At 40.6% G+C, this 72,089-nt stretch overlaps 2 protein-coding genes and 1 non-coding gene across 3 annotated transcripts; 2 read left to right on the top strand and 1 right to left on the bottom strand.

Moving 5' to 3' along the window:
• The first annotated feature begins 40,393 nt into the window (after nucleotides 1-40,393).
• On the top strand, nucleotides 40,394-53,753 carry CCNL1 (cyclin L1). The gene is made up of 11 exons (XM_019731957.3): nucleotides 40,394-41,363; nucleotides 41,651-41,725; nucleotides 42,208-42,317; nucleotides 47,955-48,075; nucleotides 49,174-49,238; nucleotides 50,912-51,011; nucleotides 51,105-51,209; nucleotides 51,299-51,440; nucleotides 51,672-51,783; nucleotides 51,873-51,971; nucleotides 52,959-53,753. The coding sequence occupies exons 1-11, from the start codon at nucleotides 41,061-41,063 to the stop codon at nucleotides 53,305-53,307; spliced, it is 1,581 nt and encodes a 526-aa protein (XP_019587516.1). The 5' UTR covers nucleotides 40,394-41,060; the 3' UTR covers nucleotides 53,308-53,753.
• A 179-nt stretch (nucleotides 53,754-53,932) lies between these two features.
• Nucleotides 53,933-71,859, top strand: LOC148754748 (uncharacterized). Its single transcript, XM_088794481.1, has 4 exons — nucleotides 53,933-55,667; nucleotides 60,446-60,530; nucleotides 65,450-65,690; nucleotides 66,005-71,859. The coding sequence occupies exons 1-4, from the start codon at nucleotides 55,622-55,624 to the stop codon at nucleotides 66,020-66,022; spliced, it is 390 nt and encodes a 129-aa protein (XP_088650607.1). The 5' UTR covers nucleotides 53,933-55,621; the 3' UTR covers nucleotides 66,023-71,859.
• TRNAI-GAU (transfer RNA isoleucine (anticodon GAU)) lies at nucleotides 63,473-63,546 on the bottom strand. The gene has a single exon. It is a non-coding gene; the product is annotated as a tRNA-Ile (tRNA).
• Nucleotides 71,860-72,089: the final 230 nt, after the last annotated feature.

The raw sequence follows: 72,089 nt of genomic DNA, 5'->3' as shown, positions 1-72,089 counted from the left end.
CTCAGAAGGTGACTGTGCTGAGAGAATTCTAGCTTTGGTTAGGTCCACTAGTGCCATCTGGAAAGCATTTGCTGTTATCACTGAGAATCTGAAAGAAGACAGCCATTCTGTGACCAGTGGGCCAATTGACCCCAGTCAACCTGAGGCCCAGTTGGGTGCTTCTGAATTTGAGTTCCATGAACTCCCATTTTCCAAACATTTAGTTGGCTGTATAATCCGGGGTCAAGTCATCAAAATTCAATGAGATGTGTCAAATATCTAAGGTACAATTTCAAATTAGATCTTCTGCCAGTATTTATGTGACCCACAGGAGACACCCAGTGCCCTTTCTGCTGCTCATGGCTCAGAACCCATCTATGGAATGTCTGAACACTCAGCAATTCCAGGTTTTAAGTAGTTTATAAATTTCCAGTTTCTACCTTACTTTATTATCAAGTTGTAATTTTTTTTCATTAAGGTATTGTAATAGCTTTCTATGTTCAGGTGTTAACACTGAGTTCCCTACTTAGTTTTACAAGCTTTTTGTCTGTTGCTTATTTTAGTTCTTGCCTGTAAGTTCTGTTACTCAGAACATTAGTTCTGTTTGCAAGGTAATAAGGGACTATCAATATACATCTCTTTGGTTCTGTAATGTCACAAATTTTTCAAAAAATGCAAAAGATGGACTGGAAAAGAAACTAAGGAGAAAGGCACATATAAATCAAGTTTTGTCTGGCCTTAAAACATAATATTTATTCTCTAAGTCAACAGGTAAAGTTATACAATTGTGTTTTCAAAATGGTGACAAGTGACAGAAAAAATGCACTCTCCTGGTGCCAATGGGATTGCATGTACCCTGTGGTAGGGGATGACTTTTTCTAATTTGCCCAAAAATATATGAAATTTGGGGGCAAATTAGAAAAAGTCATCCCCTACCACAGGGTAGACGCAATGGTCCTGTTTGCTTCTCTTACAAATACACACTATACAGACATGTACAAAACATAAAACCAAATCTATCCTACACTTCCCAGGAAGTAACCTTTGTTAATATTTTGGTTTATATGCTTCCAGGCCTTTCTTTTTACGACTCATTATTGTATCTGGAGAGGTAGATTTAAAAAAAAAAAAAAAATAGAACCGTACTAGAATATTCTTCTTCAACTTGCTTTTTAAAAACAAAATATCAGGAACATCTTTCCTAGAAACATATTTACATGAAACTACACCAAGCATTCTTCTAGGAGCTAGCGATATAAAAGTGAAAGTAGAAAGAAATGCCTTTGAAAAGCTTACTTTCTAGAGGAGGGGACAGAAAATAAAAAGGGAAAAAAAGAAACTAATTTCAGTTAAGAGTATGTACTATGAAAAAATAGTCAAAGGGATAAAAAGTGGAAAGGAGTGGTATTTTTGATGGAGTGGTGTGTTGATCAGCATCCCAGCAGGAAAAGAACTTCACCCTCAGATGTTTCAAATGAAGAGACTTCAGTGAAGAGGCTGTTTACGGAGGCATGAAGAGGGATGCAAGGCAAGAGAGGAAAGGGGATACTATCCCAAAGGCTGAAGGGACAAAGAAAGGGAGGAACAGAGTCACAGGAAAGCCCAGTGCCAGCAGAGCCACAGAGAAGGGTCCTCTGAATTTCTGGGGATACAGCTACTGCTACAGATGCAGGCCTGAAGCAAGAGGGAGTGGGGAAGGAATACCCCAGACTTTTCTGCTCCTATGTGATTCTATCCTCCTGGTGCCACCCAGAGAGCATGGGAAGTGGTAGTCAGATTTCAGACAAGTTGAAGGTATACCCGATAGGCTTTGTTGGTTGGATATGGGAAGTGAAGGAAAGAAAAGTACTGGGATGACACCTAGGTTTTTGGCCTGAGCTACTGATTGAGATGGGGAAGGCTTGGGGGAAAGCAGGTTATGGAAGTTGAGAGTTTGGTTTTGGACATGTTTGGTTTGAGATGCCTATTAGACATACAAGTGGAAATGACTAATAAGCAGATAGGTGTATAAGTTTGGAGCTAAGAGGATATAGAAATTTGGGATTAGTCTGCAAAGAGATGACCATAAGGCTGGTTAGCATCACCTAGAAAAGGTATGAGAGATAAGCAAAGAGAATCAAGGCTGCTGTCCTTAGGGTCCTCCAACATTTAGAGGTCTAGGAGATCAGATCAAGCCAGCAGAGGAAATGGGAAAGTGTCTAGTAAAGTAGGACAAAACTGGAAGAGGATGGTGAACTTGAACTCAAGTGAAAAGAATACGTCAAGGAAAAAAAGAGTAATCAGCAGTATTACATGTTATTGACCAGGGGACTTGGAAGCATAGAAATCCCTAGTGATCCTGAAGAGAATAGTTTCTTTGAAGCAATGGGGATGAAAACCTGATTGCAGTGAGTTGTAGAGAGAATGGGAGGTGAGGAAGTGAAGACAGCAAATATAGGCAACTGTTAAAAGAAGCTTTGTGATGGAGAACAGCTATAATGGATAAGAACTTGATAAAGAAGTTTTTTTAATATGAGAGACAGCACACATTTGAATGCTGATGAAAATGATCTCTGAAGGTGGTGAAAATTGATGATGCAGAAAGGAGAGGGCGTGATTGCAGAGACAAAGTTCTCCAGAAGGGAGGACATGGGCTTCAGTGAGTCAGTGGGCAGTGGAGCTGTTGTCCCACACAGGCTCCAAGACTGTTGGAATAATCTAACAAGAGGGATGGTGGTACAGAGATGCAGGGAGAGTAGGAGCGGGGGAGATAAAGTACATCTCTCCTGATTGCCTCTATGTTCTCAATAAACTAAGAAGCAATGTCTTCAGCTGAGAGTGAGGCTAGGGGAGGTGTTGGAGGACTGAGGAAGAGTACATGTGAACTGGTCTCTCTTGGAAAGAGGAAAAGACAACCTACCATAGGAGTGTTGCATGACTGTCTGACTGTGGTAACAAATCTTAAGTGAGACCAGCCAGCAGAATGGAATTTCTCGACCTGCTCCCTCTGTCCACCTGCTTAGGTGCAGGTGTGGACTAAGTGGAGAATTGGGTTGACCCAGGAGTTGGGGTTTCCCTTTATAATAGCTACACGATAGTGTACTGTGTGTATGTAAAATTATTTCAAGTTTTGAATTTGCAAGTCCAATTAGGGTTTATTAACCCATCATACTAAGCAAGTAAGCTATGCTTAAACAATATTAAGCATAACTTAATCTAGGATTCAATTATATTCTTATATTTGGAGGCTCTCAGGCAATTTATTTTGAAAGAACATTAGAAATATGTAGGGATGATGATGCCATTTGTAGTGTCATTTGATCTTTAGAATTTATACCAAGAAGCAAATTTTGAAAGCAAACTTGTGCAGTACATTAATCAGTGGCTTGCAGACAAACCTTTATATATACATGAGTCAGGGCTCAGCAGGGGCCAGCTTGAACTTGAAGCTTTCAGTTGGGATCAGGTCTGCTCCTCAGGGCTTCTTTCTAAGGCCCAGGCTGAAGTGGCCGCAGCTGCCTGTGGCATGTTATTCTAGTGGCGATGAAGGAGCACAAGAGGTGGGTGCAGAAGCATGTACTTCCTCTTGAGGCCTTGGCTCAGAACTGGCATTGTCACTCTGCCCACATTCCATTGGCCAAAAAAAGTCACATGACTAAGCCCAACATTAGTAAGGTGTGAAAATATAATCTGCCCACTGTGGGAAATACTTCAAATTTCCATGGCAAAGAACGTGGACGTACCACTTTATTATAGGAGAGAGTGAGAAACTGGGCACAATAGAATTCTGATTACTACTAGTAGACTAAGGCTTCTTCACATTGCTGAGAACCACAGACTTCATCAACAGATGACTTGGGTTTCATACGTATGAGAATTTATTATACACAATACAACCTATTGGAACCCTCAGAAATTCTCTGGACTTCTGGCTTCAGAATGATTAGTCACTGGTCTGAACCCCCCAACGATCCCTTTCCTTATCTCCTGAACTGGTATTGAATTGTTGTCTAATGGGCCTCCACGTTTCTGTATTTATGAATTGAACATAAGATAACCCTCAGAAAGACAGTCCTTCCTTCCCTCCTAATCTGGATTTGTGCTTGGAATTTTCCCTGTTTAAGGACTCTTGTTTCCTCCAGCAAGTGTTTTTTTAATTCAGGTATGATTTCAGAATGGAGTCTGTCTGGAGACGGCGCAGGGGTTGGGGAGGCAAGCAGGGACATAGAAGGGATGTTGCAGATAACTGACAACAGCCTCGGCACGATGTCGTTCTGTCACTGGGTTCTTAAAGATTTAAACAAAAAGAAATGAAAAAAGGAAGACCAAAAAAAGGTATTCTTTGAAGTCTCAGAGTTGTTTGCCTCTGAAAGCAAAATTGTTGTTCTTACCTCTTAGCAAAGTACTTTTCCTATTGATTCATTACTTTATTGCTTTTCTATCTTCCCAGAACTTGAGCAATCTGTTTTCTTGACTATTTCCAGAGACTTCTGTTTTTTCATCCTTGTGCACAGTTTCCTTCAGTTTGTTTCTATTGATTCTGTTATTCGATGCTCTTCAAGGATTGTTGAATCCTTGAAACTATTTAGACTCTGTTTAATGTTTTTAAAAATGCATTCATTTCAAGAAGAGTGAAATGTATTTAGAAGGTCATGATGAATCACTAAACATACCATTGCGTATTTTGGTCATTTTTCCATTTCAGTGAGAAAATTTAGCTTCCTGGATTGTGTGTATTCTGCAGAGGGACTTAACTTACTTGCAATAACCCCTTCAACACCCCTCACTGCATTAGCAAGTACAAAACATCTCATTTCTTTTTTGATCTGTGAATTTATGAGACAATAATTCCAGAATCATGGCTTGCATTAAGGCCCTGCAATTCTTCCACATTATGGTTAGCAAGAATCCTGAGCCAGAATCATGGAACAATGCACAGTTAAGCCAATCAGAGACCAAAATCCTGTACTTCATGCTCTATTATTATTTAAGAAAATTGCTTGGCTTTTTGAGTTTTAAAAGAAAAACAAAAAAACAGGCTTGTGGCCATTTTTAAGCCTTTTGACTTTAGGTAGTTTACCTTAATTTAACCTGACCTTATCACTAGATTTTACATAAGAAAATAAACAACTGACTATATAGACAATGTTTTAAAATCCAGCTTATTAGCTAGATATTAAAATTTTCAGACAAGGCACTGGATTTTCCAACTTTGTTGATTAATTTGAGATATTTGTTATATTAAGAGTTTGCATAAATAAAATTCTTCTTTAGCTCCCCTCAAGCCACCCCAGTTCCCAGATATTAAGAAAATATTTCTTTTAATGAGCATTTATTAAGTGTCTTTTTTATCTAAGTGAAAGGATTTTTCCTCCTCTATTATCTCCCTCAGGATATAATTTCTTGAAGGTAGATAGATAAACTATATGCAATTAATTTCCAGTATAATATCCTGGGACAGTTTAATTAACTCCATGATTATTCAATTAATAATAATTAAATGCATTTCTTTCAGACTCAATCACTGATCACTTAGTAGTAATTACCACAGTAGAACGGCAAAATGGAGTCCGAAATAACTATTTGACTTCATCTGGATTAAATTAATAGGGTTTACAATGCATTTCAACGGATAAAGACAAGAATAAATGCCTTTGGGGATAAATTGCATGAAATGATTAAAGGGAGCAAAGCTGACCCTTATTTTAAACTATAATAGCTTTACAATCTAGTCTCTTCACCAATAATTGTTAATTCCCATTATTTTCCAATCCTTCTGGGCATATTAAAAAAGGAAAGCTTGTATATTAAAAGAGACTTCCCTCTGGCCCCAAATAAGAATATAAATAAGGAACCTGAGTCTAATTATCCAGCATGACATTAGTCCCCAGAAGAAAATAAATGTAAAGTTTTAAAACATGTTTAATCTTTTAGTTTTTTAAAAAGACAGAAAGCTTCACTTCTTGTTGGTGTGGGAAACCAATATACAGTGCACACTGTTTAATGTCTTTCAAATTTTAGAATTTAAAATAGACCTTACTCTTCTTTTTCTTTTCCTGCCTTCCTTCTTCCCCTGCTTTCCCTTCCCAACACAGTCCTGAAGTCGTGAATTGGGGCAGAGTAAGGCAGGCAGCTGCCTCTGAAGGAGAGAGACACAGTGGCCCAAAGCAGGGTGTCAGGGCTCAAACTGAACAAGGGAGTGACCTCCCAGGATGGCTGCCCCACATGGGGGTCAGAGCCAGAGCTGGGTATCCTCAAAAAGGGCAACCTGGTGCAGGCTGTCAGAGCCCAAACAGGGAGGGGAGGGCATCCAGGCATGGGGCCAGCTAGCACACATGCTGGGGCCTAAGGTGGCCGTGAGTGGAGGACAGCAGGTATAGGGTGTCTCAACGTGAGTAAGGTGCCCAGGTGGGCAAAGGGTGGCCGCAGACATGGATTACGTACAAGGGGATGGGTGGAACGAATAAATAAATTATGGATATGAAGTCAGGCTCCTCATTGTCAGAGAAAGAAGGTTCAAGCATGGAAAGGAAGAAAACTAGAATGAACCCCGTGGTGTTGGAGTGGAATTGGACGTATCAGTGTGAATTCATGATTTTGGCATATCAATGCAAATGTGTCTTTATACATGGCTATAAATAAAGCCATATGTGTATAAAGACACATATATGCCATATATCGAGCTCTGTCCACCTAGACAGCCTGACTTTAATAGCAAAGAACACACCTAGCACCCAGATCTGGGGTTATAAATATGATTCTCCACTAGATTTCTTGGAGAAATGAATGATTCTAGAGCTGGGACAGGGACGGTATAAGATGAGCCTATAACATCTTCTATCAGAAAGCAAGGAAGTGCTTAGAGAATGATGGTGAAATGTCAAAAGGACATAGAAGCCAGCTTGAAGGGGCTGCCACTGGCCAAATCAGGGATAATTTGAGCATCAAAATAAAAATTATGATTTATTGAATAAAATATGAAACCATGATTTAAATAACCAATGAATTGAAAGTTTAATGAGAAATATCATTTCAAAGTACCAAAAAGAGTAACTTTTAATGGAAAAGCCTGGCACCTTAATCAGGGGATGCAAGGGAACTTCATGAGTAAGGGGACAAATCCAAACTGTCCACCATCTGACAGGAGGCAAAGAGAACATTGAGATTCCTACCAACATGCATACACTGAATGTCATTGTGAAGAAACATCAGACAGCCCCAAATTAAGGGACACTTCACAAAATAATTGGCCTGTGATCCTTAAAAGGGTCAAGGTCGTGAAAGGCAAAGAAAGACTAGGGACTTCTTCAGGACTGGGGGAGAGACTAACCTGACAACAGGATCCTTTTGCTATCAAGTGCATAATTAGCATAACTGGTAAGACTTAAGCGGGACCTGAGGATTAGAGGTCAGCCATGATTTATTGTTAATTTCCCGGTGGTTTTCTTGTGGTGATGTAGGAGGATGTGCTTATAGGAACACGTACACTGAAGTGGTTCGGGATGATGAATCACCAGGTCAGCAACTTACTCTCAAATTGTTCAGGAAAACAGGTAATTTTCTATCCTGCACTGTACTTGCAACTTTTCTGAGAGTTTATTGCTATTTCAAATTTTAAAGTAAAATATTATATTTATAAGATATTATAAAATAAAATACTTATTTTAAAAAGGACATAAATCTCATTATTCAATTTGTATTGCTAACACTTTTGGTTTTTGTATGCTCAGTATTATGCAAAATGCTTCTGGAGGGTAAAGACTGCATCTCAATCATTTTTTCACCCCCAAAAGTGCCTGGAACCCACTAGGCACTCAAATAGTGTTGCCTGAACTGAGAATGAATTTATCTCTATTGACCTCCTTCCATACACTTCCAATTGTTGTTACTTTTGCCTGTCAATTTTCATGATGCTTCAGAGACAATATTTTAAAATCGCAACACCTCTGAGAAATATTTCTCACTTTTCTCTATTGCCTCAACACACATCTCATTCCCCCAACAAAATAAAAATTAAGTCTTCATTATGCTTACAGCTTAGGCATTTTGTTGTTGTTGTTGTTTAGATTTTACCTTTAAGCTATTTTTCTTCCTGCCTTTTCCATCTTCTTATGCATATGGTTCTCTATTTTCCTAACTTCAAATTCCATGCAACCCTCTTTTATTTTTTTTACATACATTATGCCTTAGGACCCTGAAACAAATTGTTGTTGGCCACAGTCTGAGTTTTTTTCTTGGTTTCCAGACAAACATTTTGAGCCATGATATAGGGAGCTGCCTGGGGCCAGCATAGCCATTTTTGTCAGCGGGTAGTGTTGTAGAAAGAGTTTGACTGTTCTATTATATTTTGCCACTCATATTTTATAAAAAGTAGTGGGAATGGGAAAATGGAATGGTTGATATTAGTGAAAAACAGGTTTCATAAAAGTAATACTATTGAGACAAGATGGAAATCAGTAGACATGCCAAAAGCTCTAGATTTCATCTTTATTCAGATTTTCACTGGACTTAACCCAGGGGACAGTCTGTGGTATTGGGGTAAGGGGAGGAGAGAATCAAAAGTTGAGCACAGATATGATACGATAAAAATACATTTTTGAAGACTGTGTTTATGTTGGTATAATTATTAGACTTACGCGTATATATACTTGTATGTTGGATATTCAATTTCCTTTCAAGAATTTTTTATATGTGGAAGTAGCAGACGATTTTTCTTTCACGAAGGAAAAAATTGACTCCTCTCCAGGAATTCAGACAACTTTTCCAGGGTTGTAATTTTCAGCAACCTTGGAGGGACAGATGAGAGCAATCATGCAGGTAGATAAGACAATCACCCTCGCCCTCAGCAGTGATGCTGGAATTACAGACCACCCCACCCACCCATAAACCCCACCCATTAGTGTGCAGGAGAAAAGACCATCTGGTTTTTTTTAACTGTGGTTACAGCCAAGATTGCCATAGATTTTAGATAAGTTTTTCGTTGGGATTCAAAATTCAAGTTCAATTCTAAGGGCTGTGCCCTACCTTTTTTTTTCCATTATAACATAAAATGTCTAGAATGCAGGTCAATTAAAGATAGAAGAGAAGGAGGAGAAGGAGAAGGGGAAGAGGAAACAGAGGAGGGAGATGAGGAAGAGAGAGGAAACAGCAAAGTGGAAATGGAGAGGATGAAAGAATAGGGAAATGCTGGTAAGATGGACAAGGAAGAAAAGCAGATTTGCTGGAAGGAGAGCAGGTTTGACTTCATGACCACTAGCTCTAGTCTCCAGTTTGAAGTGTTCCTTCTGATTTCTTCTCTTTCCCTCAATATGAGAGGGTCAAGAGCATGTGGTCAGGACCCTGCTCTTTGGGCTCTTGTCCAACTTTCAGGCCACCATGTTAGTAAACAGGACAACAACATTTGCATCACCACTCTGATAACATTTTTACTTTGCGGAAACTGAGACCTAAACGGATTTAATTTAAAAGGGGTGGGGGCAGTTGTGAATGTCAGACTTTATCTCAAATATCCAGCCTTACACTCAAAGCTTTGTTTTTGTGTTTTTCTTCCCATTCCACAGTATCTTAGGATAGTTCTGCCTATGTGCTCAACGTAAATAGAAAATCAATAGTTTCACTTAATCATTAGTAGAAAAATGACAGTGCTAGTTTCTGTGACTGTGGTTAGGTAACCCTCACAAAAGTAAGAAACTAAGCCAATGAATACACTATATACATAAAGACATATACTATATGTCACTTTTTACTAGATGGGGAGATTTTAGGCTATTGTTTCTGTATCTTCCAACTCTTCTACTGTGAACATGTATCAGTTTTGTACATTTTTAAGAGTCTAAAGGAAACACAGGGAATATATCTTTAAAATCTTAAAACCTCTTAACCTCTGCCCTTTATACACATACTAGAAGGAATAGGAGAAATAGTCAGATAAACAACATCAAATGACAGTAAGCAAAAATAACTCCTCAGTGAAATTAAGAAAAATTGTATTTACTTCTGGGAATAAAAATAAATATGCAATTCTTCTGATTGTACATTTGCTATACATCAGCGGCCAAAGTACTGTTGCCTATTTTAATCTAGAAAAATAGTACTTTGCCATCTCCCTCCCTCAGAGATGCCAAGCCATGGGAAACTATAAGCAGCTCCACAAATGGAAAACAACTTATTTCTGGAGGAACAGCAGCCAGCCTCAGGGCACACAGATCAGGGATCAGCCGAATAAAACTCATCACTGTACTTACCTGGGTGATCTTGCTGAGGACTTGATTATTTTACATCCTCTTTATGAGAAATTCCTCACTGTTCTTAGTACAGGGGTGGTTTTGCTCCTGCTAAGTCAGTTTCGGGCTGGTCTCCCTCTTTATATATGAGCTGCTGAGACGTTTAGGGCAGGCTTTGTCGTCCAAGAGACCCATCCTTACAGCACACATTGTATGTATGAAGACCACTCTTAGCTTCATCTGCCTCTTTCCTACCCTCAGTCAGGGCTTGCTTTCTATTTAATTTCTCTTTGTACCCTGTATTTCTTGGTAAATAATCTTAAATCCTTTCTGGGATAAGAACGGCCATAAATATATATATATATATATATATATATATATATATATATATATATATATATACACACATTCTAATTGTGAATATGTGAAGCATTGATTTTTGGCTGTGTCAGTTATGTTTTCACACCATGTCTACCTACCACAGGTAATACTCAACAAGTAATTCAAATATATTACCCTAAATTCTTATTATTTATAATCTTTGCAGCCCATAGCCCTTAATAGGTCATAAGCAATTAGTGGTAAAGTTATTTATATCCAAAGTAACTGCTTCCGGATCTGAATTCAGCCATATGATCCTTTTGGCCTTTCTGTACTGATTCACACCTCTTCCTGTGTTAGCGGAATTTGCTAGATTACCCTCCAGAGGAAACAGAACTATTTCCTCCCTCAGGGTACTCTCTGACTATAAACATCAATGCTTCGTTTCCAAAGTTGGAGATAGGGGAAGAAAGGGGACAAGAGTAGGAGAGAAGCAGGGAGGGAGAATAATTCTGACATCATTCCAACTATCTGATCATAGAAAGACATATGTAACTATTTCCAGTTTTTGAAAAAGAAAATCACATGCAAGTTAGGTAATGGCTAAAGTTATACAGCATGTTTACCATATAAGTGAGTCAATAAATATGTTGACATGGGGATTGACAGCAGGGAGACCACATTTTCTCAAAATATTCCAACAAAAACAAACAAAATAGTGTGTGTGTGTGTGTGTGTGTGTGTGTGTGTGTGTGTGTAATAAGGTAGGGCCCATCAGGGAAAATGAGAGAGTCAAAATTTGCTGTGCAAAGCCCTCCTTTTGATTATAAACAAAATGAGGAAGACCCCCAGCTTGATATTCATGAAGAAAACATTTTCTGAGCAAAACGTGGTTTTGATTTCTTAACCTCTGATGATCACTCCTACGTCAAGCTAACACTCAGTAGCCTTATTCCTAACCAGTCATCACTTCCAACAAGTATGTTTTTGAAATTCGTCACCTCACAGGGAATATAAAATTGTGATCCCAAACCACCTTCTTAAGATGTGGCTTAGGAAAGATTCCAAGGGAAAGTACTGATATGGCAGGTAGTGGGATTTGCTTCCACTTCCAAAGCTTCGAAAGCTGTTGGGGTCTTGGGGGGTGGGGGTTGTTTGTTGGTTGGTTGGTTGGTAGGGTCTGCCCGTGACATCAGAGCTCTAGGGCAGAGAGTACAGACTGAAATCTCAGAGCTTGGCACAAAGACTCCCAAACTTCCACAAACCTCGACTAGGCACAATGAAACCGTATTTCCTAGAATTAAACAACAAGGTACAGAAGGAACTTGAAATCCTAGAATTCCCATTCAGGCATTCAAGAAAAAGTGTTAAAATATTCTAGGAAAATGTCTGAAGATATTTTATACAAAATTTCACAACTTGTTCCACTAAACAGGATGAAATGAGTTTAAAATTCCTTTAGCAGGTAGAGGCCACTGGCTACGTCCATAAAGAAGGTGACCGGAGATAAAGGGCAGCATCAGCTGGCCCTGACATGCAGTCCTGGTGACCTCCTCCCTCTCTGTGGGAAACGTTACCCAACATGTGCTGCGTGGTTATTGGGTGCCTGTTCTTATTGTAGCCTTGAGGAACGCAGAGATAAATAAAACTCTGTCCTCAAAGCCCCTCTAGTCTAGAGAAAAAGAGAAAATCAACCAACAATGAATGTAAGAAGCAGCATGACACAGTGACTGAGAGTATACAGACTTAAAAGTCAGATATCTGAGTTCAAATCCTGACTCTGGTTTATGGCTTATATGGGCTGGGTGACTTTGAGAAAGTTATTTAACTTCTGTGCCTCAGTGTTTCATACACACATGGACACACACACACGTACATATATACATTTATATACTATATACAGAGGTGCTAAAAAAAAGTACACACATTTTAATAAAGGAAAAAAACTATTAAAATTGTAATACTCAATATATACTGAATACAAGTCACGTTTGACTTCTGCAATTACAAGAGGTGCTCAAAGTGGTTGCCATCATCGTCCAGACACTTCTGATTACGGCAAACTTCTGCTTGAGCAACGTTGACCAACGTGTCCACTTGTATACAATTTTTGGCAACCCAGTATTAAAATATGTCCGTCACTTAGAAGACTGCCTTGCCCTTAGTGTTAAGTAATTAAATCATTAATAAAATATAAACAAGCCCATAAGAGAACATGCACAGCTCTGAGGATGAAAAAGCGGCATCTCCACCAGCCAAAGGACATCAGGAGCGGCCTGGCCTCTCAGAAGATTCCACGCTGGAACAGGATCTTCATTAGACTCAGTAAGAACAAGTCCCTACTAACCAGGTGGGCGAATGAAAGAAGGGCTGCTCCTTAAACGTTTCCCCCAGTAGATCCAAAATGGCAAAGGAAACCAAACTAGAAACAGAGCAAGGATTCCACTCCGTTTATAGAAAAAATTTTCTTGTAGTTCTGGATTTAAAATTCAGGAGGAGTTTACCGTCTATGCCCTAACATATTTATGTTTGTTTCAAAATAAAAAGAATAGCTTTTATTTCTCACCCGTGAGAAAAATTGATGTTGAGGTGACATGCCATGCCTCCCCTGCGGGTAAACATGCCCTGACCTGGGAAGCAAGTGGCAGAGGGATTATGGTATTTGACTATTAGAAAGGGTGACCTATTCGGGGTCAGTATGAGAGGGTAAGCCAGCAGGAGTGTTGGTGTTATGATGTTAGTGACAAGATGTCCAGACAAATGCCACCCCAGGATACACTAAGAAAAAACTTCATAGCAGGCATCCTACAAAAAGCTCAGGAACTGCTGTGGGGAATAGGAAGAGGAGCCTACTAGAGATAACTAAGAATGACCCCCAAAGTCCACATGGATAGCTAGATACTCGGCCTCCTGGCTCTTAACATTGACAAGCTCAGCTAAGATCAGAGGAAAAAAATATAGAACCTCATGCAATTCCAAGAAAGGCACCAATTGTGACTGAGCAATTTCACCTCAGAGCTGACTGACCCCAAGATGTGACTCCACAGGGTGGTGTTTCTAGGCGGTTTCTAGGTAGTCTTTGTACATGCAGACCCAGAAACGTGGTTTCATCACCTCTCTGATTATGAAGCAACCTCTCTGACTTTGGCTTGAATTACCAAACCCACAGAAATATATAAATATAAAGTAGAATGCTAATTCATCAACTTCCAATGAAAGAAACACTTTCATTGAACTGGAATATCAAATAATTATTGAGAAAACTATCCACTAAGCATTGAGCAAAGTACTTCAGAGATGTTATTATGTTTACTTCTCAAAGCAATCTTACAAGGTAGATGTGAAAGAAACTGTGAATGCTCGGTGATGTTTCTGTACCTCTCCATTTTCCTGCCTCCCGTGCGGCTCTCCTGGACAACAGAATGTGAGCAGAAGTGACGTGAATCACTTCTGAATAGAAGTATTTAAATGTATGGTGTGCCTTCCCTCTGCTCTCTTTTCCAAACGTTGCTGGAAGCAACAGAATTCGTGGGCCAACAGACTGGAAGAAGAGGGAGGTGTTAAGGAAAAGGACATCACCATGAGCTCAAAGCCATTCACCTTTGTAAAAACACATTCTCAAGGACCAAGTCTGGGCCAGACAAGATTCCAGGGGCCCCGAGTGAGCAGAGAGAGGTAAGAGGCTGGAGCCGGCCTGCCACAGGCTACACGGAGGAATGCGGGGTGGCATGCAAAGAAGAACCGGTTCAGAGGCACTGAGAATCGGGGCATCTGAAGGAGAAAAGGTTGTGACCAAAGGAGGGGAAAATGTGGACATCAAGTGTTTCCAGGTGATAACAAGGTCTAGGGCACATAATAGTCAAGGAAAGATGAAGAATGGGTCTGGATGGCCCATTAAAACACCAAAATCTTAAAACGAAGTCATGTTTTATGGTATCACAAATCCAGTTTTCTAATATATAACATACACAAACATGAACATCTGATACACTTGGAATCCTGCCCTGTTTTCATTAGTGATTATTTGTATCATACCTATCTATCATTCAGACTGGTTTATTTTAAATCCTATAGGACATAGTTTTAATACAAAACTTTAATTCAATATATTTGCCCTTATTCACAAGAATAAATCATATGGAAACTGACAAATCCTTGGAACAAACAATGAATTTATATTTTGATTTTGAGATATGTGATCCTGAAAACATGAACTCTGCTATTGTCTTCAACCAAGCATTTCCTTTTTTATTTTACCTAAGGGAATATAGGTGATGTTATACAGATATACTAGAGCCATTCTTTTAAAACAATGTTCTTAAATAATCCAGATGTTTAGCATATTCTATTTTCTAAATTTGCTACTTTTTTATTTAATTAAAAGTCTCACCCAATACTCTTGGGATGGACGTAAAGGAGAACTGTGTTACTAACTCAGTAACATACACGATTGCACTGTTACCAGAAAACGTACCATGAAGACTTCTTGGCTTATGTCAAGTAATGGCCAGAAAATTCTATTAAAAGTATGACCATCTCAAAGTTAATTGATTAGTTTCCACTTAATCAACTGGGACTCTGTTGTTTTGTACCTTACTTAAATGAAGAAATATTCACAGACAAAAACCATCAATACTTACAGATGAAGCAAGCACAACTGTACTAGAAAGGATTCTCTACTTCCAAAGAAAAGTCTGTCACCCTCTTTTGACTTGGAAATCCCTTTTACAGAGGACAATGCTTATCTTTCACACACACACACACACACACACACACACACACACAAAGAAAGAAAAGGTTTAAAATATAAATATGCCTGAGATAGATAACGTACTGGCTGAAATTCACAAATTTGATTCTAGAACATTCTTTAAAGAAATACAAGAATTTTGAACTGCTGGGAAGCAAAAAGAGGCAAAAATAAAATAAGGGGAAGAAGCCTTGTTGGAATCACATTTCCAGATTTTTTTGGCTAATGTTGTTTTATATATTTCTCCTTGATTTTTTAGCTTCTTACCAACTACCAGCCGCATCTAGCACTACACAGTGCTTTTAAAAGTTACTATTTCCACTTAGATAAAAACAGAATTATAACAGCAGTGTTATTTCTTGAAAAATTGCCAAGATATTTAGACCAAAATTGTTACGCAAATGTAAAACATCATAGTGGTGGGTGTGCTATGATGCGATTTATTGAAAGGTCAAGGTCCCCGAAAATAGGTGCACTGTTTCATATTCCTTTCTCCTGTGCTTACAAGATCGTGCTCCCCTGACCTCAGGCCCAGATCTCCAGAGCTATCTCATATGGCCCACCTCAAGGCTGACCAATCATGTTGATTACATCAAATGTGATGTCATTCTGGTCTGCCTGCAAAGATGGGAGAGACACGGTTACATGCCAGAAGAGACAGGAGGGTTCAGGGTAGGTGAATTGAACCTGTGTCATACTTTTCAAGACATAATTCATCCTTCATGTGATGTAATGATTTTGTAGGGTTGAGGTTTGGCAAATGTATGCCATTAGACGTGTGTGCTTTTGGCACAGACACATTCATTATACTTTCTGAGTCTAATATAAGCAGAGTAGCATTGGAGTTTGCCCCATGTTCCCTCTGTAGCCTCATCTTTTTATTTTCTTTCACAATGCATGTCTCTGGTCCTCGCTCACCAAGGATTGCATTACGATTATTGAGTTCACTCGACAGTCAGAAAACAATCAGGCAAACTTGAGAACTAAAGCACATCCTGGACCATTCTCTTTCCATTTTGAACAAGAGAGTTAATGAAAAGAAATAAGGCAAGAGACAAAAAAATCAAAACAGCCAAAGTGAGTATTTAGAGAAAACATTTCCTAATGACTCGGTACCCATCAACTAAGCATCAAATAATCTGCTACCAAAATGATACAAACAAACAAAAGCATTTCTAATCTTATCACTTCCCAGTTTTAAGTTGGATTCTCCAATAGATAGAACAAAGTTGATTCAATTCTAATTCACTTTTACCTCTAAATGAATATTTCAGACTTTGTATATGAATAACAGATAATTAGCTCAAATTTTCATTTTACTTTGCATCTATCACATGTTCTTAAGCATGGCTTTACTTTTCGATTCTTTTGGTCAAAAACAAAATGTACTTAATAGTCAAAGTACCTTTGACCTTGTCCAGAAATTTTCCACATAGCCTCCAGGAAGCATTTAAAACTACTTCTTTTACTTTGTACCTGGGGTCATGAGTACTGAAGTATTTGATAGTATTCTGGAATATCATAGGGCTTATTTCCAAGACAGTCTAACTGACAGATACTCGTCAGTATAACTAATCCAATCAGCTGTTGCAAACACTATTTGCAAGCCTTAAAGTGAACCACAAAATCTACCCTGAGACCACAAACTTACCATTTCCTTCTTCCCATCTCCTCTTAATTGTATGGAATGTCTTATTTTTTTCTGCTGAAATTCAATCCTTCAGAATTTCTAGTCCCACAAGGTTGAATGGAATGTTCAGCATTTTGGTATATTATGCCTCATTAGGCAAGTAATCAACCAAAATAGACATTTATGGTAGACTTAGAGTTCTCTCATTTTAAGTAAACACACACTCTAAACTTTGTAATAAACCAAACTTCTAAGTATTAGCTTTACACTGAAAATAGACTATCAGAAAAAAAATCATATAACACCAATGTCCTCCAGCCAATGTTGTCACAAAGGGCAGAGGGATCTAAGTCTGAAGGAGTTGGAATAACTCAGCAAATAGCTGAAATAATTGAGACCATTACAACTAACATTTGACTTTGTACTTAATTAAGCAAATTGTCTGAAGAAATAAATGTAAAGCCAAATGTAAAGCCATTGAAAGAGATGCAGCAAGACTCAGAAACATATAAACCAAGCACTCTATGGTAGTTGCTAATCCTACCCCAGGCTAATGAGCTGAAGAAGCACAAGGCAAATGCCAAGAAGGCTAAAGATGATGATTCAACGACGCAGAAGAAAAGCCTACAGCAACCTAGGAGAAACGAATAAAGAAACTAAGCTAATTCCAGCTAGGAAAGAAAAACCTGGAGGCTGCTCTCCTGTCAGACTTCAGTGAAGCGTATCAGGGACAGACTGCTCTCCAAAGGGACTTGTTATAAATGCCAACATAGGAGCAGACTTTGTAATAATGGGGACAGTTAAACGTTAGCCTGGGTCACCACTTTGTGAAAATATGTGACCCTAAGCACCCCCAGGCCCCAACACAGCAAAGTATCAGAAAAGAAACAGGAAAGCAACTGTAAAAAGGAGGATCAGGAATGTGTTTCTTGACAGAAGCTGTCTTGAGGAGCTCAGGAAGGTGTCATATCACACATCACAGAGCAAGACCACTTGAGAATCCGCTCTGATTCCAATTTCCCCCCGAATTCCAGTCCTCCTGGCAAACTTTCTGCTCCAGTAGGCTCTAAGTCCCTCTCCCTCTCCGTGTCTCCTTCTGTCTCTCTCTGTCTCTCTTTCTCTCTCTCTCTCCAGTCTCCAGGTCATGCCCTCTCTGCTTCTTCATCTCCTTCTAATTTCCTCTTTTTCCCCCTCCTACCTTCTCAGTATTCCTCCTCTCCCCCTCCCTCCGCCCTCTCAGTCTATTTCTCTACACACACACATAGTATTCCCATCAGTGGGGAGGTGGGGAACTGAAAATACTTGCAGTAGAATTTGTTTTTTAACAGCACACTATAATTTATATACACCAAAAGATTGCGGTACCGTACTTATGATATAAACTTTCTCACAAGCCGCATGTAAAGGACTGAATTGTGTCCTCCATGAAAGTCACATGTTGAAGCCCTAACCGTCAGTGTGATAGGATTTGGAGATGGGAACTTTAGGAGGTTTAGATGAAGCCATGAGGGTGGGGCCCCCTGGGGCCCCTGTGATGCATTTAGTGTCCTTATTAGAAGAGGAAGATGAAGAGATACTGGAGTTCTCTTTCTCTGCCATGTAAGGACATAGATGGCTGGTGGCGAGCCTGGAAGAGGGTTCTCACCAACAACCAAATCTGCTTGCATCTAGTCTTGAACTTCCAATCTCCAGAATTGTGTGGAAATAAATTTCTGATGGTTAAGCCACCCAGTCTATGGTATTTAGTTATGGCAGTCCTAACAGACTAATACACCCCCATTCACACTTTTTGAGGTGGTGGGATGGAGTAGGGAGATACAAACTTACAAATTAAGAATCAATCATGGCTGGCCTGGTGGCTCAGGTGGTTGGAGCACCGTGCTCTTAGCGCCAAGGTCGCCAGTTCAATTCCCACATGGGCCTCCGCAACTAGAATGAAGTCAATGAGCTGCCACTCAGCTCCTGGGTGACCAGATGGCTCAGTTGGTTGGAGCATGAGCTCTCAACCACAAGGTTGCCAGTTGGACTCCTGCAAGGGATGGTGGGCTCTGCCCCCCGGCAACTAAGGTTGAACACGGCACCTTGAGCTGAGCTGCCTCCCGGATGGCTCAGTTGGTTGGAGTGCATCCTCTCAACCACAAGGTGCCGGTTCGACTCCCACAAGGGCTGGTGGGCTGTGCCCCCTGCAACTAACCACAGCAACTGGACCTGGAGCTGAGCTGTGCCCTCCACAACTAAGATTGAAAGGACAACAACTTGACTTGGAAAAGTCCCGGAAGAACACACTGTTCCCCAATAAAATCCTGTTACCCTGCCTCTCCCCCAAAAGAATCAATCAGTTACTTTGGCTTAAACAGTCTCTTCCAGATAAATATGCAGTGAGTTCAAAGTTCACACTCCCTGTAAGACTTGTCTCCCTTCTCTTGTTCCTCCTCCCCACTCCCAAGAGGGAGACTTGAGGACAGAACTGAGATTACATATGTCTGGGGGGAGCTGACAGAGAAAGTTGACCTCAGGACTGGCCTCCTCAGAGATGTCCTCTGCACTGCCTGGTCATATCTACTGGTGCCATTAGTGCTCAGTTCTTTTGGCAAAGTGGGGGGTCTCAGAGGTCTTGTCTTCTGTTAACTGGTTCCACCTTAGCCCAGCCTGGCCCTGCAATTCCTCTAAGTCTATCTCCAGCTCAGCTTCCAGCAGCCTCTGAGAGAGGCCTTCACTGGGATCATCTCACCTTAGCAGGCCTCTAGTTTCAATCCCCACATTATGATATGTCAGGCCTTCTGGATCCTTCCACATCACACAGAAGCCAAGGGATTCTTGGGAATCTATATCTGACCCTCTCCATGCTTAGATGCTACCTCCAACCTTTCCACTTTATTGCCTGGATGCTTTTATATTGGATATCGTGACTCTCTTAGATGTCTTGAAATTATCCCTAGAAACAAACCTCCTTGCTCTGGGAATACCCACACCCTAAAAAACACGTGTGTGTTTTTCACTCCCCTCTCTCCTTTGGCCATGAAGGTATGAGGAGAAAATGAGGGTTCACTCATTTGACCACTTCCCTCCTTTCCTTCTCCCACACTCTCCTTTCTCTCCGTGTTGGGTGTAGAGTGTGAGTATGTAAGTGCGAGCATATGTGTGTATGTCTGTCTCTCCTTCCCACCAACCCCCTCACCCTCTCAGCACTCACAGCTAACTACAAACGTTAAGTGTTATCTGCTTTCTCTTCCGACTGGGTGGAAAGCACTGATTGTCACGGTTTCCTTCAGAACTTCTTTAATACTGTCCCTTCCTTCCCTGGGACCTAAGCCTAATGGTGAAGGGTGGAAGAAGAACAAGAATTAGGAAAAACAAAATTATTACATCAGTTTTTAAATAGTGTTCTCATTACATACTTATGTAGTCAACTTATCTCCACTTAATGGGGAATATGAAATAACCTAACATTTTTCTAATCACTGCTGTGATGTTGTGATTTATAATAGGAAATATATATTTGATATTTCTCCCATTTCTGGAGCTGAGCTCCTAAAACCCTTGGAATGTCCTAAGTGATGAGTAATAAAGGTGTCTTTTGTTAGGTTAATGAGGTGGCTTTTGGAAAGCAGATCAACTCTCACTTCCCTAGATGCGTGAAATGAGTTCTCTCCTGCAATCCCTGAAATGTGTCACATAAAATTCCAAGATCCCTGCTAAAGATCCTGTGATTTTATGAATATAAGGAAAGGAGAAGCAAGTTACATTTATGCAATTAGGTAGATGATTAAAACTAATTCATTGCCCTTATTTTTGAGTGAATTTTTTTTTCTCTAAAGTTGATCTCTATTGACCAATTATTTATTTTCTACAAGCAATAACTGAATCATTCATTTTCTCTTTCTTCTGCTCCATTTTCTGTTCAACTCTATATTTTAATCAATGTCTTTACTGCAAAACCAATTCCTGCCAATGAATTTGGCCACCATATATGCTATTTATAATTTTAAATGCAGTTAATCTGAGCAGAATTTGGCTTTTATAACTGTTTCAATATGCAAAGCTCTAGTGAAATCCAAGAATCTTTGCCCTGAAAGGTTTTTGGATGTGTGTGAATAGGTAGTCTACATCTTTAAAGAAAAAAAAATAATACTTGTTAGAATCTTTGCAGAAGCATCAGTTTAATAGTAAAATGCTGCCTCCTTCTGGATAGATTGTATCAGTCCTAACAAGCTTGTAAAACTGCTACAAAGGCATTCATTTTAAAAATAAAAAATTTTTAAAGAATTAGAATTCTACACTTTTTAATTCAAATATAGAATTAGAGTACTATAATAAGCCTTTAAAGATTACCTACATTCTTCCTTTGCAGCTATAAAACACCTAAACTATCTACCATATAAAGCTGATTTGATTTTCTGATTTTCTTTTAAAGATCTCTCTGAATAGTAACTGAGAAAGTAAAAACGAGATGATAAAATTGCAATTAGCTTAATTTTCACTTTTCTATCGGGTTACATTACTTAACATTGAATTGGCATTGTCATTTATGCATGTACACAGTCATACTACATGCCTGGAAAAATTGTGTGTGTGTGTGTGTGTGTGTGTGTGTGTGTGTGTGTGTGTGTGTGAATAAATGCAATGAAATACCTACGTGTCCTCATCTTAATTCTATGGCCGGTACTCATGTGAATTTTGGCAAGCCACTTAATCTCTCTGAGCCCTAGTTTCCTTATCTGTATGCTGAGGATAATAATAAACCCATTGTTATCAACCTCAAAAACAGTTTGTGAGGCTCCCTGAAGTCAACAAAGCGCTGTGTGAAGTATTAAACTCATTTGTTATCTTTAAGGCTTTAAATGGTCACATGCCTGAAGTGAAAGAATAGAACCAAATTTGTGACCGACAAGAAGAAAAACGCTTCATGATGTCCTATTTATTGCATAACCACAGCTAGTTTGGCTATACTCAAGCCAATCTGCTCTCTATTCTCGGGAATAAAGAGCTGGACAAGGAGGTTACATTTAACCTCAGACCACAATTATACAAAAGTGAAATCTACTCTCACTTCTCCAAGGGCAGTCCCTGCCCCACCTCCGCACCAGAGCCAAAAGAGGAGATGGGTCTAACCAAAGCTGAACTGGCTGGCGAGGCACCCAGAGCAAGGCACCCAGAGCGAGCCCTGCTTGCCCAGCCCTACCTGGAGCCTCAGCCCAGAATGATCAAGTGCTGACTGTGCCCTGGTTCTATTAAAGGATTTTTCATGATTCTCCAAGGATCCTCCCACCAAAGTGGGACTAACCAAAATCTCAACCAGCTAGGAGACCAAAGGACACTCCAAATATTCCGATCCCTACTCAGCCTCTCACTAGTGGGCATACAATGTAACCACTCTGTGTGTGCCTTGATTTTTGTCTATAAAATGGGTATAACAATAGTACCTACTTCATTACATTGTTGTGAAGATCAAATGAGTTAATACAAGTAAAGCACTCAGAACAGTGTCTGGCATGCAAGCGCTCAGTAGATGTTAGCTGCTGCTGCTATGACCACTATTACTATTATCACACTTATTTCCTTGTCCGTGACATTCATTTACGGCAAATGATATGTCTCTCTCACAACTCTTCAACTTTCTGAGATTTCAGTTTTCATCCTTTAAGTACTCTGGCCATCAATATTTAGAATTTTTTTCCTTTACTAGTTACCAGACATTACATATCAGGCTATATTACTTAACACTTCTTTTTATTTTTCAACTACAAAGTAATAAATGATAACTACTGGTGTTATTCAATGACATAGTAATCAAGCCAAACAATAATGCTTTGTTTTGCAGCCATATAAGCAGATGTGCCCAGAATAAGAGCTGTGACTTATGCACATTTCAAGCTATTAAACATTTTTTTCATGATGAGGAAATATTCCAATTCCATTTCACTCCAAGAGCAGAAGCAGCTATTATACCCCTGACTCAAAACTGTTTGGTAAATCAACTTAAGAAAAATACTAGAAGGCACCAAAGCGGTTTTGATTGAGAACTAAAAATGACACTTGGCCACTAGATGGCATTTAAATTATGTAGCAGATTCCAGCTCATGCTTGATCTAGTTAAAACCTTAATTGGTTTGCACTTGGTTCAAACACTGGCCATTCATATATTTTGACACTGTGGGAACTCGCAGGAGTTGGCTGAATTGAGGCTTAGGAATATCTACAGCAGGTTCAGCGGCTACAGACAAAATCCTTTTGGGGTAATGAAAAGAAAGAAGTAATTTTAAATTTCTGCCTGAAATGTTCTTCAGATCAGTTTTTTTTTTTTTTAAGTAAATTATTGAGGGTAATATTGAGAGGCTGGATAACTTACGTCTTTTCAATTCACTGGTGTAACACGAAGTCTTAATAACCACAGAGCAGCATAATTCGCTGGCAGCTGTCTCTGCTGGCTGAGGCTACCTCCCAGCCTGGCCTCTGTCACATTACTGAGTGCAGCAACCTAATCGTATCTGCCATTTCCTTTTCAATTAATTCTTAGGAAAGGCCAGCCGTGGACTTGTGAAACATCCCAGAGGAGAAAGAAATAGAATCTAATCCTCGTCGAATAAAAAGGCTGTTATAAAGGAAAGAGAACAGTTAGGTCCGTAATTTTTTTCATCCCCCACAAGGATATTAGTAGAGAAACATTTTAAATTTCAACAAGACTTTAAGATAGCCATAAAGATGAAGTAAAATAGGTACTAAAATAAACTACAAAATAAATATCTGTGTGTTCTTTCCATATAATGGACGAGACACTTCTATCTGGGGAGCTTTTGCATAGAGACACCAAGGATTAAGTAAGTGATGGATGTTTTCTAGCTCTTTTCATATTTTTCAGAAGGGACCGGGTCAGATTTAAAGCCTGTGGTGCTAAATCCAAGTTGTCCACTAGATGGCCCTAACACACATGGATTTCTTTTAACCAGAGGAACATTTATTCCCATGATAAAATAAAACACAGCATATTTTTTAAAGCTGGGAATTTTTTAAAATATGTGATTGAACAAGTTCTCTTCTAAGGGAAAACCATGCAGTGATCATCTAAAAAGTTTAATAACAATTATTAATTACCTAAATAGATGGAGAATTGAACACATGCTTTTTATCTCTTCTCTCTCCCAAACTCCTCTCAAAAAGACGGAAAAGAAAAATAAAAGTTATAAATCCACAAAGAAACTAAAAATGAAAGAGAAAAAAAGAGCAGACCAAATCACATTTTTAGGAAGCTGGCAACCAATGGCTGAGTGTGACTAATGTAGGAAAAAGCTGAAACCCAAACACCAACAGGGAGAGACAAGTGAGAAGCAAGATTATCCCACACCAGAACCCTGGGGGCTCAAACATCAAAAGTGCCCCATCCCCATTCCCCACCCCCCAGTTCCGAGCTCCCTAACTAACCCCTCTTTCCCCTCCCTGCTCCTCCGGGCCTAGAAAGGCAGGGGCCAGAGGAGAACTAAAAATAGAATAAAATTGGGGGAAACCTACATACTAGTCTGAGAGACCTCCCAGCCCCTTTGCCCACTCATTTCCCAGAAACCTGTCAGATCTAATAGATGTGCTCCCTCCAAAGCTAGAAAGTGATGGATTCTCCCTCCTAGTCTGTTAAACCTCCAGCAAAGCTCACCACTCATCAGACTTTCCCCTTCCCAACACAATCAGTTTTTTCCTTACTCACCCTTAAATACTGACAGCCAAGGGTCAGCAGATATTTTAGGAAAGCCTGCAATATAAGAGACATAGATCAAAGCAAAAATTTAAAAAAAAAATCTTAGAAGAAACAGAGGCAATGGGACAACAGAAGGAAATTAAAACAAACAAACAAACAAAAAAACTAGGATCCTCGGAAAAAGAAAAGCTATTGGACCCATGATACTAGAATAAGGTGTTATTAAAAAGTTATCTTAAAAAGAAAGAAGCAATCAGAAAAAAAGAAAGGCTTTTGGAAACCAAAAGTATAATAACTATAATAAAAACTATTTCAATAGAAATGTTAGAAGAGATTTTTTTTTTAATTTCTCATAAAATAAAAGGAAAAAATGAGACCAAAAAAATGATAGAAACATTAGGAGATAAATCCAGCATCAGGGTAGTAGAAGTTCCAGAAAGAGAAATGAGAATAAATCAAAGGGAGGAGATTATTGAATAAAATAATAAAAGAACATTCTCCCAAACTGAAAAAAAAAAAAATAGTTTCCAGATTGAATGCATCTACCTGGTACCCAGATTATTGAAATGAAAAAGAAAAAATCCTAAGGCATATCACTGTATAATTTCAGAACATGAGAGATAAAGAAATAATCCTAAAACCTTGGGGGTGGGGACAGTTACACACACAGAACAAGGAATTGGAACATATTGGATGTCTAAACCACATTGGAATCTAGAAGTCAATAGAACAACACCTTCAAATATTAAGGGTATGTTATTCTTACACATAGAATTCTACACCTAACCAAACTCTCAATAGAGTTTGAGGGTAGACGACAGGTCTTTTCAGACATGTAAGTTCTCAGAAAACTTCCCCTCAATACACCCTTCCACAAGAAGTGGCTGGAGGGTGTTTTCTACCGAATCAAGGAATTAAATCAAGACAAAGGGAGACCTGGAATCCAGGACACACAGAACCCAACCTAGGAGCGAGGTCCAGGGGATTCTCTGGTGAAGTGAGGTGTCAGATGGTCCAGCTGGTTTGTGTCACAGAAGTCACATTGGTGGACACCTATGGGAGGGCATCTCTAAGAGAAAAAAAAAAAAGAACTAATAGGTTTTTGCATTTATTTGATTTTGTTGAGAGGGGATTTCACTCTTCTCTTGGAAATTATGGACATGAAATAGTGCAGTGATAGATACATTAATACCTCAGCAAATTTTTAAAAGAAGATAATGTGTGAAGCTTGATTAAATCTTGTATTTAAAAATTCTTTTTTTAAAGACATTACTGGGAAATTTGAATAGAGACTATATATTAGAAAATACTATTGTGTCAATGTCAAATTTCTTAAGTATGATACAGTTACATATAGTGGTTAAGTATATTAAAAATCACCAGTATGGTTGACAGAGAAGAGAGATGGCCTAGGGAAAAAAGACTATTCCCTGAAAAAGGTGAGTGAAGAAATGAATACTTACCAGGTGGTAGAAAGGGCATCCCAGGCCAACGCAAGTTCAAGACAAAGCCTGACACTGTTCGTTGAACAAATGTTGGATAAGGGCCCACTATGTGTCCGGCACAGTACTGAGACATGAGATTACAGCAGTAACTGAAGAGACCAGCCTCCCAGGCTTTGTGGGGAGCCATTGCAGTGGTGAGCATGCAAGGACAGAAGGAAGAAAGGGGCAGATAATAATGGTGGAGAGAGCCTTCTAAGTAGAGCAAACTCCCTGCAGAAATGTCCTGAGGGGAAGTACACCCACGGATGGGTGGAAGAATAGCTGGGAAATCAGTGTGGCTGGAGGGGAGTGGCCAGTGAGAGAGTAACAGAAGTTTCCAGAGTTCCTGAGAGGTCAGTGCAGGGAGGCTTTTAGGACATGGTATGGACTTTGGCTTTTGTTCTGAATTTACTGAATAGAGGAAAAAAGTGCACTGATTTGGTTGTTGAAACAATCAGTGTGGCTTCTATGTTAAAAATAGACTCCAGTGGGACATGGGTAGTAGCAGTGAAGCCAATTAGGAGGCCACTGTGTCACAGCTGCTGGTAGGTCCAGAAAGACGAAGTGTGAGACTTAACCAGTATGTGGTGGTCATTATGACCCTCACAAGAGCAGGTTTGGTGACATTGGAAGGGCGAGACCCGGTTTGAATGGGCCCCGTGAAAGAATGCAAAGTGGAGCTGGAAAAGTGTTGAGGTGTTTGCTGTAAAGGAGAGGAAAAAATAAAGGAACAGTAGCTAGATGAGATGTGAGAGAAATTTGTTTTTTATTAGACAAAGCACAGATTGTATACTGATGAAGATAACTCATTGATTGATAATTGTGTTAACTGATTGTGTTAAAGAGTAAAATTCAACCAAGTCTGAAAATCTAATTCACTTTATTAAGAAGTTTATGAGGCGGGCAGCATTTCATCCAGCAAGCACCGTAGAAGGGACCTCTGAGGGGTTGAAGGGTTTAAAAAGTGGAAGGTTTTTATAGGCAGAAAGAGGGTGGGACAAGAAACTTAAAAGAATGGATTATTTCTGGCAATGTCACCTTTCCCTAGGGGAAGGGAGGGAGTCTTAACAGGCAGATTACTTCACTAGAGCTGAACGGGGAAACTCCATATTGATTGGTTTAAAATTTCACTCCTGGGAGAAGCTGAAATTGTGGTTAGGTTAGGTTATTAGTCTTGGTGGGACTTAGCAAAAATGACTCCATTTTGGGTCTGTTGTTTCTTTTTAAGAACTGGTAATTGATCTGGGGCAGAGCAAGGGGTCCAGACAGTCCAAGCACAGAAACAGAAGGAAAGGAGAACTGAATATGCAGCCCAAAAGTGGATGTATTGTGGCCATGGTGGTGAGAGCCGTGGAGGTTCTATTGGGTTAGCTACGGGTTTTCTTAAGAAAACTGAAAGAGTGAGGATGGGACAGGTATTGGAGGTTAGAAGAAATAAAGAGGTGTGAAAACTAGTCATCTAGGAGAGTGTGCATGTTATCTAGATGGGTCATCTAGGAGAAGGTGTCTGTTCCAGGAAAATGTGTGGTTGACAGAATGAAAGGTCCTGTTGGGGTTGAGGTCATGCATTTAGAGTAAGCCCAGTGGTGTGCATGAGTGTTTTTCTGGAACTACGCTGAGTGGGTTTATGGTGGGAGCTGAGAGTTACGCCAGGGAGTGATTATAAAGACTGATTGTGAAATTCAAGCCAGGTAAGGAGGATATTGACAAATGGTGTGGGGATCAAAAGAACTTCAGGAGGGCGGCTGGTTAGCTCAGTTGGTTAGAGCACGGTGCTCTTAACAACAAGGTTGCCGGGTTTGCTCCCTGCATGGGCCACTGTGAGCTGCGCCCTCCAACTATTTGACTTGGAGCCGATGGGTCCTGGAATTACTTGATTTGGAGCTGATGGGCCCTGGAAAAACACACTGAAAAAATCAATAAAAGTCTAAAAAAAACACTGCAGGAAGGAGTTAGCTGCAAAGATTGGATGGAGGTACAGAGTGAAACTGAGATTCCAGCTAGGATGTGGTATGACAAAGTACAGAGCAGGTCCGCGGGTTAAGGGGAGAGGACATGATTGTTGGAGGAGAGCAAGTCAAGGAACCATGAGGCCTGGCTGTTAGAAGATCATCAGCTTGGATATTGAAATCAGGAGTTGCTTCAGAGAATGGCCGGGAGCCTGGAGATAAAAATCTTCAAAAAAAAAATGAGGGGGAAGGACCCAGGAGTACGTTAATGACTGCATTATGGAGGAGTAGCACAAGGGATAGTCTGATGACCTGAGACTAAAAACTTAGAGACAGGGTATGTGGGGGGGAGGCAAGGCTGGGGGGGGGAGAGAAATGGTCTGAAAGTGGCCAGAGAACATCCACCACCCCCCACTCCCTCAATCCCCGCCCACCCACCCCCCAGGCCCAGGGATGGTGGAAGGCCTGTGAACAGCCATACTAGAGAGGAGTGCAGGCAGCAGTGTCCTGGGAAGCGTGGGGTTTCTGTAGTTGCAAGGAAGTGAAGGAAGCATTTACAGAGGGGAGAGAATACAAGGAACTTGCTTAGTTAGGGTGACCAAGTTTAGCACTACCAAACATCAAAACATGACGGCCACGTCCTGCTGACCACTACAAAATTATCATCATCGCACTTTCTGAGCCAAAATATGCTTAATATCTAAACCTGTAACAAAGTCACAACAACACTCCATCTTCTCCAAGCAGATCATGAACATAATACTCTACAGGAACATCTGCATACCTGCTGTCAAAGACCTGTGAGCTATGGCAGAGGATGGCGACTCCAGAATCATCTCTGAGGTGGAACCAAAGGAAATGTGAGGCGAGACGGAGAGACCAGAGTCAAGAACGCCTCTCCAGAGCTTGTTTGGGGAGGAGTCGAAGGAGGATCATGCCAACAGAGGAGACAGGAAAAGAGGACAGGAAGACATGAGTGCACCAGTAAGATACAAGTTACACTTGAGATGCCTGCAGGCTAGTAAGTTGGGATGTCCGGGAGCAATTGGGGGAAAAAAATAATCTAGAAGTCAGGAGAGCAGTGAGGCTGGAAAAAAGGGATTTCAGAGTCGTCGAATAGGTATGTGGAAGCTGAAGCAGGTGAGTGGGTGAAACTTCTCAGGAGGAATGCCCAGAGCAGCCCTCTCAGTCTTGAGTCCCAGAGCTGACATAATAGCAGTTCACCGGGCAGCGGCCAGCCCATGCAAGCTACTAAAATGGGGGATGCCGTGCTGAGACGTTGGATCCTGAGGCAATGAATAAAACCGATCCTGGTCTGTACTGTTAAATAGTGTCTCCAAAACAAATTAATGTCCACCTGGAGCCTCAGAATGTGACCTTATTTGCAGATGTAATTAATTAAGTTGAGGTCATACTGGATTATGGTGGCTCCTAAATCCAATGACTGGTGTTCTTATAAGAGGAGAGACACAGAGACATATAAGGAGAAGGTCATGTGAAGATGGAGACAGAGACTGGAGTGATGCAGCTAGAGCCAAGGGACACCAGCTCTCACCAGAAGCTGGGAGAGAGGCATGATGTTTCCGCCTGAGAGCTTCTAGCCTCCAGAACCGGGAGACAGTATGTTTCTGTTGTTTTTAGCCACTCAATGTGTGGTACTTTTTACAGCAGCCCTAAAAAATGAATCCACTGTCTTTATTTAAAATTTTTGGTATTATGAATTGTTTAGCATTAATTTTGATTTTTTAAGTACCACGTTAAAATATTATCTTGATTATTGAGTTTTTTGGTGCCTCCTTAAATTTGCACCTGAAGCAGTTGCCGCACTTGCTTCACCCTGATCTGGGCCCTGGGGCCTGTTTTGACTACTTTCATTGAGATACTATCAGACAAGCTTCTGTTCAATCTATTTGCAGAGACCTACAGATATGCCCAAAGAACAAAGAGTAAAAGCAAGCAAGAAAACAAGATTTCTAAATAAAAGGTTGTGTTCTTCAATGACAGATGATTTCACATTCTCCCTCACTGAAGAAATACAGCCCATCTCTTGGAAACACACAGATACTGGCAAGCCTTGTTTAAAAACAGTAGGCACAGTCTCATCATTCCATCTACACCTTTGAAAAAGAAAAATCATCACTTGGTGGTTTCAGTGGCCTTATGCCCCATGTAGGGGATTTTGTGTTGTACTCATTCTGAGAAAATAGCTATTCTACTGCCTGTTTCTATGAGTTTGGTTTTTTACGATTCCACGTATGAGATCAGAGTATTTGCCTTTACCTAACTTATTTCACTTAGCATAATGCCCTTAAGTTTCCAATTATTTGTAAATTATGGAACACAGAACAGTGTATTTTCTTTCAGTATTAGGAATTAAAACATAAATCAAAATTCAGGAGTATCTTCAAATGCTTTAGCAAAATACAAAATATATTTCCAATCACTTTCCGCAAGTTGCTGTTGCCCAAGCAGAGTAAGACAAACACAGAAAAGATAAAGTGGTAATAAGGGAGCATACCTCAGTCAGTTGGTATAAGTATATTTTAATGAATTCTAGTATTCATTTTAAAATATAACTAGACACTTTCACGCAGAGACTAGGGAATTGGAGAGCAACAGAAACTGCCTCCTTGGAGGTATGTTAGGCAAGTTACTATCCTCTCCCCCCACCCACCACGCCTCCCCCTCGATCCCCCTCCTGCTTTCACTGAGCAATTATGGAAGTAGAAGACAGTTTTACTAGAGGAAATTTTATATCTATATGAACCCCCCCAAAAAATATCCCTAAAAAAGAAAATAAACTTTTAAAATTATTCTATTTCCTTTTATGGTCATTTAAGAGAGAGACATGTAAAGGAAAGGAAGGAAAGGCGGGCTCAACCATCAAGAAAACAGAGGAAGTGAAAGAAATAGAGAAAGCAAAAGGGGCAGGCGGGACACAAGAGGAGAACTCAAGAAGGGGGAAAAAAACAATGGAAAGGGGAAAAAAACAAGCGAGGGAGGAAGTTACGAAAGGAGGCAATACATGCCCAGGCTGTTCTAAAGACAGCCTTATTCAAGCCAGCAGAGAATTGGTGAAAGCAGGGGTTTGGCTTCCACCCCTCTTGGGCCTATTTCATTATCTGTAAAACGTAGACAAAATCTTCGCCCGTAAATTCTCATTTTATTTCTAATACAACTTGGTTTTCATTTTGGCTTTAAATAGCTTACAAAACCACCACTCCTGGAAGCTCTTGAACTGCTTTTCACACCCAGCCTTTCAAGATGCAACACCTGGATAATTCAAACAAAAACATTTCAAGTTACATTGATTCCATCAAGCCGGACTAGTTACCACTTATCCCAGCCTCCACGTACAAAGTTGCCATTTTAAGGATACTCTTTCTTCCAATTTGCGCACCAAGAGAACACATAAAAACAAGCGAAAGCTTCCAAATAAACCTGAATAACGACACATTGTGCGGTGTACTTTTAACAGAACGCCCAGCATGGAAAGACACGAACTACGGGGAGGGCTGCCTGCGTTTTCACCCTTATTAGGAAATGGGCACAGTTCAAAGGCTTCATTTGAAGTCTTAGGAAATTACAAAAGACGTTTCCTTTACAAAAGAGGTTGAGACAGCGCAGGAGCCGGCAACCTCCCGACCGGGTGCGCCCCACACGCGGCACCAGATTAGAACTAAGCGGGAGGATTCTGCGGCTCACGTCACAAGCGGCCGGCGCCGCGGGGAGCAAAGGGCGGGGACCCGCTACGTCACCGCTGCGCAGGGTCCGTAGGCCCGCAGAGGGAGGCCCGCAAGTTAGATCCGGCAGCTGGCGGAGGGAGCCGTTGGACCGCAGCCACGCGAGGAAGCGCGGCCTGCGCGTGCGCGGGATGGCCCTTTGACTGGTAGTTCTTCCGGCTCGTGAGCGGCTCTTCCCGTCAGACCCTGCGGCCTGGCAGGTGCGCGGCTTCCTGGAAATGGCGAAGCGATTGCCCTCCTCCCTCTTGAGCCCGCCGGAGCCCACGGCAACCCAGCCAGCCCTTGCATGTGTTTACTGGAAGAGCTGAGCGTGACTGTCCCCGGGCCGAGGCTCGTGAGGCTCGGCGTGGGCAGCCAGGCCTGGGGTGCACACTCAGGTCACTTGCCCGTTGAAAGGGGGAAAGGACTTCCCACCTGACCAGTCCCCTTTGGTCGCTTCCTCCACAGTGGAGCCTTCTGGGAAACCTCCCTCTAAATCTGTGATGGCCCTTCCGCGGCTTGTGGCCACTGAGTTATTGCCAGAGGCCTTCCGTAAAAATTGTAAATGCCGTACCTGTTTAATTAAATCACACAAAGCAAACAGAATGTTATGGGGTTCCTTATTGAGAAGGGGCAGGGTGAGCCAAGGTCAAACGATATCTTGGCCTTCACGTTTATAAATAGTTCCTGAAACTACTGAGTGGGTGGAATCGAGCTTTTGCAGCTCTTGCCTTCCCTGCTGTCATCCATTTCTCCCTGAACTGGCTCAGTCCCTGGAAAAGACCAGGTTGTGATTTCAGTGTCTACAGATAGAAAACTGAGCTCAAAAAAATCGTAATTCACCAAACAATGCCTAAAAGAGCTCAGATCCAGCTTTTAAGTTTGAAGCTGCGATAGTCCTGCTGGGACTGACTGAATGAATATGAATGAATGAATGAATGAATGAATGAGACTACTCCTTTTAAATTTCTGTCCTGAAAAAGGTATTGATATTCTTAAATATAAAGACAATTAGTGATCAGGCTGACATCTCACAATGACCCCTCTTTCACTTTAAGGAGTAACTGGATTGTTTTTGAGACTCCCGTGATACACATGAAAACAATCTGTACACTATATAGAAATTATGTATCAGCTCTAATTAGTCAATCTCAGGATGTAGGAGTTAGATACCGCTGAAATGTTTCCAGATTTGTGAATACAATAATCTTATTCTGTAGTAGTTTTAAGGTGTGGCAGATGAGTAATAGCTGGTTATGTAGTGTGCATGCTTGTGTCATTGTCACTGTGAGGAAATCTTTCCCTGAGGCAAAACTAGACTAGGTCTCCAGTGACTTTAATGTCACAGTGCACATAATTTAAATCAAATAAAATTTCCTCTAAAACACAAGAGAAAGCTTGTTCTTTCAGTTACACAGTAAGATATTATTTTCACTAATAACAAAAGTTACACCTGTCCTGGAGAACCAGCATTGCCATACAGCCTTTGGATACTGCCGTAGAAGGAATACTGTACTGGGCACCAGAAAAACCAGAGTTCTAATCTCACCCCTGCCACTCTAAAATCTTGGTCAAATCATTTTATATCTCTAAACTTCCCTTTCCTCACATTTAATGGGGTCTTTGCCACTCTCCCCAATTCCCCTGTTGTATTTTGTCCTTTGTTTTAGCATTTGATGTACTCTGTTTGCTGGTCAGTCTGCACTTTGGTCTTAATCCCTAGCAATTACATACCGTGTTTCCCCGAAAATAAGACCGGGTCTTATATTAAGTTTTGCTCCAAAAGACGCATTAGGGCTTATGTTCAGGGGATGTCATCCTGAAAAATCATGCTAGGGCTTGTTTTCTGGTTAGGTCCTATTTTGGAGAAAACATGGCAGTTTACTGAGTACTCACTAGATGTTTGTTGAAATAATTCCTTCCAACTCTACAAAGTTTCATTATGGACCATTTTTCTTCTTTGAAACAATGTGCATAAGATCTGTTATTAAGAATGCTATTTATTGTCAAAGAATCATCCCCACAGATTACTTACTAATTACAAAGGTATAAAGGGTACCTCTACAATGGATAGATCTGGTGGACACCACAGCAACCAAATGATCAAAATTAACCAAAAGGTGGACAATAAATAATTGGACATTGTGTGTCCCCTGATGTGAAGCTCTGAGAAGGATGCAACATCATCCATGAAGTATTCCTGGAAAAGTGTTTAACCTGAATCTAATCATAATGACAAAATCAGACAAATCTAAATAGCGGAACATGCTGCAAAACAGTTGGCTAGAAATCATGAAAAATATAAAACACAAAAACCTCAGGGAATTGTTCTAGATTAAACAGAAACGACAACTCTATTCAGGGAACTTGATGCAAGGCTCATTTATTTTTGTTTTATAATGTTCAAAACGGCTAATGTATTTCTCAGATTCCCAGAGTTACTTCCTGTTCCTGCTGAGAAAACTAATTAAATGTGTAGGGAGCTTCAGAAAAGCTGATTATTATTATTCCTAAAAGTTTCTTCACTGAAAGTCTGCTTGTATGTATTAAATTTTTATTGGAAATAGAAAAAAATACTAAACAGGATCAACTACTTCATTATTCAAAATTTAACTTTCAATCCTTAAAAGGAAAATGGAATCATTTTTTTAAATGTCATTTTCAGTAACTTGCTTGGTCCTTTCTATTTTTAATTGCCTAGACCCAACCAAAGGGAAACAAAGAATAACAAAACTGAAACCACCAGAAAAACTTGTGGAAGTTAATGTTCTTAATTTTAGAGTTTCTGATTTATAGCTTTTGATTTTCTTGTTGAGGTAATTACTGCTTTCCAACTTCCAGAGCTCCTGGGGGACTCCAGAAATGAGGGCCTGTTTCTCAGCCCTTCATATTGTAGCCCCCGCCCACCTCTGCAGCCTCATTAGCCCCTAGTGTGTGTACACACACACACACACACACACACACACACAAAAAAAAAAAAAATCACACCATAGTATTCCTTGTGTACGTCTTTTAGTTAAGGTGGGTTTAAGAGTAAACAGATTTTTTTTTAAAAAAGTTACTTGTTCATGAAACTGGAAATCTCAGGGATAGAATATAGGGTATGGCTACATGCAGAACCGTAAGCGAGGTCACTGGATTGGGTTTCTGTCTTTAGTCTCCGGTCTCCACTTTTCTCCTTTGCTGGCTCCATTCCCAAACTGGTTCTCTTCTCCAGTATAAAAAGGGCAGTCTGTAGTTTTGGGCTTACATCCTCCTCTCAGCAATCCCAGCAGGAATAAGCACTTCTGTCCCCTCCCCTGGCCAGGGTTCCAGGAGAAGTCTTGGACTTGATGGCCATCCTGAACCAATGGCTGGGAAGCAGGTAAGCAGCCTAAGACAACAGGTGTCCACTATATTTCTCCACACACCCAGCAATCTCATTACCTCCCTGCCCTGGCTCCTGCTTCTCCTCTGCCTACAGTGCTCTTCCACACTTATTCTTCTGACAAATGCCTATGTAGCCTTTAAAACCCAGATCACGTATCTCCTCCATTTTGCCACCTTGTTTGTTTGCCTGACTCATCCTGGGAACCATTTCCGTACCTTGTACCTATTTCTACTATTATCAAACCGAACTGAAAGTTAAAAAAAAAAATTAAAAAAAAAAAAAAACACAATTAATTGCAATTGTACAAGTAATATATGCTCATTATTTAAAAAAAAAAAATTCAAAGAGTAATGACACTCAAAGATTAGCCCGTGAACTAGTATCAAACTCTGAACTGTTTGTTATGGGTCCTCAATGAGATGAGTACAGAAGATTGAGAGTAAATGTCTAGAAATTGTTATGGTGATTTGACACAGTAACTTTTGGTCTGTTGAAGCTAATAATAAGCAATTCAGGCTTGCATTTTCAATGTATTTCAAAATTTCATTTTAGTAGTAATTCATCTTTATTGGATTTTATAAAAGTATCATTCCACACCAGGTTGAATATGTATATTGCTATCCCTTTTATATGCAATTAACAGTATGTGTATATAGAGATATGTCTATATCTGGAAGGATAGACATCATGTTGTTACCTCTGGGGAAGGTAATGAGATAATTTTGGTGAAAGATTGGGAATACAGACAGGTGGGAATGGGGCTTTTACTTTTTACTTTGTAAAGTTCTCTATTGCAAAGCTTTTCAAACTAGTTGGTCAATTTCTAACATGAAATACCATAAAGAATGAAACCATCCTTGAACTGACTTGGATTATTTGCAATCAGCAAATATTCAGTATCCATTATTGACAGCCTCCTCTTTGGACCTTACTGTCCTTGTATAAGAAACAAGAGACTAGAATAAGTTTTAACTTTAAGCTAGCTCCCAAAGCAAACCTGTGGGTTTGTTGGTTTTATAGCTTAGTTTATTAAATTGGCACTAGCCTTAACTCTTTGTCACACATGCCCTAGTGCTGGACACACCTCCAAAAACTGTCCCAGAGCCTATGTTCACACATAGGCACCAAACCACTTCACAGTATTGCTTTTTGTGAGCTCCCATTCCCTCACCACCACTCTCCAGTCATAGCAATTCCAACAAGCCTCCTGTTCTACAGCCCATGACTCTATAGAACATAAGTTGTGGCCTATTTACCTAGCCCACTGTAGAGGAAAACAGAATAGAGCAGGAGTGGAAACATGGCTAATCTGCTACAAAATGCTGCAAAGGGAACAGGATAAATGAGGACTCATGAGGGCTGTGGTGGTAGGACAGACTGAGGATGGAACTGGTTCCTGGACAGAAAGGAAAAGGCAAGACCAGACTGCCTATGCAAGGCACTGGGAGAAAAACATACAATTCAGTGCACAAGTTTTTTGATAAAGTATCTACCATATACACAGTGTCTACCAGGTTCTATGAAGAATGCAAAATAAACACAAAATGGTACCATTTTTAAAAAGTCAAGACACACCCATGAAGTGATCAAGTAGCAATACCTAATAGTATGGGATAATGTCTCGAAAGGTGTGCTGGCGGTCATAAATACTATGAGAGAGTCCAAAGAAAGGGAAAACTTGTGAAAGCTAGATCAGATGGGGGAAGGCTTCTGGCAAGAGGTAGATCTCAGAAAAATTGGTAGGATTTGATTAGCAGAGAGGAAGAGTAAGAATGCTGTAGGCTTGAGAAATAGAAAGAGTGAAATCTGGAAGATAAATGACATGTTTGTTAGTGAGGAGAGGGGTCCAGCTGGTCTTGGTTCAGGAAGAGATATGGCGGAGGAAGAAGGTGAGGTGGTGATGCAATTAGGAAATGTATGACAAGGTAAGTTTAGGTTATGGAAAGTCTCAACTGCCAAAAGGTGGTTGAGCTCTACCTGTCATTTCCAGAGTTTTTGAGAAAGTGGGGTAAAGAAACTGATATCTCAAGATTCATAGATTTCCTAGGATGAAGGAGGGATAGCAGAGATGAAGAAGACCATTTAGAAAGCTACTATATTGGTACAGGCATGAGGTAACAGCAGATATGGTAGAATAGACAGAACAGGCAGATTTGAGAACAATTTCCTTCCTTGAAGGAAAGAACAACAGGACTGGGTGACTAAAATAAAGAAGAAATAAGAATAAAAGATGAGTCTGAGGTTCAAGATGTCTGGAAGACCAGAGTCAAAGAATTTTAGACCCGCAAGGGGTTCGGTCAGATTCCCTTGCTTTAAGAAATTATAAAACTAGTTGTTTCAAGTTTTATATAGAACTAGTTTTCAGCAGCACCTGGGCAGCAGAATGCCCAGGCCAGTGCTGTTATGAGATTTTCCAAAGAGTATATACCTAAGTGTTAATTACATATAAATCAATTTCAGAATTACATATAAATCATTTTCAGAATGACTATTTCTAATGATGAGAGCAACCAGACAAGAATGTGATGTCATAATAACTGTTCCAGGACTAAATGAAAAATAGGCATGTAACTACATGAATAGTTCATGTGCAAAGTCAGATACTCTATGATTTCTGCTGTGAACAGAAACTTGATTAGTAATTTCTCAAAGTTATAAATTCTGACGATGTTAACCATAATGACTTAACCCTTCTCTGTTTGCTCTTTGTACCTACTGGTCACTCTACCATTTGTCTTGTGTGTACCATTCTCTTTTTATTAGCTCCTTCTAGATGGGAACTTACACTTCATTTGCCCTTAGCTGAAATTACTGTTGTGTTATTAAATTCTGGTGGTCTACTGGTGAATAATTGCTTGCTGAAGAAATTAATGGAATTACACTAATTGAGAGTTTAGGATTAAAGAACCTGAAAGTTTAAATAATTTAAAAAAAAACATGCTCCCACAGAGGCTGCAGATACTAATGGAATGAGAACTGATTCAAGCATCAAGAATATGACTGATTCTTCAGTGGTCCCGGCGAGGCCACTGATAATTTTTTTCTCTTCAGTCATCATCTGAAGCCTGCAGGTCTTGAAACAATAAAGCACAACTTTTCTCTAGTCCTCTCTGATTTCCTTTTAGACCTGGGTGAACTCAGGGCCTACTTGTAGGACCTCTGTTTGTTAATATACAAAATACATTACAAACTTACCATTCTGCTTGTTGAGAAAGAATATACAAAGTATATTACAAACTTACCATTCCATTTTTTCTTAAGAGTGACAACTCAATCATTTACCTTCCTAATGGAACAGTCTCACTTGCCTGAACTCATTTCTACTAATGCTTTTATATAATTAAAACATATGCTTTACTCTTCTCAATCCTGGATCCTTTATAACTCTGAATGTTTCCCCCCATTTTAATGTTGATGTTTACAAGTAGGTACATGGAAAAACAACTTTCTTCAAAATAACTTAGAAACAAACAACTCTTCCAGACTACGATTTTTTTTTTTTCTGGATTTGACCCTGAAAAGGATAGAATACGCGTAAATTTTGTATTTAACCCCTCTACTGAAACAACCTTGTGGAACAGAGCCACTAGACTAGACCCATTGCTTTCCATTCTCTGGATTAGTCACAGGTTTTGTTTTGTTTTTTAATTAAAATTAAAAATAACATCCCAGTTTGATAAGGTAATGCTAAGCAAATAAAAAACTGGCTCACCTCCTCCACTACCTTTGTTGAAGCTGAAAGGGGGAACAATGAAAATAGTCTTATCTACTGGATATAATTTGGGGGTACAGTCAGAAGGGAGTAGGAAATGGGCACAGAGTTGTGGAATAATTTGGGTAGTTCTGCTCTTGTGGAAATGACTGCCAGACATAGGAGGTAGGGAGCTGGGAGGTCCACTGGGAAAAGGTATCAGGAGTAGATAGCCCCTCCCCCTCCCAGAACTTCTCCCTCTTAAACTTGTGAACTTTTTTGGATTAATGTGGATCTAGAGGGTAAAAATATATTATAACATATATCAATACATCACCAAGTCAGTTTATTGGAGAGGCATGGTGGAATAACCTTTAAAGAAGAGAAAATCTCCCATTAAAAATGGTCTTAAAATAAGTTAAATTACTCAAGTCATTACAAACATAAGTGGTGATTTCTTTGGCGTTCAATGTTTCAATGAAACATATTAACATTTAGCTTTTTTTAACCTTTTATTTTAAAATAATTGAAGCCTCACAAGAAGTTGCAAAAATAGCAGTTCCTGTGTACCACTCACCCAGCTTTCCCCAAGGATATTAGTATCTTACACAACCACAGTGGATTCTCAGAACCAGGAAAATAGCCTATCATCCTTTAAGTTTTTAAAGATCTCAACGTTTGGTATAGTATTTTAAATCTCTCCTGAACACAGGGGAAGGAAGTTTCCCTGAAAGCAGCCTAGCCAGGAAGGTGAGGGAGGTGACATGCATAGAGAGAGCTCAAGTGCTTTAACCGGTACCTTAATTACACTCTTGGAGCAATGTTTCTCAACCCTGATTGAACCCTGGCATCGCTGGAGGATGGACAAAATCACTGGCTGGGCCCGCTCCAAATCAATTCCATCAGCCTCTCTAGGTAAGGCGCGGGCCATCAGTATGTTTTAAAAGCTCCTCAGAAGATCGTAACGTGCAGCCAGGGTTCAGAACCACTGATGTCAGTCTTTACTAAACAAGGGGGCCTGAATGCTTTTTTAAAAACTGAGGTTTTTGCACATATTTTGCCTTAGTGACATCACTGACAAATATTGAAATGTATTCAAAATCCCTTTGCTCTATAGATCCAAGTTTCAATGCACGTTTGATAATTAAATTAAGCGTTAAAGCAGAGCTATGGGATAAACACGTAATGGGGCTGCCCATCCTTGGACAACGTCTCAGCGTCCCCGTCCAAGAGTGGGATAAAAACATGGCTGGAGTAAACCAAGATCAACTTCTTTCCCTCCAACTCTTGACTCGAGTAGTTTAGCTCAGTCTCGTTGTTTTCACTTCTAATTTGAGAAAAATGTGGGAATTACTCGCTACTATTAAGGAATAAAATAGGAATGAGGTTTCCCCATTCTAATCGGGGTAACCACGTACGAATGGACTCTCGGGGTTATAACCCGATTACCTCTGTCAGGTTCTTAGCCTACAACCATTTCAGAAACGGGGGACTTTCCAGATGACTGGAAGCCGCGGCGCGTCACCGGCTCGGTCTGAGCGTCGCAAGCGAAGCTGTGGAAGCAGCCGCCCTCCGCTGCACCCCTCGCTCCCCCGCGAGCCTTTTTTGGGGCGCCGGTGTGGTTCACGTTCCTGTTTTCTACGAATACTGGAGAGCAAGCCTCTCCAGGTCCCCTGCGGGTCACTTTAAAACGACCCGTCCGTCCGTTCGCAGCAGCGTCAGTTACCATTTACACCCGTCAACGCGGTCGGCCCCGCGCTTCCCTTTGTACGCGCAGCACCGGCGCCGACACGTTGGGAGAGGACAAGAGATCGACGCCAAGGGACGCACGTTGGAGACAAACTGCTAAAACCGCGCAGGGCTATCGTCAATTTTGCCAACTCTAACTTGGGAATCAAGTTATTTTGTAAAACTCCCTTGTTCTGCTGGCTGAACATAATCACGAACGAAGCAGGTTGGACCTGTTTGAACCACAAAGACGACCTCCTGGGCCACTCAGCGGCCCCCGCACACAGGTCACCCGGGTCACGCGAGGGTCTCCCACCATAGCCGCGGCTCCGGGAAGGCGCGGCAGGAGGCGCCGCGGACGGAGGCGAGGCCTGCAGGGACTAGTTGGCGCGCGTCGGCCGGACGTGGTGACGTCAGAGCGGAAGCGCACGCTGCGTGAAGCGGCCCAGAACCCGGCGGTCACGGGAATATCCGTCGCGCCGAGGACTCTGGTTAGTTTCGCTCCGGGTTCCGGCTGCGTTGGGCGTGCGTGCAGCTCGCTGAGATTATGGCGTCCGGGCCTCACCCGACAGCGACCGCTGCAGCCGCCGCCTCATCGACCGCCCCGAGCGCGGGCGGCTCCAGCTCCGGGACGACGACCACGACGACGACCACGACGGGAGGGATTCTGATCGGAGACCGCCTCTATTCGGAAGTTTCGCTCACCATCGACCACTCGCTGATTCCGGAGGAACGGCTCTCGCCCACCCCGTCCATGCAGGACGGGCTCGACCTGCCCAGCGAGACGGACTTGCGCATCCTGGGCTGCGAACTCATCCAAGCCGCTGGCATCCTCCTCCGGCTGCCGCAGGTCAGTACTCCGGCCCCGGGCCGGCCGGGCTCCCCTCTCCTCCCCGCCGTTCCCTGCGCTGTGTCTCAGTACCACCGCGTCCCGGCCGGGTGGCTTTGGCCCTTTCGGGCTTCCCAGCCGCGGTTCCGAGCCCCAGCCCGGGCGTGCGTGGCGCGGGAGGGAAGGGAGGAGAATTTCATTTGCTCTTAGTGAGGGGGAGGGGGAGCGAGCGGCGGCACAAAATGGCGGCGGCGCCTAGTGCGGGGCCCGCCTGACCCTGCGCTTTGGTTCTTCTCTCTTGACTGCAGGTGGCGATGGCAACGGGGCAGGTGTTGTTTCATCGTTTTTTCTACTCCAAGTCTTTCGTCAAACACAGTTTCGAGGTAAGTACAGCGGGGGCGGGCGAAAAAGGATTTCTTCATCCGGAAATGGGAAGTAGGGGGTTAGAGTCCACTGCTAGCTTTTCCAGAAAAGGAGTGGTTAGTTTAGGCCTTTGTACCTAGTTCTCACGCCCCGGAAGTAGGGATTTTGAAATGTGTTAGAAACTGGAAAATGGGTCCTGGGCCCAGGTGCTCTTTTATCAATAATTAGAATTTTCAACCAAATGCAAAACTCCTGTGAGACTGAGCTTGACTCTGAATTCAAAATTAAGAATTAAGCAATAAAAACAAACCATAGTATCAGCATAGCTTATGGCCTGGAAATGTCAGTTGTAATTTCACTTTGCCAAAGGTTGTCCCAATTGTGTCCTAAAGTTTCTTCATCAAAATTAGTTCATTAGATTTTGAGAGGGGCACTTTTTCCTAACTGTACTTGAGAGTGCCATAATCTAACAACTGTTTATTGGATCGTTTTTCTTTTTCAGATTGTTGCCATGGCTTGTATTAATCTTGCATCAAAAATTGAAGAAGCACCTAGAAGAATAAGAGATGTGATTAATGTATTTCATCACCTACGCCAGTTAAGAGGAAAAAGGTAAGATTGGCATTGTTGAACCACAGCATCTCTTGCTAACGACTGTACCGTGCACCAATCATCAAATCAAAACATTCTTTCCTCTCAAGTTAAAAACCCATGCAAAGGAAAACTTATTTAGGTGGTGAAATTCACATAGGCGCACCCTGATACTTTTTATGAAGAAACCACAATTAACCGGCTATCTAAAGTTTGTAGAGGCAGTTACATTTATGGACAATCCTAACAGTGCTGTGAAGCAGTCCTGTGGCTTAAGATTAAACAAGAAAGGGAATACGTTTGGCTCAAGTGTGAGTGTATTCTGTAAGTTGTTTTCCCCCTCCCCTCTCTGGAAGACTGAAGGCTGGAAGTTTAAACACTGCAGTTTCAAGTTAATACTGTGGCAAAGTTTTGTGTAGATTGTTTTTCTACTGGAAGTCCCAGTTAATTCTTTGTCAATTGAGGTTGGCTTTTGTTAGAATACCTCTCAACATTGAACTACGATATATCGCGTAATACCGGATCTGAAAGGACTGCAGGATGATAAAGTTTGAAGTTTGAAGTCAAAGGGATTAAACAGGTATTTTGTTTTGGTCAGATACAGTCTCAGTGAGTGGATTAGAAAAATAACTCTTAATTGACTGGGTTGTATTTAGATAAGACCCATTTATTCTATCTTGTAAGAAAATAGAGACCAAAATTGTGTCATATAGATGGTGTGGCTACATCATAACACGTCATGTGAGGCAATATCAAAATTTTAGTTGGCAGAGCTTGTGCCTACAGGTGACTTCTAGGGCACACTGCAGAAGGATATATGTGGTGTAGACTAGTTCTTGTTTTCATTTCCTAGGAAATCGTGATGAAGTTAGACAAACTTGTACTGAGTTTGACAGGAAGTTATGAAAGCATTATAAGTTGTTTTGGGAGGTTGGGTATTGTTTAGTGCCAAATTAGTATTCTTCATGAGTGGTCCTTGTTGGCTGAATCTGTAAGTTGGCAGTAATAGAACTAACTATTCAGGAACAAACTAGTAGTAAAGTAACCTTAAAACGATTGGTACCTTAAAACGATTAGTCTAGTTAAAAAAATCTGAAACATTGCTACCCAGATAGTTTTCTTACATACTTCTTTTTTCTGCCATCTTTTCTCATTCACCCTAACCATATCCAGGGATAGACTAATTTTTTATTCCATTTTAAAATGTCTTTTAGCTTCTTGGTGAGGAATTCCTGGAAATTGGGAAGATTTCAATTTGGTATTTAGTATGGCCTGAGCTGAAATTTGTAGTTAGATATTTAGCTGATTCTTCAGGGTATTTAAAACAAAATGACACTAATAAAACGGCTCTTTATCCTCAGTCAAAAGATACTGTTGTGCTTAAAGGAAATAGCTTTCTGTTACTATTCTTTGAACCATCGAGCCACCATTGTTATCACTCACCAATGATTATCTACTTTGAAATTTTTCTGTGAGCTTTATTCTTTCTTGATGTCAGAGTAGGTCTTAACTATAAAAACCTCGGGATTTAAAACATCTCACCTGACTGTTGTGTGATGTAACAGCGCGTGTCTTTTTGTGTGTGTGGTCATTATTACAGAGATTGATTTTTGTTTCAATCTTAGAAATCTGATTATAGCATGAAATTTAAAAGGAGTTGTTAATTGCATGGAAGCCTTTTTTTTTAAAAGCAGGATGTAAAAGTGTTTCTATGCATATTACAAGTTTACTCAGACACGTAACTTGTATATGTTATTAACTTCAACTCTTTTTTCCCTTGCAACCGACTATACAGCGACCAGCTACATTTACCAAAGCCTGGGTGATGTGGAGTGGTACATAGAGATGAAGCTGTCGTCATGGCAACAGTGAGTGAAGTATCGAAAATCCCCAAGGAGAAGCCAGTGCTCTGAGAATAGGTCACTGGAATCGGGGACTAACAGGTTGGCCACTGGTGAACCATTTAGAAAAAACTCCTGTTTCTTGTTAAAAGCTTTTGTCTTTGCTGTCCAAGTTATTAGAACTATAGCTTAATATTTTTTTGTATAGATTAATGTCATTAGAAAGTATTTCAACATTACACTTTAGGTAAAGTATATCAGTTTATTTTAATAGTAGTTTAATGTAGTTCATGCATAGCTTTAAATTGTACTGTGACCATGAAAATTACAAAGGAGGCATCATTTTTGTAGCCTTGGGGTTACTGTTTTTCAGTCCCAGCTACACATTAGAATCATAAGACAAGCTTTTAGAAAGTCCCAATGCTCAAGACGCATTATTTGACTTTTTTCCCTCTTTGATTTTTTTGTAGTTTGAGAATTGTCTTTTAAGCTCAGAATAAATGGCTGAATTTAAAGAGAATGTTGTTTTTCCATTTTAATGGTTTTCAAAATTAAAATTTGCTTTTGATATGCATCATTTTCCCAGCAAATTAAGGGATTTCTGTGTGTTAAGGAGGCCACATTCATACTATCTAAGCCTTGTCTAAAAGACAATTAAATCTTCAAAGACTGCTACAACCACTCTCATTGGTGCATATATGGTGTAATATTTTCAACATATATGTAGATCATAGACGAGAATTGGAAGGGTCTTAAGATCTTGTCATTTAGTCTATCTTTCCTCTGCAGTTTAGTTTGGTGGCTCTAAAGGTGGCCTTCAGTTTGTTTAAACACTGCTAAAGAAAGAGTGGTCCTTTGAAATAGGCATTACAAACTTCTGTATTTGGAGCAGCGGTCTGTCTCCTTGCAAACTACTCATTTTAGTGTTGTTCCTTGAACTAGTTCCAAATTTTCTCGATCCTTGTACTACACTAGTGAAATTTAGCTGTGTTTGGACCTCCTAATCCCAATTTCTTTTTCTTCAAGGTGTATTTCAACAAAATCATGCTAAGGGACAAATAGCTCTTCTAAGAGACCAGATAATAAACTTTCAGTGTCCAAAGCCCAAGATTTTCTGTTAAAATTTATTCATTTCATATAAATTACTTTGAAAAATCTGACAAACTTAAATGCAGGGGAGGAAGAGTTAGGTTTGGTTGGTTGTTGGTGATGAACATTTTTTTCTCTCACTAGATGGTTTCGTTTTAAGAGATTTTAAAATGCCATCTCTTCAAACTTTGTTGTGAATGAAAGTTGACCTGTGGGGAGGAAGACATTCTGTCAAGCCTTAATTCAATTTAATGTGCTTGTTGCTACAGAAAGTACTAATTGGTACTTTGTTAATATAAGTAAAGAAACCCTTTGCTTAGACAATTTTCTTGAACCTTTTCTTGCTGATTTATGGGAATACAGTTTTCTACTGCTGCAGTATCTTTAAAATGTAGTTTGTGAATTACATGTTTATTGAGCCTTCCTTGGTTTGTGAGGTAAAACCAATTCTGAAATAAATGAAGGTGTTAGATTTTATACTCACAAAATTAATTCTGAAAACTGCAGATAATAGTAGGCCTAAAGCAAGAAATTGAGTACATAGTAGAATTATAGTAAATAACGGGTTTGGTTTCCTTAATTGATTTAATGTTATGACACCAAAAAGGGGAAAGTAAAGATTGTAGCAGAATAGATGGAAGATAACAATTCCTATAAGTAGAATTAATGAAGGATTAAGCCTGATTTTGGTACCAGATAGCCAAAATTCAAAGAAGTGTTTAGCTGGTTTGATTGCAAGAAAAATGAATTTTAACAGACTTGGAATGAAGGCAGCTCTTAAAGCAAACTTAATAAGAGGTACAAAGGAGTTTGCTCAACAAGTGGGGGAAAATGAGACAAAACTGCTTGTATAAAATTGTATTTTTATACAGATTCTAATGGTGCAGTTTTATTCTGAATTACAGTGGTTTAAGAGTTAAAATGGCATGTAGCTGTAACCGAGTATCTCCTAATGCCTGTTGAAGGAGGGCCATTAGATAACTAGTCATCAGAGAGAGTCTGAGGTGGATTTAATTTCTTTCCAAATTTCCTGTTAACAGTGAAATCTGAAAAATCATAAAGCTGAAGATCTTTGAAATATGTTTTCATATATACATGTGTTGCTCTCATTTGAATTAAATTTGATTTTTTTTCCCCAGAGAGCAATTAACGTGTAACCTATTGTCCTGATAAAATGAATTCATTGTGATACGTTGGAAATATATCCCCAATTGGTGGCCTCATTCCTTCACACCTTTCATATCTGTAATAGGAACTGAACTTGAGTGAAGGCCATTTTCAGTATTGTTAATTTAAGTAACAGCTATTTTCCATTTTGTCAGCTTTGCCAACTTTTGTTTAATGTAATTTGATTTTAAAAACATGGAATAATTTGAAATAGTCTAGTAAGCATTCCAGTTTTTGTAACTTTAAATGTGAGAAAATCAGGAAAATAAACGATAGCTGATTTTTACTCTCTTAACATGTCACTACAGGGATAGTTAGTGTAGCTTATTTCAGATTGTTTTCTGATCTTAAAGTGGATATATTGAAATAGGTTTTTGATTTTTAAAGTATGAGCTTACATTTTTCTGGATTTGGTGTGCATGTAAAATGAGGTATGAGTTGGGGTAATATTCAGAATGTGACTGTCTTTTAAAAATAGATGATGTGTTCTGCCCAGGGCAGAAACTTTTGAATCTTCTGGCAGAAAATGAATTGCATATGGGGAAAATATTTAAATGTTCTACCCATATACATACTGTATAATCAGTATCTTAATAAAAATGTATTTTTTGTCGGTTGGATCTAAAAATGTATCAAATGCAGGACATTGGGACCTTTCATAGGCTTTAAATGAAAATTCAAGTCCTGAAAAGAAACAAACTTCAGTAAAAAACCAGTTTTGAATTTCAACACTTAAATAAGATTGTGTTTTAATTGAATGTGCTGTATTTCTGAAGCGTTGAGCCACTGATTGATATATAGCCTTCTGCGTTATAACTTTGGAAGCTTATCAGAATTCAGTCTGGCACAGAGGCTGTGTTGTTCTGGTTCCCTCATCGTCTTCCCTTCTGCATTGCATGCTAAAGATACTGTCTAATAACTACAACTTTGACCAAATTTAAGTGTGGTTTTTATTGATCACTTTTGAGTTTTGAATCTGATTTTTTTTTAATCTAAGTCTTTAGTTTTCAGATTATTTTCTTTAACAGAGATTCTTAGAATTGTTTAAACGGATAACCCATTTTGGATTAGCTTACCCACCATATTTTCACCTAATTTTAGTTTTGGCCATGAACTAGCCAAGAGTTGATATTTTCTGAAAAGAGTGAAATCACTATAAACTTGTAAGGTCTTAGTAGTAAATATTTTCAAGAGCACGTTAGTTTTTGTCATTGGAAAGAGTCCGTGGAGACTAATGGGGTTTGTGATAATAAATCAAGTTATCACTTAAGTTAATATATATACCCAAAATATAATCAATGTAAAAAAACCCAGTAAATCCAAGAGAATTAGTGAATTTTTTTCATGTCAGGGTTCAGTTTCTATAGGAACTTAGTCTAGAAAGTACATATTTAATTAGCATAACTTGGACAGCACAAGATTAATGCTTTAACTTGTTTGCAGGAGTTTAAAAAGCTGGTTTCTGTTGCCAATAGTTGGTTGGAAGGGAAAACGGAGATGCCACAAATAAAATTTTTTGGATGTGCAAAACAGTTTTGATTTTATTTCTTACAAACTATAGGACTCCAAGCCCCCTGGTCCTTGATCAGAACTACATTAACACCAAAAATCAAGTTATCAAGGCAGAAAGGAGGGTGCTAAAGGAGTTGGGATTTTGTGTTCATGTCAAGCATCCCCATAAGGTGAGTTGTAGAGTACAGAAATTACATTCGTAAGTATTAGGGTTTTTCTTAAATTTTTATTTTACATGAATTTATATTCTGTTTATATTTAAGAGTTAACCTTGGTTTTAAAAAGCATCCTTTTAGATATTGAAATTTATTTTAAAAACTGGGAGTCAAAAAGACTTGGGTTCAAATCTCTGTTGTATAGACAGCGGTAAATTCTTTTTGCCTGTGGCTAACCCAGTTTCCCTACCTAGAAATGGAGACTGAAATAACTCATTCCAAGGAATAAATACATGTGTACAAAAGTACCTGGCATGCTACCTGTTGCACAGTAAAATGTTCAAAGCATGGTGGCTGCTCACTGTTACTGTTACTCAATGTTCATAGGTTTTTTCAGTGGCTCTCGGTTTGCATGTGATCATAAGTAATAGCAAAGTAGTTGAGACAACAGTTGCTCTGAGGGCAGCACTTACCTGCGATAGAAACTTGTCTCTGCTGTTACTTGTATGACCTTGGCAGTTATCTCTTCTCAGATACCACATCTCTAAAATTGTAACATGAGAATGATGGTAATACAGGTCCAGAAAAATCTCACCTGAACTGAAGTAAAGCTATTTATATGTAGTTTTTAATCACACTTCAGTGTGATAAGCTTCACTGTAGAAATATTTAGTGTTTGATTACTTAATCTAATACCCATGTGGAATATTAATAATATGTATCATGCCCATTGTGTAACTTTAGAAACACAGGCTGGAATTTTGGAAACATGCAGAATTACACCTTGGGAAATTAAATGCTGTACGCTCAGCTTTAACTTGTTTTCAGGACACAGTACCCACCACATAGTAAAGTATTCATGAAAAATTAGATATTGTTTTTAATTGAATTAACAATTTTCCTGTACAATTGTGGAACATTTTGAAGCATAATTTTCATGAAATCTAGTAACATCATAACGCACATTGACTCAGTTACATTTTAGGTTGGTTTGTATTATCTGTGCCGTTTAAAACTTGCAGCTAACATTTTCAGTTACTTACATTCATTTAAATCTGTACTCGTAAAGAACCAACAATATGCTAAATTGAATTTTTTTCCCTTGTCCTTTAGATCATTGTTATGTATTTACAAGTCTTAGAATGTGAACGTAATCAAACCCTGGTTCAAACTGCCTGGTAAGTTGCTTTTTTTACATTTTTTTTTCTAGCCAGGAAAACAGAAGCAGAAATAAAGTAAGTTTCATTTTCCCTTTCCAAAATAATGAGATGAGTTTCTTTTGGTGCTTTTTGTTTTTTTGTTTTTTAATCAAAAGGTAAATAAAGCTTATTTCTGCTTCCTGTTTTCTTGGCTTGACTAATTACTTTTAATGGAGAACTCAATTTAACTTTGTTCTTTTTTCTACTCTTTAATTAAAGGGTAGTCCATGATGGTAAGTCATAGAACTCTGCCCTCTGCACTTCAGCCCATGACCTCAGGATGGCCTGATTGGCTGCCCTGCTCTCCAGCCAATCCAGTGCAAGCTCTCATCCGAGATTCACTGAAGTGGTCCATATCCATCTGGCAGCATCTTCTAGTTCTGTCGGGGTGTCAAAAGGATTTGTATATTTGCTTCTAGAAGTAACTATTCAACATGCCTATGTATTTAATGTATACCTGTAACTATCAAAATGAATAGTTCATTTTTGATAGATTTGTTGTCCAACCATTATGAATTAAATAGTTTTTTTGTCAGGAGTTTGACTAGATTTCAATGTATAGCATGAATTCTATCATATGAAACTACAACTTGCAGCTTAAAGTGGGCACAATTCCTATACTGGATGAATTTATAGCTTCTGGGCCATTGCAGGCAATAATATTAGAATTAAGTACTTCATTTTTAAGAGATACTAACATAAGTGCTTTAGAACTTGCACTTGAGATGCAGATGTATGATTTGGAGTGCTGGCTTATTTAAAGGCAAAACAAGGAGTTGGTCCATCCACAACTACCGTCTCAAGACTGTTGATGTGTAGGACTTAAGTGACATAATTTTTATGTTCTGAACTTGACGGCCATGCTTTTGGACTCAGTAAATATTAGTATTAGAAAAGTCTCATTACTTTTATGAAATGCATGACATTTAATATACATGTTCTATAGAACAGCATTTAGCAGTTATCACGGGTAAGGATTTTTAAATAGTCTTTTAGGTTAACTTTAAACAATTTGTAAAATTTCTTCAATACTTGAGGAATATTGCGGGGTGGGTTTACTGATAAGTACAGCAGTTTATTTACTGAAGTAGTTTATTGCTTTCATTTGTAGTCACAAAAAGGTATGTAAACAAGGCTGTTATATATGTTTACTTATTGCTCTTCACTTCCTACCTGGATTTTCTGAAGTAGCTTAGTTTTCTACTATAACTTGGTGAGTGCTTACCTTTTACCCCTGTCACAGTACTTTTGAGTTTTTGAAAGAACTTGGTTGACACTGCTTTTCATTGTGGATAAAGGAGAGATGGTCAATAAATGGCTTGAAGTATTACTGGAGTGGTTTATGATTTCTGAAACTAGTCATGTTAGAATTGACTTTCAAAGCATTACTTTTCTTAGAAATAAGAAAACTGTTTGGAATAATATGGAATTATTTTAAAGGACTTTGGTCATAGATAGGAAAGCTGAAAAATTGTTCTAGTGTTAAATTCTTATCTCTTACTAGTTTTTGAGTTAAGAATTGTTACATGCTAGAATATGAGGATATCAATATAAATATGAGGAGAAAAAAGAATAAAGTAGATTGAGTCTCCAATTTTATATAAGCTTTAGAATTGTTTATGTACAGAGCTTATGGTTGAAATATTTTTCAGGAACTATATGAATGACAGTCTTCGAACCAATGTATTTGTTCGATTTCAACCAGAGACTATAGCGTGTGCTTGCATCTACCTTGCAGCTAGAGCTCTTCAGGTAGGTATACATAGCTTGTTTTGTCCTGTAGGATAAGTCAGTCGTTCTAATAAAAACAATGAAAATTTAAACCATTCTGTTTTTATGGTGTAGATTCCATTGCCAACTCGTCCCCATTGGTTTCTTCTTTTTGGTACAACGGAAGAGGAGATCCAGGATATCTGCATAGAAACACTTAGGCTTTATACCAGAAAAAAGGTACTTCTGATTACTCATGTGCCATCACTTTCTCAGTGCTGACATGCTACTGTGAAGGAGAGATGACAACTTCATTTTCCTCCCCACAGCCAAACTATGAATTACTGGAAAAAGAAGTAGAGAAAAGAAAAGTAGCCTTACAAGAAGCTAAATTAAAAGCAAAAGGATTGAATCCTGATGGAACTCCAGCCCTTTCAACCCTTGGTGGATTTTCTCCAGCCTCTAAACCATGTAAGACTTATTCAGAATTGAAATGAGTTAGGTACTAAAGGTGTGATTATTAGAAAGCTTTAGCATTTAACAGCTCATAGAAGCATTGATGTTAAGAAACTTAACTATTTTGACAGTCAACTAAAGACTGATACTTGAAAGCATGATACTTGGAGTTACATTTAGAAACAATTTTTTGATCCTCTGTTAAATACAAGGATTGACATGTCTTTATGTTGCTGTTTTTTTTAGCATCACCAAGAGAAGTAAAAGCTGAAGAGAAGTCACCTATCTCTGTTAATGTGAAAACGGTCAAAAAAGAACCCGAGGAAAGACAGCAGGCTTCCAAAAGCCCTTACAATGGGTGAGTATACTTGCGTTAGAAAAACTGACCTGAGGAATCTTTTATGTGTTTACTTTCTGTAACTAAAATGTTGTGTGTTTTTTTTAAAGTGTAAGAAAAGACAGCAAGAGAAGTAGAAATAGCAGAAGTGCAAGTCGTTCAAGGTCAAGAACACGATCACATTCTAGATCACATACTCCGAGAAGACAGTAAGTAACTATTCTTTCAGGGAAAATATGGAGTGTTTGAAAGTTGATGCTTTAAAAAAAAAATGAACATAGACTTTTTCAAAGTTACGATATATTTATTCTTCCATGAAGTTGAGTATGAGAAATGAGACTGTAAATATGCTCTGCATATATGTGGGATTTTGTTTGTTCTGTAGTGATGTATCTTAATGGCATTCTATGTTTTTGCCCATGTTTTTTTGAGAAGTGTAGGAGTTGGCCGAAGTGCTATCAAGGTATATAATACCCTGTTTATAGCGTGAAAACACTGTACAGTGGTTCCTTGATTTTCGAACTTAATGCGTTCCGGAAGACCATTCTCAGTTCTGAAATGTTTGAAAACCAAGGTGCGGTTTCCCCATAGAAAGTAATGCAAAATGGATTAATCCATTCCAGACCTTTAAAGTCAACCCCTAAAACTGCAAATTTAGTGTGAATTTTACTATCTAATGATACCATATAGATCCATAAAATTTATAGCGTTCATAAACCGAAATGTTTGTCAACGGAGAGTTCAAAAACCGAGGTATCACTGTATTGCTTTCTGATTACAGTTAGAAAACATGAATATTTCATTAACTACTTGTTAATAACCAGTAAGTTGACCATAGCCAAAGAATCTTCCCTAATTAGCTTTGTAATTAGATTGCTATCTATTTGTGGCTCTTCAGTGGCTCTTTTGAGCTTATGGGAGGTACTCAATAAAAACCAAAGCTATTTAGAACTTTCTGTAAAAATTGCTTGTTACTGTTCTCCTTGGAGTATACACGTATAGTAAGTTTATTTTAGATTTGTCTAATAAGGCTGGGGGGGAGGGAGGTAGTGAGGTGGGAGGAGAAATTTAGTAAGTCTTAAGTCTGGCCTGTCGGTGTAGGTCTGATAGTTTTGTTTGAACCTGTTATGAGCACCACCAAAATAGTCTGTTCCCAGAAGAAACTGAATCTAAACCTCAAATTTTTATTATCTAAGTTATAATAATAGGCGGAGTCGATCTGGAACATACAGCTCAAGATCAAGAAGCAGGTCTCGCAGTCACAGTGAAAGCCCAAGAAGACACCATAATCATGGTTCTCCTCACCTTAAGGCCAAGCATGCCAGGGATGATTTAAAAAGTTCAAATAGACATGGTCATAAAAGGAAAAAATCTCGTTCTCGGTCTCAGAGCAAGTCTCGGGATCACTCAGATGCTGCCAAGAAACACAGGCATGAACGGGGACATCACAGGGACAGGCGTGAAAGATCTCGCTCCTTTGAGAGGTCCCATAAAGGCAAGCACCATGGTGGCAGTCGCTCAGGACATGGCAGGCACAGGCGCTGACTTTTCTCCATTGAGCCTACATCAGTTCCTGGTTTTGCCTGTCTACAGTGTGATGTATGGACTCGTAATCAAAACATTAAAAGCAAGTGATTAGGATTTGATTTCTTAAAACCCTCTAGGTCTCTAGAAACACTGAGGACATTTTCTGTTGAAAAGAACTATGTTAAATTTTTTTATGCACATTAAAATGCCCTAGCAGTATCTAATTGAAAACCATGGTCAGGTTCAATTGTACTTACTATAGTCGTGTATTGTTTATTGCTATAAGAACTGGAGTGTGAATTCTGTAAAAATGTATCTTATTTTTATACAGATAAAATTGCAGACACTTCTATTTAAGTGGTTATTTGTTTAAATGATGGTGAATACTTTCTTAACACTGGTTTGTCTGCATGTGTAAAGATTTTTACAAGGAAATAAAATACAAATCTTGCTTTTCTAAACTACTTCAAATAAATTATTAAAAAGCAAAATTTTAATAGTAAAATGGCTGTACTGATTTTCTGACAAACTTGTTCTTTTCTCCATTAGTTATAGTTTGAGATAATTGAAATACAGTTCTTACCTGTGTTTGGAACTATTGTAAAAGTCTTCACTGTATATATGGAAAAATCAAATAGGAGTGTCCCAGCAGTGTAATGTTAAATGTTATATTGTAGCTAGCACTAAAACCAACTTGAAAACTGGTTTGCACGTAAATGGCTTATTTAAGTCAGTTTTTTCTAAAGTGAGTTGTCCTCTTGAACAAACCAAAACTTTTAACTTGACCACAAATCAGGCACAACTATGGAGCTTTAAAGTTTAAATACTTAGTGGTGATTTTTATCTAGGCTAGGAGAGAGAATTTAGTAGTAAGGTGAAGTCCCTGTAAAATCTGACCACAAAGAAGATGAAATTTTGTTGAAAACGCCTTAAATTGTGTATCATAATGACTTTTTCAAATTACATTGAGAGTTATGTTTCCAATGTTTTGGAAGCGAATTTAGAGATATTAAAAGGCCATTCCATTATAGTTACATTAAGTTTAAATTTTTTTCACCCTCTTTGGTTACTAGTCCACTAGAATTGGCTCCGAATGATTTGTTGCCATTTCAAAAAGTCAATACACCAACAAAGAAGTGAAGACTTACTGCCATTGAGGATGTTTTAAAAAAAAAAAAAAGTTCTGAAGAGGACTCCGAAGTTTTCTACATGTTCGCCAGTGACAGGCAGTGGGGTGGAAAAAAGTAGAGAGCCTTGCAAAGCAACTGCATTGAAGGAGACGACTCATTTGGATGTAAAAATTTTGGATATGCTATTTAGATCTGTCATATTTCTAACTATAAAAACTAGCATGGCTTAACATGAGCAACTTAGAGGGTAAGAGAGTAGATAGTAAGTTTTATAATACTACTGAGCTCTAATTCTATAGATCTTAAACCCTCTAAATAGTAAACTACCTGACGAGCATTTAAGGAGGGTAAAGGCAAATGTCGACAAAGGCCTGTTTAACAGATTAATCTTGAATTCGTAATGGTGTCTACATTTTCACCTACCTCGTTTTGAAATAGTGCTGTGGGTTAGGGTGCTTTGGCAGAATGAAGATGGGGCTACAGCTGCATGAGGGGTGAAGTTTGTACGTTAGAGGAGGCTTTCCCAAGGATGTCTTTCCATGTCCTAACTTCTGTTTTGTGCTGTTAAGTTTTCCAGGTTCTCATCAAGAGGCTTACAAATTTAGGCTGCCCTACCTGAATTCATATTTTTGAAAAATAACCAATTTTCAAATTTGTGTTATGGGAAATATCAAATAGTAATGGAGTACCCATTTCTCAGCTCAAACTACTGATCACATTGTGGTCAGTCAACCTTGTTTTCACCTCACTAATTTACCACTCCATCTCCCACCCTTACTGAAAGGAAATCTCAGACAATTTCATCCCTGAATATTTCAATACAAAAGAAAGGTAAGGACTAAACATAACTGCAATACTTTTATTATAGTTTAAAAAGTTAACAGTAATGTCTTACTGTGTTGTCAGTATCCAGATTTCCCTTGCTATCTTAAATGTTTTGTTTTTAAAATTGATTTGTTCAGATAAGGCCCATATAGGTTGCTTTGATTTTAGTCACAGATTCTCCATCATTTTTTTCCTTGTAATTTAAAGAAATTGGGCCATTTGTCCTGAGGGATTTTTGAGTTTGCTCATTATAGCTAGGGTATCTGTCACTGAACATACCTTTCTCTCTCCTGTGTTATATATTTGTAGATCTCAAGTCTTGATCAGATTCAGGTTTGAAAACTTGTCTGAAATTCAGGAGCCTGGGAACCCAGATTATGTGTTGTTCTAGAACTGGTAATGGATTGCGTCCTCATTCACTAGGTATTTCACTGAGTTCCTGATTCTTAATCCATTAGTGCTTGTGCCTCGACAGCCTTGTATGAATGTCCCCACTTGTGTTTATGTGTTCTTATCTTTTGTTTCCTGCTACAGCTGTAAATCTTAACGCAAATAAGCTGTTTAGTGTTGGTCCTAATGATCCCGATTCTTAATACAATTCCTTTCATGTTATGGAATGTTACCTTTGTCCTTTACAATTGATATTTTCTTTTTTTTTTTATGGTAATTTTTTTTTTTAATTTATCGGGGTGACAATTGTTAGTAAAATTACATAGATTTCAGGTGTACAATTCTGTATTATATCATCTATAAATCCCATTGTGTGTTCACCACCCAGAATCAGTTCTCCTTCCATCACCATATATTTGATCCCCCTTACCCTCATCTCCCACCCCTCACCCCCCTTACCCTCTGGTAACCACTAAACTATTGTCTGTGTCTATGAGTTTTTGTTTCTCATTTGTTTGTCTTGTTCTTTTGTTGTTTTTGGTTTATATACCACATATCAGTGAAATCATATGGTTCTCTGCTTTTTCTGTCTGACTTACTTCGCTTAGCATTATACTCTCAAGATCCATCCATGTTGTCTCAAATGTTCCTATATCTTTTCTTACTGCTGAATAGTATTCCATTGTGTATGTATACCACAACTTCTTTATCCATTCATCTATTGAAGGACATTTTGGTGGTTTCCCTGTCTTGGCCACCGTAAACAAAGCTGCAATGAACATTGGAGCACACGTGTTTTTATGGATAAATGTTTTCAGATTTTTTGGGTAAATACCTAGGAGAGGGATTGCTGTGTCACATGGTAATTCTATTCGTAATTTTTTGAGGAACCTCCACACTGCCTTCCATAACAGCTGTACCAGTCTGCATTCCCACCAACAGTTTATGAGGGTTCCTTTTTCTCCACAGCCTCTCCAACACTTGTACTACAATTGATATTTTCACCCTACAGGAAGACGAGTGAAATTCTTAATCACCTCTCCATTTTAAAACAAGGATCATAAAAATGAGTACCTCTTCGAAGTTTTGCTTTATAGTTGTAAATAGAGTCACTGTGACCATCAGGCATTAACCCCGTTATTAATGCTCACAACCTACAGCAAAAGTCTTATTTAAAAATCTAGTTAGCTTTTATGAAAGTTTCCAAGAACAAGATAATTGGATAACAAATATTCATTGTCCTAAGAGCTATTTTTTAACTCACCATGGGCTTTAATAGATAATTATGAAGATTGTTTTTTTTAAACCAGATGTTTAGAATTGTGTTAAAAGTGTAGGCATATTGGGAGCTTCATTTAGCTGCAGAGACACAATGTACGTGGGGTTTGGTAAGGAAAACCATCACTTAACCTACTGGGCAAATTGGAAGGGAGCAACCGTTACTGTAGGCCTTGATCCCCTTAGGTCCCCTAGAGTAGCTGTTTGTGTGGCTGGAAGTCACAGCTTGACTTCATTTGTTAACTTTGAAATTGGTCCATTCCTGGAATGAAAGGAACATGGACTTGCTTGTTCTCTGCATTCCAGTCATTTAACCTCTTTGCAAACTGGCCCTTACAGCATTTTATATAGTGTATGTGTGAGGCGACTGTAAGGGGGTTCTGTTTTTACTGGGCAATCTAATTCCTATTAGAAAACATCTGACCATGTAAGAAAGTTTGAATTTTTTCATTTGAGTACAGTTCAAAATACAGCTATTTTCAGAATATGACTTGACTGAAATCTCTTTCTGAACAGTACAACATTTTCATAATTAAAACATGAAAACACGGGGCACTTTGATTCCAGGTGTCCTCTTGACCCTTCTGCTTTCACCACCTCTGCTCAGTAAAATTCTAACCCAGTTCTAAGTACAGAAGAAATTCCTACTGTGTCTTTTTGGATGTCTTCAGACTCCTTCCCCCTGTATCAGCTATCACCTCAGTATTATGTTGAGTAGCATTTCTGTCTGTACTCCTTTGCCACAATTCTTCAAAGAGTAGCTACTGATGTATTAAAACATTCATCACTTGATGCACTAATCAAATTTCCAATGGTTTCCCATTTCAATGCATGAAATACAAAGCCCTGACTCTGGCCCTGTGTGAGCCGCCCCTTGCCAGCCCCTTCCATCAACCAACCTCTTCTCTTCCTCAAGTGTGCACATTTCTTCCTGAGCCTTCGTACTTGCCATCCTCCCAGACCAGGGATGCTCCTCTCCCAGACCTTATGTGATAGGCTTAGGCTTCATCATTCAGGTGCTAATTCTAAAGTCCTCTCTCCAGAGGGGGATTTCACACCCTACCTAATCGAGCGCCTCTAGACACCCCATCATGGGGTATTCCGTAGCTAACACTGATTTTTTCGTAATCCTTACCACTATCTGAAACGATTTTCCTGTATCATTGACTCTCTTACTCATTAGAATATAAACTTCAAGAGAACAGCGGGACTGCAGTGTACCTGTTATTGTGTGTCCCAACCCTGGTCCTACAATAGTGCTCAGCCTGTACGAGGATTTGTAAAAAATACTGAGGAATGAATTTCACACCACTAATTCTCTGACACTTGTAAGCCCTCATCTTTCTTTCAAGTGTGAACACATGTTCTTTATCCAATAGCTGTTCTTTAGGTATTGGAGCTCACAGTCTAAAGGGGGCAGATACCGTGTTTCCCCGAAAATAAGACCTTACTAGAAAATAAGCCCTAGCCTGATTTTTCAGGATGACATCCCCTGAACATAAGCCCTAATGCGTCTTTTGGAGCAAAAATTAGTATAAGACCGAGTCTTATTTTCAGGGAAACGGCATGTAAACAGCAGCCCAGGAGTAGCAATGGATGGGCCATGGGCCAAGTCCTAGCTTGTACATCTATTTGGTTTGTGCATTTTTTTATTTAAATGAACTATCTGCTAACATTTTTAAATTGGAAATATTCACATAAAAACCTAGACTTCCAGCTTTTCAAGAATGAGAATACGTGAAGTCTACAAGCCCTCAAGGCAATAATTGACTGACACCAAATAGCCCCCTGGTTGGGGTGTGCAAGCTCCAGTGCATTTCAGTTCGTTCTACTCTCTCTTAATCACGACACTGAAGCCAGGTGTCAATTTTCATTCATCAGTGTGCTGACAGGTATTTTTCTTGAACCCTGCTCCTTTTGCTCCTTGATATTACCTGCGTGGCCCTTCCAGGAGACCCCTGACACCTCAGAAGATAGTCCAAGGCCTATATGGACCCCTCATGTGGCATTGTGGGCATATGCTCCTGGGTCAGGAGGAAATGGTTACTGCACCCAGCATCTGCCCTAGTTAACCACAGTACCTAGAATGCAGTTAACCTTTCCGACCAGAATTTCTCACTCGAGCCACACTTGCATTGCCGGAGCACGTGTAGAAAGATTCCACAAATGGGTTTTTTTCTTGGTTTTATACAGAGCATAATACATATCAGATCTTTGTACAGAGAACAAGGCACATCATAAATCTCAGCCACCATGAGGTTCAATATTTCACCCTAAATGGCAAAACTTATTTTCTGCTCAAAATTACTTTGAACCTTACCAAACCAACCAAGTTTTATTTATTTGATGATTACAGCAACGTAAGATAGCAATGAACAGGCCGTGCTGAGACTGGTTAACCAGGCTGTCAGCCTCTAGCAGACTACAGTTTACTACACACACGAGTCAGCAAATGAACTTTCAACTTGGAAATTGCAATTGCAAATGTTAAGTGTCTAATTGCACGTAACCTGATGAGGGCTGTCGTGATAGGTGTCTACTTAGAGAAAAGGATAGGGAAAGTCTTGATGTCTAGATATCTACCTATAATTAATGCCTGCTTGCAGGGCATTTGCTATTTAGTTAGAAGCAAACAATTTTTTTAAAAGCCAAATAACATCCAAAGTAATCTTGAATGTATTTTATGGCCATTACAATGAGTGCTTCAATTAGAGAAGGACGAGGGACCGCTCTGGCCTTCCTCCTGAAGAGCCCTGAAAAGTTTTCATAGAAGATAGGGAGTATTGCCGGGGGCCAGGATGGGAAGGATTTAAGAGGGCGAGAAGGAAGAGGCAATGTGCTATCGAGGCAGGGTTCCAAGTGTAGATCAGGGCAGCTTGGGGTGTGCGCTGGGAGACACCACGGCTGTTTCCTTCTGCCAGAGGAGCTTGCGTGTGGAACGGGGAGCTAATTGGAGCCGAGATTCAGACTGCCTGGAGTCAGTGCTTAGCCCTCTGCTTATTAGCTCTCCAATCTTGTACACACTACTTAATCACTCTCAGCTTCCATTTCCCATTTGTAGAATTAGCCATTGAACCTGCTGTATCAAATGTTATGAAGATTAAAGGAAACAATAGATATAATCCACTTAGTGCAGTTAGGCTTGTAGTAAATGTTCAATAAATGGTATTACCATCATTTGACATTATCAGAGGCTTGTGGATGCCAGACGATGATGTTTTGTAGACCATAAAGCCATTGTTTTAAGCAGGTGGGAGACTGAATTTCCTAGGGTTACTGTAACGAATTACCACAAACTTGCAGACTTAAAACAAATGTATTCTCATAGTTCTTGAAGCTAGAAGTCTGAAATCAAGGTGTTGGGAGGACCGTGCTCCCTCTGAAGGCTCTAGGGAAGAATCCTTCCTTGATTGCTCGTAGCTTCTGGTGGCTGGCTCCCAGCAATCCTTGGTGCTCCTTGGCTTGTAGCTGTGTCACTGCATTCTCTGCTTCCGTCTTCACGTGGCCTTTTTCTCTGTATGTGTCTCCTTAAGGACACCAGTTATTGGATGAAGAGCTTCCCCTATTCCAGTGTGACCTCATCTTAACTAATTACATCTACAAAGAAGCAATGTTCAGGTAAGGTTACACTCTGAGGTTCTACATGAACATGAATTTCAGAGGGACATTATTCAACTCACTACAGTGACATAAAAATAATGTGGAGAGAAACTGAAGTGAACATTTTTTTTAACTTTTTCATTTTGAAATAATTTCAGAGATAAAAAAGTTGCAAAATTAGTACTAGGAATTCCTATCTATCCTTCACCCAGATTTCTCAAATGTTATCATTTTATCACAATTGCTTTATTGCTCTCACATATCACGGATGCATACGTAATGGACTTTCTGATATGTTTGAGAGTAAGTTGTAGTCATGATGTTCTGTTGCCCTATAAGTATTTCAGTGTATATTTCCTTAAAAAAAAAAAAAGACATTTATCTTACATATCCACAATATAATTATCAAAGTTGGGAAATTAACATTATTGACCAAAAGTATAAATCTATTGACCTTCTTTGAATATTGCAAATTTTCCTGCTAATGCCTCTTTTCTGGTCCAGGATTCAATCTGGAATCACACAGTAACTTTAATCTCCTTTCCTCTAAAGTAGTTACTCAGTCTGTGTTTCATGACCTTGACGTTTTTGTTTGTTTTTTACTTTGGGAAAATTTGTTTCATTTTTTCACACTATTATAGTTTGATAAATTTCAAACCTCTGAAGAAACTGCAAGAATGGTACAAGCAATACCCTTATAATCATTACCTAAGATTCACTAACAGTTAATGTTTTGCTATACTTGCTTCATATCTCTATGTATACATTTGTGGACACATTTTTCTTTTTGTTTCCTTTCTGAACCACTTGAGTTACTTTACCCCTAAATACTTCAGTATGTGTCACCAAGGCTCAAAAACATTTGCCTACATGGCCATAGTACAGTTGTCCTCACACTCAGGAAATTTATCATTGATGCATTGATGTAATACAGTTTCTATTTGAATTTCCCAGTTTGTTGTACTGATGATGCTCTTTATAACTGTGGATTGGTTGTTTGGTCCAGGATCCAATCAAAGATTATCTATTGTATTTAGTTGAATATCTCATAGGCTGCATTAAACTAGAAAATTTCCCATGGTTAGATTCATGTTAAAAAATATATATATATATATATATATATATATATATATATATATATATATATATATATATATATATATTTATTGTTGTTGTTGTTTGTTTGTTTTAGAAATTTCTTTCTTTTTAAAAAAATTTTTATTGGGGAATATTGGGGAACAGTGTGTTTCTCCAGGGCCCATCAGTTCCCAGTCGTTGTCCTTTAATCTAGTTGTGGAGGGCGCAGCTCAGCTCCAAGTCCAGTTGCTGTTTTCAATCTTTAGTTGCAGGGGGCACAGCCCACCATCCCATGTGGGAATTGAACTGGCAACCTTGTTGTTGAGAGCTTGCGCTCTAGGCATCCGGCCGACCCTCCGGCAGCTCAACGTCAGCATGTTGTCTTCAGTCTAGTTGTGGAGGGCACAGCTCCCTGGCCCATGTGGGAATCGAACCAGCAACCCTGTTGTTCAGAGCTCACGCTCTAACCTACTGAGCCATCCGGCCGCCTCTCATGTTAAATATTTTTGATCAGGATACTAGTACATAGATGATATCCTATTCTCAGTGTATCACTAAGAGGGCACATGTCTATTTGTCCCCTTATCAGTGACATTAAGTATGATCATTTGACTAAGGTGCCCAACAGATTTCTCCCTTGTAAAAGTATCTTTAATCTGTACTCTGGGGGGTTATACGTGAGGACTGAATGAATTTCCTGTTCCGTGAGAGTTTTCACCAGTTGCTTTACCATGCATTAATGGTCTTGCCTGAATCAAATTTTGTTTTGTTTTTTAAATCGTGGTTGGAAAATGGTGATTTTTCTATTTATAGCTTGCTTAAAAATTTATTGGTTGGCATTCTTCTGTAAAGAAGAGTTTTCCCTTCTCCACCTCTTTTTACTTTTTTAAAGTATCTATGGACTCAGATTTTTAAAAATTCAGTGCTATAATTTATTTCTATCATTATTCATTATGATACTGAAATCATCCCAAATTAGGCCAATAGAAGCTCCTGTAAGCCAGCTCCTTTGACCTTTCAATATGTCCCCATTAATTTTGGGCATTATGTTACTTTCTTGTACAACGAGACAATCCAAGTTCACCTTGTTCCTTCTCTGCTTCAACTTTGAAACAAGCCATTCCACTGAGAAGTACGTGTTCCTTTTAGTGAGGGACCAAATTCTGGCATTAGGCATGCTCTTTGGTCCTGGGGTATCATTCATTCCTTTCATACAAAACCTCTAATTCCAATCCATCACTAGAAGCTTCTTTCATTCTGCCCTCCAGTGTAAACCAGTGATTTTCTAGAATGTACCTTAATTGAGGTTTGTCCGATGTTTCCTCGTGATTAGATTCAGGCTTTGTGTTTTTGGTACGAATACAACAGAAGGGAGGTTGTGTCCTCAGTGTATCATCTGAGGCACATGACATCAATTTGTCCCATTACTGATTGTGTTAACTTTGATTTTAACTTTGGCTATGGTGGTATCTGCCAGTGTTCTTAAATGTTACTATGTTTACATTTGTAATTAATAAGTATCTTATGGAGGAGATACTTTAGGGTCAGATATTGTCTTGCATCATAATTCTGCCTAGGAATTTTAGCATCCATGGATGATTTTTGCCTGAAATACTTAGCAAAAATAATTTATAATTCTAGAATTCTTTCTACATTTATTAGTTGGAATTCCACTGTAAGGAGAAGCTTAACCTTCTTCGTTTATTCATTTGTTTATGTATATCAGTATGGACTCATTTTGTGGTTTATAATCCATTGCTATCATTTATATTGTTGCTCAAATGATTCCAGTTGGTGCCAATGGGAATCCCTTTAAGCTAGTTCCTGCATCCTTTGAGATGAACTTGTTTTTGTTTGTTTTTTAAGAAGGGCGCAGCTCACAGTGGCCCATGCAGGGATTGAACCGGCAACCTTGGTGTTATCAGCACCACGCTCTAACCAACTGAGCTAACCGGCCACCCCCCAAGATGAACATTTTTAAGACTGCTTCACTTGTGTGACTTTCCAAAAGATTCACACCATTTGTATGTTATCTAGAAGTATATTATGACAAGGCCTTAGGCTTTTTCATCAGGACTGGCTTTAGGGGGATGAAATTACTATTAAAGGTCAAGATAACTACACTGCCAGTGTATAGGGCTTCTTATGGCTGCCATTTCCTTTTGGATGACCTTCCTCATGCATGATGAGTTCCCCATATTCTGACAATCTGTTCTTTCCTTACAAGAATCTTTTAGTTTGCAGTTCAAGGTAGTCATCAGTACTTGTGCTGCTGGAGGATACTGTTCGGCTGCATGTGAGAGATCTCTCAGTCTCCTCTCAGCTGACCAGTAAGCCATGTTCTGAACACAGTAAGGATTTGCCTGTTTCCAAAGGGACCACTAGTGTCTTTAGACATATTCCCTTAAGCCTCACTTAGGCCCTTAATCCAGCCATGAATCTTTGATAACAACTCTAAAGGTACATGGCATTGCTCAATTCTGGTGGCAGAAGAATCGACAGCAACCCCTACTCAACATGAAATAAGCACTACGTTCCAGGTGCCATTCTGGTTTACATATATTAACTCATTTAACGTATTTCAAAAACCCTACGGTGGGAGCGGGGAATCCATGAGGAGGTGATTTCACACAGCTAAGTGGTTGAGCCAGGATTCAAACCAAACTATTTGTTCCAGGGTCCAGCTACTTAACCTCTATACTGTGTATCAACCTCTACGGCTTTGCTAGAGTCCCACTGCAATCGAATCCTTCCATGTCCAAGCCTGGGATCCCTGACCTCTTTATAAAATGTCCACATGATGAGCTTTGAAATCAGGGGTCTTCTGGAGCCTGGCACTGGATGCTGCTCACCTGCCATGTGCCATGGAGAGCTTGTCTAGCAGCCCTGCCAATGCCACTCTTCAGCCCAGCCTGCTCCCTGTGCTTGCAAGCTGGCCATATCCGGGGCTCCAGTGCCACCCCATGCAGTGTTGTGTTCAGAGAACCTGAAGGTACCAGCTTTTCTTGGCTGGGCCCTTGCTCGCTAGAGGCAATAGTGGCTTGCTTTGGAAGCTGCTTCAAATTAAGTTCCATGGCACCTGATAAAGTTTGAGAACCTTTCCTCCTTTGGCAGGAGGTGGTAGAAGGGGCATGGGTTCTGGCATTAGACTGACCTGCATTAGAAGCCTGGTCTCCTGCTCAGTGCTGTGTGGCCTTGGGCAGAATTGCTTAACTTGTCTGAGCCCAAGTTTCCTCATCTGTGGGTAAACAATGATTATACTTCCCTGGCATGAATGTTGTGAGAATTAGTGATACACATACATAAAGGACACTGGCACGGGGTGGGAGGTACTTGATTTTACTATTGTCACTTCCTTAAAGGCACAGCTCCGTTTCCTCCAATCAGAAAAGCTAACCCTGCTGTTGCGTCCTCAGTGGACCTCTTCTTTTCCCCAACACTGGTGCCTCTTGAGTTATTGAGTTCCTGAGTTTTTCCATGAGCAATGAAAACACATCGCTCTAGGCTGGCAAGTGTGATCTCTTATGCCTGGCCCAATTCTCCAACTAGAGACTCTGCTCAGAGCCAAGACTGTATTTTACACAAACTCTTTGTATCCCTTGTCTTAATCAGGGACCCAAAATAGTAAATGCTCAGGAAATGACTGTTGACGACAGAGACTCATTGCAGTCAGTTCACAGGTACTTAGGGAGTATTTACCAAGTGTCAGACAACGGGGCAGGCAGCCCCCTCTCACGGATCTCCTGCTCTGGCTAAGTTTCTGCAAAGGCCTGAAACAGTTCCTGCTCCTTTCCAAGCATCCAGTTCCCAGGGAGTGGCTTTCCTTGTTGAGGTAGTTTGCTTCCCTGTGTCTCAAACAGGAGTCGAAGGCCGAGTCCACAGCCCGGATCTGTTTCACCCTGGAGAGTACGTAACATGGCATTTAGTGCCCACGGACCTGGGACCATTCAGGCCCTCACAAGCTCTTCCTGCCACTTGCTCCTTAAGACCAGCCCAGCAGCCCCTGCTCTCCTGGGGGGAAGAGACGGTGAGCGAGGCAGCGGGCCCGTGCGGTTCTCACCACAAGGGGGCAGCACAAGACTGCAGCTGGCGGAGAACTCGGTCAGTGACAGATTTGTGACTCACTCCAGCAGTGCAGTATCTGAATGATTTGTTCTTGGGTGGAGTGGATGAAAGGGTGGGTCGGAAAAACTGAAACCATCTGTTGAATTCACAAGTTACCACAAGTCATGAGTTCAACCAGTGTTCAACTGACTCTGACTAAGTATTTTTAGTGCAAAGAAATAAGGTAATTTCAGGGTTTCAGAAAGCAAGCACTGTCTGCAAACCCAAATGATAATTGAAGAAATAATATGCATTAGCAAAAGCTTTTACTCTTTCATTTGCAAAAACAAAATGACTTTTTTTTTTTCCAGGAAAAGGAAGGCTTTTAGAAGTTAAACGAAACACAATTTACTGACTAAACCTCCTCTGAAACAGACTAAAGAACATTCCCTCTTATCTGGGTTCCAAACTGGCAAGCAACCTCGGTGTGGGCTCTTCATAAAATATTTACTGATGATGAAAATGTCGATGGTGCAAAGAAACAATTTTGTCATTTCAAGAACCCTTTGACAGGCCAGGGATTTCGGTAGGATCTTGCCTCTCCTTTGCAGATCCAGAATAAGAAAAGCCCAGTTTGGCTGGTCACGTGGAACAGTGGATTCATCTCTCCTGGAGAGTCTGGGGTGGTAACTGTACTTAAAAAGAGCAGAGCAGACTGAAGCAGTGGGTAGGATTTTTAAACCACCACTCCCAAAACATCCAAGCAAGAGGGACTCAGTGACTCCACTTTGTGGGGGAAAAACGGCCTCGTTTCACCTTGCATTGGATATGCAGGCTGTGCCTATAAACAAACAAAGTCGGAGCAGGGAGCGGCCGCCGGTTTAGTCATCTCAAACCATCCCGATCGTGATGTATCAATTGAGCTGAGGGACATTCAGAGAGAACATGGTGAAACCAATACTTTGGTATGTTGCCCTGTCAAGGTCTGCTTGTTTTGGTCCTAGTACACCTGACCTTGGCCCATGTAATCTTGATAAACAGAAATGAATGCACCTTAGTAGCTATCGCCCAGACAGCCCGTGTTGGTGAAGCCGGGTTCTGGCTGAAATGTGCCAGGATGGCTTGGAGACTCTCCATCAGAGAGCTGGGTTCCATCTGTCCCTACAGAGACCTCTTTCTGGGTTTTAAGAAGCACACCCCATTTGCCAGTGGTTGACTCAGGCCAGAGCAGGGATGGGGCAGCCACTGCTTGGGTGTGGGCCTGGACTATAATAAGCCTGGAACTGAACAGTCCTATTTCCACACACCAGCCCCCCACCCTCCACCCACCACCCGACACTGCGATCCCCAATGAGCAGCCTCAGTCCTTTCTCAGCAGTAGATGGGTGTGTGTGTGGGGGGGTGCCTCCTTCTCCTCCCGAGTGGCTGCTCTGTCATCTGGGGCTCCCAGGCCTTTCGATGAGCTCTGAGGCCAACACCGATAAAAGTGACAGGTGGGAGATGAAGCCCATATCATGAATTAGACCCCCAAGTCAGCATAGTGGCACCTGAACATGCAGGGCTGACCGCAGGAAAACCAGAGCACTTGCCGCAGCTTCAGCCTTCTGACCTTGGCCTTGCATACAGGCCCACCTCTATTTCTAGTGCTCCCCTCCCTCCCTCCCTCCCTCCTGCCACCCACCTTATCGCTATCTGCCCTTTCATTCATCCCTCAGATAGTGACTGAGCACCTGTATGTATGAGACAGACTTTGGCTGAGAGAGGTAGCTGTGGCTCTCTCCTCTCAAATCTAAAAGGCCACAGAGGAAAAGGGCATTAATTGAGTGCTTGCTTTGTGCCAGAAGCTGTAGATGCACGATCTCCCTTAATCCTGCCCTCAGACCTAAGAAGAAGGCCTTGCTATTCCCATAAGAACCAGAACAGTGTCGAGGTCGAGAGCAGGGACACTGCCCCTGTGACTGCTGAGCTCAAAGTCCAGGTTTGCTATTCACGCCCCACCTGGCGCAGGTGTTTGTCCTACATGCCCACCTCACCAGGAAAATGGTAATGGGGCTACTGTGAGCATTTAAATGAGTTAATTTATGTGTTGTATGTTAAAGATCAGGAAACAGAGGCCGTGAGACCATGTGTAAAGCCTGGATGGGCTCCACACAGACGTGCTCTCCTAATTCCATGCTGCTTCTCTTTAACATCGTGAAATGTCGTCCCCTCTCAGGGATGATTACATTTGGCTCATGTCCAGAGCCTTAAAAGTGAATTTTAGACCAGTGTGTGGGAGAGAATTGGGGGACCAGGAGCCACCTGAGTCTTATGTGAGCTTCTGAAATTGGGTCCCCGGAGCTGAGGGTTGCCAGCTACGAGCAGTGGCCCATCCCCCATGTCTGGGCAGGAAGGCCCTTTCTGTTCTGGAGCGGGCTGGCCTTGGCACCTGCCCTCCACTACTCAGAAGCAGGCTGAGACTACGTGACTCTAACTGAACCTCCTCGTCCCCATCCCCATCCTAGAATCTGGGCCGTTTTTCCTGAAAATATGGCAGAGGTGGAATTTAAACCCAAGCCCGCCTGGCTTCAAGCCCGTGTTCTCTCCATTCTTATCTTGCTCCATTGCCCCACCACTGCCCAGATGTCTAGGGCAGACAGACAAATGAGACCACAGGGACTGACAGTCGTGACTTGGCCTTCCGGTGTGGTGGAGGAAGGGGACAGGAAACTGGGACAAAGGCCAATGCAGAATGCAGTCACATGTATGCATAACTAAGTTATCTGATCACTCAGTTTGTAAAATCCAATCAATGGAAGGTCAGATGCACTCACCTCACAGGAGGGACTCCCTTCAGCCCAAAAGCAGAAAACTATCCAGATGTGTCTTAGGTCAGGCAAACTAGAGTTTCAACGGTGCAGCATTTTCTTGAGCTTACAGCATATCTCGAATCAATACTCTCCTAATTAACAGTGTGATCTTAGCCAAATCTCTCAGCCTCTCTGAACCTCATTTACTAATAGGTAAAACAGGGCAAAGAAGCCCAACCTCACAGGGTATTTTTAATAGTTAAATGAGATGGCATATGCAAACATGCCAGGGGCTGGCACACAGGTCATGTTGACAAAATGTGAGTGTCTCTAGACTGTGTCAGAACCCAAGCATAATCTCACTTAGTTCCCCCCAAGATGGAAGATCTGGGAGAAAGCTTTCTGCTCATGTGCTCGAATGTTCCAGCCTCACACGGGTAAAGAAGCAAGTCTGCATATCATTTCAATGCTCTGGGGGTGTCAGAGGCCCTTCTCGGGAAACCCAGTCCTGGAACCAGCAACACCTGTGATGGCAGGTCTACTGACTTCCTGTGTCCCCGAGGCCTCTGTGACATCATTCTCCACCTGCCCCTCCACTGTCAGACCCTCCAAACTTTTCATTGTTGTGCTCACTGGTTTCCTCAAAGCAAGGCTCTACTTGGCACCAAGTTGACAAACTTCTCAGTTCTGCAGTGGGTCTCCAGAGGCCCATCATCCTGCATGCTTAGGAGGAGGAAAGCTAGGGCGAGGGGCTGGAGGGGGACACGGAAGGAAACCTCTGGCAACCTTTCATCCCAGTCCCAAGTCCAGGAAGCTGAATCTAGAAGGAAGTTCCTCAGAGGCCTGGGAAAAGGCCTGTAAGAGGAGTCAAGAGAGATCTGGAATGTTGAATGCTAAGAAGGAACCTCTGCTCAGATGAGAAGGGAAAGGAAAGTGGTAAACCAGATCAAAGAGCACGAGTTTCCAGTTGATTATTCGTCATGACTAAAGGATGACTATTGATAGATTGTTTATTCCACAAGTATGCGGGGGAAAAGTCTTGTTAACCCCCTCCCCCGCCCCCACAGAATTTTCCTCCCCACCATGCAAATTGTTCTCATTCTGCATTCATCTGGGGCCAGGGTGATTCCACTTCAAGCACTCTGGGAGAAGGGGAGGGATTTGAAGCTAGAATACCTGGCTTCAAACTGTTGGTCCCCTCTCAATAGCATGTGACTTCTTGGACTCCTAATTCCTCATCTGAAAATAGGGGCTGTTGCCACCTCAGGGCTGTGGTGAGCAGTCTGAGAGCACGTGTGAGGAGGTCTCTGCTGAACAAGGAACACAGCAGTTACTGGTCACTTGTTATTTTTAATATGCAGAAACTCTAATTTCTCTCCAGGCCAACTAATGCTGTCTCAATGTCAGCAAAGAGAATGATAGCTATTCATCAAGGCGTTTTGTAATCTTTGGGGATTTTAAAAGGTTTCAAGGGCTAAAGAAGGGGATGACGGGTGGCTCAGTTGGTTAGAGCTGCCGGTTCGATTCCCACATGGGCCAGGGAGCTGCGCCCTCCACAACTAGAATGAAGTCAGTGAGCTGCCACTCAGCTCCCAGGTGGCCAGATGGCTCAGTTGGGTGGAGCACGTCCTCTCAACCACAAGGTTGTCAGCTCGACTCCCGCAAGGGATGGTGGGCTGCGCCCCCTGCAACTAACAAGGGTGACTGGACCTGGAGCTGAGCTGCACCCTCCACAACTAAGGTTGAAAGGACAACAACTTGACTTGGAAAAAGTCCCAGAAGTACACACTGTTCTCCAATAAGGTCCTGTTCCCCTTCCCCAATAAAAAATAAAATAAAAGCTGAAGAAGAGCAGCCAAGTGCTTTGGTTTCTCATCCGTTCCTGTATCTTATCCCCATCGTCTTGGGGGAAATACGGGCCCTTTTGGGGAACCCTTGGCAAGTGGCCACCATGAGGCCCCAAGGCTCCCTAGAGCCTCCAGGCTTAGAGGAGCAGCCAGCAGCCGGGTAGCACGCTGGGGAAGGCGTGCTGGTACATGCCTCCCACGTCAGGCCCAAGGCTGCATTATGCCCTTCTTCCTTCGTGTACCACTTCCTCCATTAAAAAAAAAAATGTTAAAAATTATATTTGATGACTTCATTGGCATAAAAATGGATATAATGCAGGCTAGGTTAATTATTACATATTCATCATTATTAATTTTTATTATGATTGTAATAGAAAATTTAATTGAAAAGAAATGAATTTAGGGAGAAGTTTGACCGCTAGGGGGCAGCACGACCTCACTAGATGCTCCCAGCAATTAGGGTGGCGGCGTGGCGGGTAGACCGTGGGGAAAGACAGGGCAACGACTCCGTCCGCTGACTCACAAAGGGTTTGTACTTCTCACATCGTTTCCTCGGAGAGTGTTGTTTGCTCTTCACAACATCAGCCCCGGCGAAAAGGCAGGCGCCGCGGCAGTTATTGCCCCACTCTCAGCAGAGAGGCTCACCCTGGGAGGCACAGCGTCATGTGGGTCATACAGTGGCAGAGGCGGGCCGAGCAGAATGTCCTGGCTCCTCCTGCCATACTTCTCCCTCAGAGCCTCAGCTCGGCTGGATCCTCTGAGCAGAGAGGGTCAGGACCTGGCGCCCAGACCTCCATTTGACAATGGGGGTGGCTCAGCCCTGCTGTGCACCCCTTCCACGTCCTGGCAGAGAGGACCCTACATTCCAGGCCGGCCCACCCCCAGCCTCCCTGGGGCCAGTCATGCCTTCGTTCACTTCCTCTGCGTGACCGCGGGCGTGAGCCTGTAGGTGGGAGAGACGTTCATCCCCTCCCTAGAGAACTGAGCAGCGACATCAAAGGCACACTGTGCAAAGGGTATGGAAGAAGTAAGTGCGCCCCCTGCGTGGAGCGCCTGGCCCAGGAGTTACAGCAAAGTAGGAAAGAGCAGAAACAAAACAACACAAAGCATGAGATGATCGATTTTGGAGGCGGCTTTTCTGCCTCCCAGGGGGAACCCCCTGCATGCTGCCTGGAGAAGTGCCCGCCCGCTGCCGGAACAATAGGCCTCTCTCTCCTCTACACACCCAGGGGGAAGGGAGACCCTCTCAAGGAGGCCACGTCTGCGCTGGGCCCTGGACCGTATGGGTAGCTGGTTCACACACAAATAAACTGTGTTCAGTCTCCTCCTGTAGCGCTGAGGGTGGGCAAACATTTATGTGCGAAATAAACCGCGGTGTGTCCTTGCTGGATGAGCAGAAAATGATTGTTCATTTTTATAGGGAAAACATGAGATGTCAACTGACATGGAATAACCCTGGGGTGGTTTGTTCTCTTTCAGAGAGCACCTTTGTGGTTCAAAGGCGCCAGGAAGCTTCTGGGAACAAGCAGCCCTTGGCAAAGTGTAGCCAGGCTCGAGGCAGGGGTCAGGGCATTTCACAGAGGCCCTGGAGCCATGGGGTGGGTGGGTGGGTGGGGGTCCTAGGTGCTCCGCAGGCTCTAGAGACAGAGGTGATATCCACCCACTGATCAGCAGCACCCATCCTCAGAGTCACCAGACAGGCAGGAATGTCTCCCCACTCATTCACAGAGTGACCCAGTGCTGGTCTGGTTAGGCAGGCCCAGCTGAAGGAGGAATGATAGGCCTGTCACATGGATGAAGAAGCAGAGTCACAGTTCAGT

This window comes from Rhinolophus sinicus, chromosome 17 (genome assembly GCF_057876585.1).
Source record: "Rhinolophus sinicus isolate RSI-liver-muscle chromosome 17, RSI-T2T, whole genome shotgun sequence".
NCBI classification, from domain to species: domain Eukaryota; kingdom Metazoa; phylum Chordata; class Mammalia; order Chiroptera; family Rhinolophidae; genus Rhinolophus; species Rhinolophus sinicus.
This window is presented reverse-complemented; position numbering and strand designations above follow the sequence as displayed.

Coding starts and splice junctions, on each gene's coding strand:
- CCNL1 (XM_019731957.3), top strand. CDS start 41,061: ATGGCGTCCGGGCCTCACCCGACAGCGACCGCTGCAGCCGCCGCCTCA. Junction 41,726..42,207: donor TCGTCAAACACAGTTTCGAG/GTAAGTACAGCG, acceptor TTTCTTTTTCAG/ATTGTTGCCATGGCTTGTAT. Junction 51,012..51,104: donor TTGCAGCTAGAGCTCTTCAG/GTAGGTATACAT, acceptor TTTATGGTGTAG/ATTCCATTGCCAACTCGTCC.
- LOC148754748 (XM_088794481.1), top strand. CDS start 55,622: ATGTGTTGTTCTAGAACTGGTAATGGATTGCGTCCTCATTCACTAG. Junction 55,668..60,445: donor ATTGCGTCCTCATTCACTAG/GTATTTCACTGA, acceptor TGTCTCCTTAAG/GACACCAGTTATTGGATGAA. Junction 60,531..65,449: donor TACAAAGAAGCAATGTTCAG/GTAAGGTTACAC, acceptor TGTCTCAAACAG/GAGTCGAAGGCCGAGTCCAC.